Source organism: Lolium rigidum, chromosome 1, assembly GCF_022539505.1.
Source record: "Lolium rigidum isolate FL_2022 chromosome 1, APGP_CSIRO_Lrig_0.1, whole genome shotgun sequence".
Classification (NCBI taxonomy): domain Eukaryota; kingdom Viridiplantae; phylum Streptophyta; class Magnoliopsida; order Poales; family Poaceae; genus Lolium; species Lolium rigidum.
The window spans coordinates 311,744,620-311,816,708 of NC_061508.1; the positions used below are offsets into that span (position 1 = coordinate 311,744,620).

General features: G+C 45.1%; 2 protein-coding genes across 2 annotated transcripts in view; both read right to left on the reverse strand.

Annotated features, from left to right (window-relative positions):
* LOC124661510 (long chain base biosynthesis protein 1a-like) overlaps nucleotides 1-5,888 on the reverse strand; it is a 6,492-nt gene extending 604 nt beyond the window's left edge. Inside the window, exons 1-6 of the mRNA XM_047199379.1 lie at nucleotides 5,853-5,888; nucleotides 2,727-2,755; nucleotides 2,379-2,557; nucleotides 2,086-2,222; nucleotides 1,859-1,963; nucleotides 1-105 (exon numbers count right to left, since the gene is read on the reverse strand). The exon at nucleotides 1-105 is cut by the window's left edge and continues 37 nt beyond it. Coding sequence (XP_047055335.1) covers nucleotides 1-105; nucleotides 1,859-1,963; nucleotides 2,086-2,222; nucleotides 2,379-2,557; nucleotides 2,727-2,755; nucleotides 5,853-5,888 — 591 coding nt within the window. The remainder of the gene's footprint in view (nucleotides 106-1,858; nucleotides 1,964-2,085; nucleotides 2,223-2,378; nucleotides 2,558-2,726; nucleotides 2,756-5,852) is intronic.
* A 25,579-nt stretch (nucleotides 5,889-31,467) lies between these two features.
* On the reverse strand, nucleotides 31,468-36,133 carry LOC124661523 (long chain base biosynthesis protein 1a-like). The gene is made up of 12 exons (XM_047199389.1): nucleotides 36,025-36,133; nucleotides 35,846-35,940; nucleotides 35,646-35,737; nucleotides 33,458-33,551; nucleotides 33,307-33,379; nucleotides 33,091-33,223; nucleotides 32,768-32,942; nucleotides 32,487-32,627; nucleotides 32,271-32,366; nucleotides 32,026-32,167; nucleotides 31,728-31,855; nucleotides 31,468-31,635 (listed from the first exon to the last, which is right to left on the reverse strand). The coding sequence occupies exons 1-12, from the start codon at nucleotides 36,131-36,133 to the stop codon at nucleotides 31,468-31,470; spliced, it is 1,446 nt and encodes a 481-aa protein (XP_047055345.1).
* Nucleotides 36,134-72,089: the final 35,956 nt, after the last annotated feature.

Below are 72,089 nucleotides of genomic sequence, written 5' to 3' on the forward strand. Positions count from 1 at the left end.
GAGAACTGAAGAATTTTCCTCCAGGTAGTTTACAACAGACACAGCAGCAGTGGCAAGATAAGGTGCTAGAGAATTAGAGAACACGTAGCCAGAGCTGCTTAGACGCTGCAAAAACATGTAACACCTTAATATTTCAAAGCTCAAAAGTGTTAACCAACTATTAGAGTACGTAATGGGCTTGGGCTGGCTGTATAGCCCGTTAGTCTAAGGGTTAATTAGAGATAAGAGTCGTTTGCTTAGGGGTCAATTAACCCTCTCTATATAAGGAGAGGAGACGTATCAATCTAATCAAGCAAGAATTAAGAAGGAAATTCCTTCCCTCTTGCCACCGGCCGTGGGCAAGGCCCCCGGCCGGCCCTCTCTCGCCATCCCTCTAGCAGCACCATAACACTTGGTATCAGCTTTCCACCCGCTGCCGTCGCACTCCGACGTTCCCGCCGTTCTCTCCCCGGCGGAGATCACCGCAGCCCTCCGCGATCTCACCACTGCTGTCCAGGAGATCCGCCTCTTCCTGGCCGGTCCATATGGGCCGCCGCCGGCGGTGGCGCAGCTGCCATGGCAGCCGACGCACCAGGCGGCCTCCGCCGCGATCGCCGGGCCGCTGCAGCCGACCCTGCTGCTATCGTCGCCGCCACTCGCCGGGCTGCTGTAGTCCCCGCTGCCGCTGCCCACCATCTCTGGGCCGGGCCCTACCTCGGTACCGGGGTCCCTCTTCTCCAGCAGCCGATCGCCTTCTTCCCCACCGGGACGCTGCAGCAGCAACAGCAGCAGCTGCTGTCCTCACCGATGCTATCCCTGCCGTTCGGTGGGCAGCTGCAACAGCAGCAGCTGCCGTCGCCACCAACACCGCAGCAGCGGCTGCTGCCACCGAAGACGCCGTCCCTGCCTTTCGGCGGTGTGGGAGCGACCTTGGCCCCGGGCTCTACATCGACACCGCCCGGGATGCCCTTCCACCATGTCTGTTTCCCTCCGTCACCGTCACCGTCATTGCTTCCGGCTTGGATCGCTATCCGGCACGTGTCAGCGGCGGTGAGGCTGCAGGCTGCTGCGCGCGGCCTCCTAGTGCGTCGGCGTGTGCGGGAGATGCGTGATCTGCAGCTGCAGCTCCTCCAAGTTGCGCTTCGTTGCGCAACGGACCTCGATCTCGTCCGTTGCGTCGGGGATCTTGGGAGTGCGGTTTCCCCCACGGACGGCGGACATGCTGTTTTTCCCGCGGGCAGCGACCTCAAAGTCTGCACCATCGACAGTCATCCGGTGGGGAGAAGGCATGGTGTCACCGACAGGAGCGCACCGCGTAGCACCACTGCATTCCGCCGCCGGCCGCCGCGCGGGCTCCTTTTGTCCCGCTAGTTTCCATGGGATCCAGGTGGCTGTACAGGTGCACGTCCGACGGGCGGATGGTGTCCACTTTATATTCAGGGGTCACCAATAAAGCGTTCCAGTCCATTTCAGGTTGAGAGTAATAAAACAAGCCGAGACGTAAAAGACTCATTTTTAGGTGTTAGGTTTGTGTTGCGTCGAGTCATGGTTTGTTTAGGTTGCAGCTCGAGGACGAGCTGCATGTCCAGGTGGGGTGTAGTGTTAGAGTACGTAATGGGCTTGGGCTGGCTGTATAGCCCGTTAGTCTTAGGGTTAATTAGAGATAAGGGTCGTTTGCTTAGAGGTCAAGTAAACCTCTCTATATAAGGAGAGGAGACGTATCAATCTAATCAAGTAAGAATTAAGAAGGAAATCCCTTCCCTCTTGCCACCGGCCGTGAGCAAGGCCCCCGGCCGGCCCTCTCGCGCCATCCCTCTAGCAGCACCATAACGCCAACACATTTCTTTTCTATCTCAACTGATGTCTCACATGCATCTACCTGATGATCAACAACTCTAGCACTTCCTGTACAGAAACCACCATCAGTTGCTAATGCATTTCCCATTCCGGCTGTGATAATATCAATTTTGTCAATCTGCACAGTGTAAAGTAATTTGAGAAATGGAGAGAGCTAGGGCAGAAGTATCCAGCTCTTCAGTGTTGCTGCAGCAGATTTTTATTTTAATACTAGGAGTAAAGACCAAACACTCACTGGAACTCCATAATATAATGTTCAGCAAGGCCTCGGCCACACTTGCCAAGCACACCAAACGAATGACTCTTCTCCAGCATAACACGGAACCGATATTTCTCCTTCAATTTGATTATCTCATCCAGTGGGGCAATCTGACCAGAATTCATGTCTAAAAAGAAAAAACCGCAAGACGGGGTTTCATCCAAAGGTTTATATCTAGAATATTTCATGGGTTTACAGTCAGCATCACTGTTTAATGTAGAAAACCTCCACAAATAAGAAAAATCCTACACTTATTTAACACAAATAATTCACAAAAGGTAGCACGCCTGGTAAATAGATTCCACAACAATGTAGCATCTAGTCTTATCAGCATGTGTGTTTCCACGAGTAAGTTTTTCCAAAGTGCTAGCGAGTGAAGCCATATCATTATGCTTGAAATAAACAACAGTACTTCTTGATAGATCGAGACCATTTTGCACTGCCCAGTGAACGCCCTCATCACTGCAATGTACATACAACAATGGCTTAATTCAAATATGAAAAAACGATTTTCAATCCAAAGTACTAGCCAGATTTAAGCTGGCAAAAAGAAAGAACAACTGCCTGTATGCTAAAGCTACTATATATGCTGTATTTCATATATATGTTTAAAAAAGGGAAGATGACTCACGCCACTACGATATCTCCTTTCGTAAGGGGCTGCAAAGTGGGGAGCATCAAGAGATGGATGCATGAATAGCATAATCTTTCTAATTGGTGATGTTTCACCTGCTGAGCGTGTCTTCCAGCATTTACTCTTAGTGTGTTCCTATCAATTGTTTGAGGATTCTACAACTAATCCACTGATTAGTATCCATGTGAAGGCGAGGAAAGTGATGTTCCTCTCCTCATGTATATTTGATTTAGGACGTCTTTATTTGTTATGCAGGTGCGGTCCCTTCAGTCCTCATGAAGGTTATTTTTTCGTCCATTCTTTGCTTTTGTTCAAATATCATGTGGTACTGCTAGCTAGAAGAAGGACTCAATGGTCAGTGATGCATCAAATGTACTTTCCATATGCAAATCATACGAGGTTTTCATTTCCAGTACCATCCTGCAGCTGAAAGGTTATCTAATGGCATTATTTTGGATGCATTTGCCGTGATGTTTCTTAGTGCTAAGGATTCTTCTAATTTTCCTACATAGGGACTCATTTCTTAGTGTGCATTTTCTTGACTTCTAATAGCAGTTGACTCCTTTTTTTTTTGGCCAAACCAGCACTTACATTTTACTAAATTCAACTTCATGTGTGAAATATGTAGTTCGTTACATTATTGTAGATAGCAATGGTTGGAAAATATGTCCTGGCCTATAATTACGGGTTGGGCCCTTATTAACTATATATATTGATCCTTCCATTTGTGGAAGAAACCTTCAATTTTCTATATGTACTTATTAACCAGTCTATAGCATAAAGCCATCCTACCCATAATGCGATCCCTGTGCCAGAAAGGACTAAGCAAGTTAGAGAGTACAAACACTCAATTTGTGTGCTCCGTATAAATTGATCCTGCTAACACTTTACCACATCGAGAGACTTGGACCTCTCATCCTTTCCCCATCTACAGTGAAAGGAGGCGTTTATTGGGCGAACCCGTGCTGACCAGCTCGCCGCCGGCAATTCGTCGGATTCCTCGCCCTCCGGCGGCCGCTCCGGCGGCGGGAGGACGGGAAATCAACTGATCCCGGCGTGTACATAGTCTAGGTGTGCGTAGGGTGGCTGTTGGCGGCGCTGCGGAGGAGGTGGCGCGGTTGGAAAGCCTTTTGAAGATGGCGACGCTCTTCTTCGATCTGGTGGCTCCGGTGGAGTTCCAGGCCGAATCCGCCGTCCTCTGTGTGTCTGCAGCTCGGGGAGTTGCGGCTCGTGTGATCCCCTCGCCGGTGGCCGTGATGGCGGCATCGGGGTTGACGACTTTGGGTATGATGTTGCTATTGATCAAGCCGGTCGATCTCGTCAAGGTGGATGGAGGCGCGATGGCCCGAGGTTCGTCGACCCCCCTCCGTTTGGGGATCCCACCCAGTCCAAGGCTTTTGCGGTGGGGCAGTGGAGGCCCATGCCGGCGGCGCGTGCATCTCGTCGGAGAAGAAGCTGGAATCCAGGACACGGGCCTATTTGTATTTTTTGTGTTTTCCTGGGTTTATCTGTAAGATGCTTGGTTAATATCAATATCACCTTCTTAGCAATTTGTTTTTGTTTTGGTCACTTTACGCAGAAAGGAGTATGACTTATTTGATTTCTAGCTTACAAAGACTGTAAATACTTCTTTTTGCAGCAAGATTAGAAATTCGGGATTTGGTGACCACAGGAATCAGCGGTCCATGGAGTTTGGTATTAGCCACTGCAAGAGTAATGTATGATATCGGCGTCATGCTAGGAATGCATCATAATTTCTTCCGATGGAAAATATTTGGAAAATTTCTCTGGTGCTTTGAATTTGGAGGAATGCTGCTATTTTCTTAGCGAAGAGTAGTAATTCAATACTTACTAATTCTTTTGGAGCTGTGGCTTTCTTATGGCAGTCCAAGATCATGTAGCCGGGATCCTTTTCCTGAATGCTTGGTAGAGAAGGTGCTTTTCTTAGCTAGGAATCTACGAGTCTGTGGTTGGTGTCGGAAGAACTAATGCTTGATTGCATCTTTACTTATATTTTGCAGTTTGCTCACATTGTAAGCTTTTGTGATGTATAATTTTGTAATGTTTCTACCTTGGTGTCTTGGATTGCTCCTGTATGGACATATATGTTTCACAATATATACTGGATCTCGAGATGCTTTACATACTGCTCTTTTTTAGTTCCAAATTACCACTGACTTGCCACCAACTGCTACTATTATTTTTCGAGAACTTTTAGATACCATTCCCTTTTACTCTTACCCACACACTATCCTCTTCTACTCTTCGCCACACAATAGCTCCATGGTCGCGGCGTGACGCCGCGCCACACACCTTCCTAGTATGGATCAAATTCTCCTATACAAATGGCAGAAGTGCTTTGCTCCTTTGTGATACTTTTTTTGTATCTTCTGTCAAACAGTTTTGTACGCGATCCTTGTGGTCCTTCAGAGATAAAGGGCACCATCATACATGCTAATATATAGAGAGCATGCTTATTTGTTAATTTTTTTGCTACTGATATCATTTATGTACATCTGTACACATGCACAAACTGTTTCATCTGAAGTTTGTTGAGCTTCCGGGTTGTTTGAGTTGAACGGTTATCTTCCAGTTTGATCTATGTATTCACTATTGAGCAAGCTGGGAGAGGGAAGAAAGAACATACCACAAAAGAGCAAATCATTCATGTTTCTCTTAACGCCCTTTGTTGCTCTAGATTGAAGCTCGATATATAATTTTAGACAATTGGTATCCAACTGCACTTGCAGTCAGTCACTCTGACTATTACAAATAATAGTCATGCATCTAGACAAAAGAATATTGCATCTTTAGATATCTCTTGAGGTTTGTCTCAAACTCATTATTATGGGTTAGTTGGCTCAATTATTTTGTATCTCAACATTCCCGCTGCAACGCGAGGGAAGTCATCTAGTATTTTAAACATGTGACGATGTGTTTGTGAAAAAAATAATATGTGTGTTTGGAGGGGGCACTTGCCCCCACCCCCGGTTCTTCCAAAAAAATTGGATGAACCTGTGGATGACATGGGGTTCTATTCTAATTGATGACGTGGAGGGCTGCATTTTAGACAAAAAGGTAAGAGATCCATGTAAAGAACTTCCTCATGGTGAAGACGCCTACCTTCCACGTCATGCCCGTACTCAGGTCCTCTTCCATCGCACGTCTCCCGGCGGGATCCGGCGGTGTCCTGGTCGAGTGCACACCGTACTGCAGCGGCAAGAAGCTCCCCGGTGTGGCCAGGACTTGAGCCCGCGAGGGTGGCACCGTGGTACCCGAGCGCGAGATTGACATCAGAGAAGGTGACATTGTGCTTGGAGTCGCCGTACTTGGAGACCACATCGATGGTAACTGTTAGGTCACTGATGAATGATACGTCTCGAACGTATTTATAATTTTTGATGCTCCATGCTTGGTTTACACGAATTCATATATGTTTTGCTCATACTTCATTGCACTTTTACATGATTTCAGACACTAACCTATTAATAAGATGCCACAGTGCCAATTCCCTATTTTCTACTGTTTTTATATTTAAGAAAAGTTGTACAAAAAATATACTCGGAATTGGACGAAACAAAAGCCGAAGTCAATATTTTACCGAGACGAAGACGAAGTCCAGAGGGGGGTCGAAGAGGCGCCCTTGGCGTGGCCAGGCCTAGGCCCGCGCCAAGGGGAGGTGTGGGCCTCCCAGGCCCCCCACCGACCTAAATCCTCCGCCTATTTATACATCTTCTCGGGAAAATCCTGGATACCCGAGCCTCCATCCACGAAAAGTTCCGTCGCGGCCGCCATCGCAGAACCCATCTCGGGGGGTTCTGAAGCTCTTCCCGGCACCCTGCCGAAGGGGGAAATCATCGTCGGAGGCATCTACATCGCCATGTCCGTCTCCGAAGTGATGCGTGAGTAGTTCATCCGTGGACTATGGGTCCATAGCAGTAGTTAGATGGTTGTCTTCTCCAATTTGTGCTTCATGTATAGATCTTGTGAGCTGCCCTACATGATCAAGATCATCCTTATGTAATCCTACATGTTATGTTTGCTGGGATCCGATGACTATTGTCTAATATGTTGAGGTCGATTATATATTCATGTCATATGTTAATTGTGATCTTGCATGCTCTCCGTTGCTAGTGGATACTCTGGCCAAGTAGATATTTGATGTCTACGGGTGCTTCTATTCTTGTAGACAGTGTTGGGCCTCCAAGAGCAGAGGTTTGTAGAACAGCAGCAAGTTTCCCTCAAGTGGATCAACCAAGGTTTATCGAACTCAGGGAGGAAGAGGTCAAAGATATCCCTCTCAAGCAACCCTGCAATCACGATACAAGAAGTCTCTTGTGTCCCCAACACACCTAATACACTTGTCAGATGTATAGGTGCACTAGTTCGGCGAAGAGATAGTGAAATACAAGTAATATGGATGTATATGAGTGGTAATAGCAATCTGAATAAAATATGGCAGCGAGTAAACATGCAACAAAACAGTAAACAAACGGAGATTCGATGCTTGGAAGCAAGGCCTAGGGATCCTGCTTTCACTAGTGGACACTCTCAACTTTGATCACATAATAAAACCACTCTACACTCTTTTGTTGGATGATGAACACAACTAATTGTGTAGGATTACATGAACCCTCAATGCCGGAGTTAACAAGCTCCACAATATTCGATATTCATGTTTAAATAACCTTAGAGTGCACGATAGATCAACACAACTAAACCAAGTACTAACATAGCATGCACACTCGTCACCATCACACTATGAAGGAGGAATAGATCACATCAATACTATCATAGCAATAGTTAACTTCATAATCTACAAGAGATTACAATCATAACCTACGCCAAGTACTACACGATGCACACACTGTCACCATTACACCGTGGAGGAGGAATAGAGTACTTTAATAACATCACTAGAGTAGCACATAGATGATATTCAACTAGATCACATAAAGAGAGAGATGAACCACATAGCTACAGCGGAGCCCTCAGCCTCGGGGGTGAATTACTCCCTCCTCATCATGGAGACAGCGATGGCGGTGAAGATGGCGGTGGAGACGGCGGTGGAGATGACACCGGGGGCAATTCCCCGTCCCGGTAGGGTGCCGGAACAGAGACTTCTATCCCCCGATCTGGAGTTTCGCGATGGCGGCGGCTCTGGAAGGTTTTCTCTGGTTTCGTCAATCCGTCTAGGGTTTTCGCGACGGAGACCTTAAGTAGGCGGAAGGGCAGCCTCGGAGGGGGCCTGGTGGGCCCACACACTAGGGGGGGCGCCCCACCCCTTGGCCACGCCGCCCTGGCGTGTGGGGCCCCCTCGGCTCCTCTCCGGTACTTCTTCGATGCTCCGGAACCTTCCGGGAAAAATAAGGTGCTCGGGCATTGATTTCGTCCGATTCCGAGAATATTTCCTTACTAGGATTTCTGAAACCAAAAACAGCGAGAAAACAAGAAGCGGCACTTCGGCATCTCGTTAATAGGTTAGTTCCGGAAAACGCATCAAAACGATATAAAGTGTGAACAAAACATGTAGGTATTGTCATAAAACAAGCATGGAACATAAGAAATTATAGATACGTTTGAGACGTATCAAGCATCCCCAAGCTTAGTTCCTACTCGCCCTCGAGTAGGTAAACGATAACAATGATAATTTCTTAAGTGACATGCTACCAACATGATCTTAATCATACTATTGTAAAGCATATGAGATGAATGCAGCGATTCGAAGCAATAGTAAAGACAATGACTAAACAACTGAATCATATAGCAAAGACTTTTCATGAATAGTACTTTCAAGACAAGCATCAGTAAGACTTGCATAAGAGTTACTCATAAAGCAATAAATTCTTAGTAAAGGTATTGAAGCAACACAAAGGAAGATATAAGTTTCAGCGGTTGCTTTCAACTTCAACATGTATATCTCATGGATAATTGTCAACATAAAGTAATATAACAAGTGCAATAAGCAAGCATGTAAGAATCAATGCACAGTTAACACAAGTGTTTGCTTCTAAGATAGAGAGAAATGGGTAAACTGACTCAACATAAAAGTAGAAGAATGGCCCTTCGCAGAGGAAGCATTGATTGCTATATTTGTGCTAGAGCTTTGGTTTTGAAAACAAGAAACAATTTTGTCAACGGTAGTAATAAAGCATATGCATTATGCAAATTATATCCTACAAGTTGCAAGCCTCATGCATAGTATACTAATAGTGCCCGCACCTTGTCCTAATTAGCTCGGATTACTGGATTATCATCGCAATACATATGTTTTAACCAAGTGTCACAAAGGGGTACCTCTATGCCGCTCTGTACAAAGGTCTAAGGAGAAAGCTCGCATTGGATTTCTCGCTTTTGATTATTCTCAACTTAGACATCCATACCGGGACAACATAGACAACAGATAATGGACTCCTCTTTAATGCATAAGCAATTAGCAACAATTCATGTTCTCATATGAGATTGAGGATATTTGTCCAAAACTGAAACTTCCACCACGATTCATGGCTTTAGTTAGCGGCCCAATGTTCTTCTCTAACAGTATGCATGCTCTAACCATTCAACTAGTGGTAAATCTCCCTTACTTCAGACAAGACGGACATGCATAGCAACTCACATGATTTTCAACAAAGTGTTGATGGCGTCCCCAGAAACATGGTTATCGCACAACAAGCAACTTAATAAGAGATAAAGTGCATAAGTACATATTCAATACCACAATAGTTTTTAGGCTATTTGTCCCATGAGCTATATATTGCAAAGATAAAGAATAGAAATTTAAAGGTAGCACTCAAGCAATTTACTTTGGAATGGCGGAGAAATACCATGTAGTAGGTAGGTATGGTGGACACAAATGGCATAGTGTTTGGCCCAAAGATTTGGATGCACGAGAAGTATTCCCTCTCAATACAAGGCTTAGGCTAGCAAGGTTATTTGAAACAAACACAAGCATGAACTGGTACAGCAAAACTCACATAAGAACATATTGCAAGCATTATAAGATTATACATTGTCTTCCTTGTTGTTCAAACACCTTTACCAGAAAATATCTAGACTCTAGAGAGACCACTCATGCAAACCAAATTTTAACAAGCTCTATGTATTTCTTCACTAATAGGTGCAGAGTATATGATGCAAGAGCTTAATCATGAGCACAACAATTGCCAAGTATCAAGTTATTCAAGACATCATACCAATTACTACATGTAGCATTTCCCGTTTCCAACCATATAACAATTAACGAAGCAGTTTCAACCTTCGCCATGAAAATTAAAAGCTAAGAACACATGTGTTCATATGAATCAGCGGAGCGTATCTCTCTCCCACACAAGCATTTATTCAAACAAAAACAGAAACAAAAACAAACAGACGCTCCAAGTAAAGTACATAAGATGTGACCGAATAAAAATATAGTTTCAAGAGAAGGAACCTGATAATTTTGTCGATGAAGAAGGGGATGCCTTGGGCATCCCCAAGCTTAGACGCTTGAGTCTTCTTGAAATATGCAGGGATGAACCACCGGGGCATCCCCAAGCTTAGACTTTTCACTCTTCTTGATCGTAGTATATCATCCTCCTCTCTTGACCCTTGAAAACTTCCTCCACACCAAACTCAAAACAACTCATTAGAGGGTTAGTGCATAATCAAAAACTCACATGTTCAGAGGTGACACAATCATTCTTAACACTTCTGGACATTGCCCAAAGCTACTGGAAGTTAATGGAACAAAGAAATCCACCCCACATAGCAAAAGAGGCAATGTGAAATAAAAGGCAGAATCTGTCAAAACAGAACAGTTCGTAAAGACGAATTTTAAAGAGGCACCAGACTTTCTCAAATGAAAATGCTCAAATTGAATGAAAGTTGCGTACATATCTGTGGATCATACACAAAAATTGGCAGATTTTTCTGAGTTACCTACAGAGAACTCTGCCCAAATTCGTGACAGACAGAAATCTGTTTCTGCGCAGTAATCCAAATCTAGTATGAACCTTGCTATCAAAGACTTTACATGTTTGTGACGTATCAATATTTGTGACTCCAAGATGGGGTATTTATGCTAGGTTCATGCTTCTAGTTTTCTATGAGAGTGACAATAACTTCTAAAATTGTAGATGTGTTGTTGCTACTAGGGAGAAAACAACAATGTTTTATCCAAGGGTAATTCTATTGTTTACTTTACACACATTGCTTAATGCGATAATCTGTTACTTGCAACTTAATACTGAAAGGGGTTCGGACGATAACCGGAAGGTGGATTATTAGTCATAGACACAGTTGGATTACGGTGTATGTATTATGTTGTAATACCCATTCAAATCTCATAGTAATCATTTTGTCATGTATGGTCGATATTCTGTCAATTGCCCAGCTGTAATTTATTCACCCAACATGCTATTTATCTTTATGGAGAGACACCTCTAGTGAACTGTGGACCCCGGTCCGTTTCCTTTACACTGATAAATTCATCTACTGCAATCATGTTTTGTTTACTTTCCGCAAACATCTCTTTCCACTCGATACGTCTAATCCTTTGTGTTCAGCAAACCGGTGAGATTAACAACCTCACTGCAAGTTGAGGAAACGTACTTTGGTTGTGTTGTGTGCAGGTTCCACGTTGTTGCTGACGCCAGTAGTGCGCTCTGCCACTAGTCAGCTAGCAACACCTTCAGAAATCACTCTTTTCTCCTACTGATAGATTAAACCTTGGTTTCGTACTGAGGGAAAACTTGCTGATTGATATGTCTCCAACGTATCTATAATTTCTTATGTTCCATGCTAGTTTTATGACAATACCTACATGTTTTGCTCATACTTTATATCATTTTTATGCATTTCCGGGACTAACCTATTAACAAGATGCCGAAGCGCCAGTTCCTGTTTTCTGCTATTTTTGGTTTCAGAAATTCTACACAGGAAATATTCTCGGAATTGGACCCCACGAAGACAGAAGTCAATATTTTGCCGAGGCGGACCCAGAGAGCCAGAGAAGGGCCAGAGGGGCGCCAAGGGGCCCCCACACCATAGGGGGGCGCGGCCCACTGCTGGCGTGTAGGGAGTTAGAAATCCCTGGGGTGTAACAGCGCCAGAAAAGTAGTTGCTTGTGACGGTAAAGCACACGTCCGTTGGGAACCCCAAGAGGAAGGTATGATGAGCACAGCAGCGAGTTTTCCCTCGGTAAGAAACCAAGGTTATCGAACCAGTAGGAGATGAAGGCCACGTGAAGGTTGTTGGTGAAGGAGTGTAGTGCGGCGCAACACCAGTGATTCCGGCGCCAACGTGGAACCTGCACAACACAATCAAACTAGTTTGCCCCAACTTAACAGTGAGGTTGTCAATCTCACCGGCTTGCTGAAAACAAAGGATTAAACATATGGTGTGGAGAATTATGTTTGCTTGCAGAAAACAAAAGAGAACAATGATTGCAGTAGGTTGTATTTCAGATGTAAAAGAATGGACCGGGGTCCACAGTTCACTAGTGGTGTCTCTCCAATAAGATAATTAGCATGTTGGGTGAACAAATTACATTTGGGAAATTGACAAATAGAGAGGGCATAACAATGCACATACATATCATGATGACTACTATGAGATTTACTTAGGGCATTACGACAAAGAACATAGACCGCCATCCAGCATGCATCTATGCCTAAAAAGTCCACCTTCGGGTTAGCATCCGCACCCCTTACAGTATTAAGTTGCAAACAACAGACAATTGCATTAAGTACTGTGCGTAATGTAAACAATACAAATATCCTTAGACAAAGCATTGATGTTTTATCCCTAGTGGCAACAACACATCCACAACCTTAGGGGTTGCTCGTCACTCCCAGCATTCAATGGAGACATGAACCCACTATCTAGCATAAATACTCCCTCTTGGAGTCACAAGTATCAACTTGGCCGAGCCTCTACTAGCAACGGAGAGCATGCAAGAACATAAACAACACATATATGATAGATCAATAATCAACTTGACATAGTATTCCATATTCATCGGATCCCAACAAACACAACATGTAGCATTACAAATAGATGATCTTGATCATGATAGGCAGCTCACAAGATCTAAACATGATAGCACAAGAGGAGAAGACAACCATCTAGCTACTGCTATGGACCCGTAGTCCAAGGATGAACTACTCACGCATCAGTTCGGATGCGGGCATGGTGATGTAGAGCCCTCCGGCGATGATTCCCCTCTCCGGTAGGGTGCCGGAGGCGATCTTCTGAACCCCCCGAGGTGGGGTTGACGGCGGCGGCGTCTCTGGAACTATTCTCGTATCGTGGCTCTCGGTGATAGGGTTTTCGCGCCGGGAGGATTATATAGGCGAAGGGGCAGAGTCGGGGGACGCCCGAGAGGCCCACCCCATATGGCGGCACGGCCAGGGGTGGGGCCGCGCCCCCCTATGGTGTGGCCGCCTCGTGGCTCCTCTTCGTCTCTCCTTCGGACTTCTGGAACCTTCCGTGGAAAATAAGGCCGTGGGCTTTTGTTTCGTCCAATTCCGAGAATATCCGTAAACTAACTTTTCTGAAATAAAAAATAGCAGAAAACACGAACTGGCACTGCGGCATCTTGTTAATAGGTGATACGTCTCCAACGTATCGATAATTTCTTATGTTCCATGCTACTTTATTAATGATACCTACATGTTTTATGCACATTATATGTCATATTTATGCATTTTCTGGAACTAACCTATTAACAAGATGCCGAAGAGCCAGTTGCTGTTTTCTGCTGTTTTTGGTTTCAGAAATCGGAATTGGACGAAACTTTCGCCCAGGGTCCTATTTTTGCACGAAGCTTCCAGAAGACCGAAGAGTCAACAAAGTGGGGCCACGAGGCAGCCAGGGGCTAGGGCGGCGCGGCCCAAGCCCTGGCCGCGCCGACCTACCCCCTGGGCTCCTCGTGTGGCCCCCCGCGTTGACCCTCCGCCTACTTAAAGCCTCCGTCGCGAAAACCCCAGTACCGAGAGCCACGATACGGAAAACCTTCCAGAGATGCCGCCGCCGCGAATCCCATCTCGGGGGATTCAGGAGATCGCCTCCGGCACCCTGCCGGAGAGGGGATTCATCTCCCGGAGGACTCTACGCCGCCATGGTCGCCTCCGGAGTGATGAGTGAGTAGTTCACCCCTGGACCATGGGTCCATAGCAGTAGCTAGATGGTCGTCTTCTCCTTGTTGTGCTTCATTGTTGGATCTTGTGAGCTGCCTAACATGATCAAGATCATCTATCTGTAATACTATATGTTGTGTTTGTCGGGATCCGATGGATAGTGAGTACTATGTTATGGTGATTATCAATCTATTGTTTATGTGTTGTTTATGATCTTGCATGCTCTCCGTTATTAGTAGAGGCTCGGCCAAGTTTGTACTCTTAACTCCAAGAGGGAGTATTTATGCTCGATAGTGGGTTCATGCCTGCATTTACACTCGGGACAAGTGACGTAAAGTTCTAAGGTTGTGTTGTGCTGTTGCCACTAGGGATAAAACATTGATTCTATGTCTAAGGATGTAGTTGTTGATTACATTACGCACCATACTTAATGCAATTGTCCGTTGCTTAGCAACTTAATACCGAATGGGGTTCGGACGATAACCCGAAGGTGGACTTTTTAGGCATAGATGCAGCTTGGATGGCGGTCTATGTACTTTGTCATAATGCCCAATTAAATCTCACTATATTTATCATATCATGTATATGCATTGTTATGCCTTTCTCTATTTGTCAATTGCCCGACTGTAATTTGTTTACCCAACATGCTTTATCTTATGGGAGAGACACCTCTAGTGAACTGTGGACCCCGGTCCTATTCTTTACATAGCATACAATTTACTGCAATACTTGTGTTTTATTATTTTCTTGCAAACATCTTCCACTCGATACGTTTAATCCTTTGTTACAGCAAGCCGGTGAGATTGACAACCTCACTGTTTCGTTGGGGCAAAGTACTTTGGTTTTGTTGTGCAGATTCCACGTTGGCGCCGGAATCCCTGTTGTTGCGCCGCATCACATTTCGCCACCATCAACCTTCAACGTGCTTCTTGACTCCTACTGGTCCGATTAAACCTTGGTTTCTTACTGAGGGAAACTTGCCACTGTGCGCATCATACCTTCCTCTTGGGGTTCCCAACGGACGTGTACATCTACGCGCATCAATAGGCTAGTCCTGGAAAATGCATAAAAACATTATAAAGTGTGAGTAAAACATGTAGGTATTGTTATAAAATAAGCATGGAACATATGAAATTATAGATACGTTGGAGACGCATCAAGCATCCCCAAGCTTAGTTCCTACTCGCCCTCGAGTAGGTAAACGATAAAAAGAATAATTTCTTAAGTGACATGCTACCAACATAATCTTGATCAACACTATTTGTAAAGCATATGAGATGAATGAAGTGACCCAAAGCAATGGTCTATAGTTTGCGAACAAAAAGATAATGACTAAACAACTGAATCATATAGCAAAAACTTTTCATGAATAGTACTTTCAAGACAAGCATCAAAAAGTCTTGCATAAGAGTTAACTCATAAAGCAATAGATTCTTAATAAGAGGTTTTGAAGCAACACAAAGGAAGATTTAAGTTTCAGCAATTGCTTTCAACCTTCAACATGTATATCTCATGGATAATTGTCAACACAAAGTAATATAATAAGTGCAATAAGTAAACATGTAAGAATCAGTGCACGCAGTTGACACAAGTGTTTGCTTCTAAGATAGAAAGAAGTAGGTAAACTAACTGAACATAAAGTAAAAGAAAGGCTCTTCGCAGAGGGAAGCAGGGATTACTCATGTGCTAGAGCTTTTTATTTTGAAAACATGGAAACAATTGTGTCAACGATAGTAATAATTCATATGGGTTATGCATAAAACTTCCTATAAGTTGCAAGACTCATGCATAGAATACTAATAGTGCCCGCACCTTGTCCTAATTAGCTCGGATTTCCATGGATTATCATCGCATTACATATGTTTCAACCAAGTGTCACAAAGGGGTACCTCTATGCCACATGCACAAAGGTCGAAGGAGATAAATCGCATTTGATTTCTCGATTTTGATATATCTCAACTTGAGGACATCCATACCGGGACAACATAGAAAACAGATAATGGACTCCTCTTTTATGCTTTAAGTATTCAACAACAGATAATATTATCATAAGAGATTTGAGGATTAATGTCCAAGCTGAAACTTCCACCATGATACATGGCTTTGGTTGGCGGCCCAATGTTCTTCTCTAACAACATGCATACTCAAACCATTTAACTCATGGAAAATCTCCCTTACTTCAGACAAGACGAACATGCATAGCAACTCACATGATATTCAACAAAGGTGTGACAGGTTGATGGCTTCCCCAGAAACATGGTTACCGCTCAACAAGCAACTTATAAGAACTAAGATACATAAGCGACATATTCCTTACCACAATAGTTTTTTAGGCTACTTCCCATGAGCTATGTATTGCAAAAACAAGGAATGAATTTTTGAAAGGTTTTAAAGGTAGCACGCAAGCAATTTACTTGGAATGGCAAAGAAATACCACATAGTAGGTAGTTATGGTGGACACAAATGGCATAGGTTTTGGCTCAAGGTTTTGGATGCACGAGAAGCATTCCCTCTCAGTACAAGGTTTTGGCTAGCAAGGTTGTTTGAAGCAAACACAAGTATAAACCGGTATAGCAAAACTTACATAAGAACATATTGCAAGCATTATAAGACTCTACACTGTCTTCCTTGTTGTTCAAACACTTTTACCAGAAAATATCTAGACCTTAGAGAGACCAATCATGCAATCCAAATTTCAACAAGCTCTACGGTAGTTATCCACTAATAGATTTAAACTACATGATGCAAGAGCTTAAACATGATCTACTTGAGAGCTCAAAACAATTGCCAAGTATCAAATTATTCAAGACAATATGAAGCATTTTCTGTTTCCAACCAAATAGCAATAAGTATAAATGCTGCGGCTTTCACCTTTCACCATGAATATGAAAAACGAAGAACACAAGTGTTCAAATGAAAAATCGGAGTGTGTCTCTCTCCAACACAAGGATTGCTAGGATCCAATTTTATTCAAACATAAAAAAATAAAAGCAAACAGACGCTCCAAGTAAAGTACATAAGATGTGACGGAATTAAAATATAGTTTCACTAGAGGTGACCTGATAAGTTGTTGATGAAGAAGGGGATGCCTTGGGCATCCCCAAGCTTAGACGCTTGAGTCTTCTTGAAATATGCAGGGATGAACCACGGGGGCATCCCCAAGCTTAGACTTTTCACTCTTCTTGATCATATCATATCATCCTCCTCTCTTGATCCTTGAAAACTTCCTTCACACCAAACTCAAAACAATCTCATTAGAAGGTTAGTGCATAATTAAAAATTCACATGTTCAGCAAGGACATAATCATTCCCAACACTTCTGGACATTACCCAAGGCTACTGAAATTTAATGGAGCAAATAAATCCATTCAAACACAGTAAAAGAGGCAATGCGAAATAAAAGGCAGAATCTGTCAAAACAGAACAGTCCGTAAAGACAAATTTTTTCTAGGCACTTAACTTGCTCAGATGGAAAAGCTCCAGTTGAATGAAAGTTGCGTACATATCTGAGGATTACTCATGAATTGTTTCAGGATTTTACAAGTTTTCTACAGAGAGAAAAGCTCAAATTCGTGACAGCTAAAATCTGTTTCTGCGCAGAAATCCAAATCTAGTTTCAACTTTCTATCAAAGACTTTACTTGACACAACAATGGAAGAGAATAAAGATACAAAGGTATTGCTACAGTAGTAACAAGCACCTTGACTCAAAACAAAAAGAAAAGCAAAAATAATAGAAAATAAAAATGATGGGTTGTCTCCCATAAGCGCTTTTCTTTAACGCCTTTTAGCTAGGCATAGTGATTTTTATGATGCTCACATAAAGATGAGAGTTGAAAAGAGAGCATCAAGAAGCATATATAAAACATGTTTAAATCTAACACTCTTCCTATGCATATGATCCTTGTAAGAAAACAAGTCAATGAAGAACAAAGTGAGTAGCATAGGAAGACAAAACAAGTATAACTTCAAAAATTTCAACACAAGGAGAGGAGACTTAATATTATTGTGATATATGAAATCGTGTCTCCCTCTCTCATAAGGACCAGTAGGTCATAAAGTACCCAGCAAATAAAAGCAAATCAAGAGAAAGCTCAAAACATTCATCATAAAGAGAAGAAATTTAGTAACATGAAGATTTCTATACCCATACTTTCCTCTCTCAAAATAATTTTCAGTGGCAGCAACTGGGATAACTGGAGGGGAAGGCGTAGGCACGAGGATCACATGTTTTCACCAAGTGTTAATGCTTTGCTCCGGTGCTCTATTAAAAGGAGTACCTTAATTGCCAGTAGATTCCCTTGAGGCCCGGCTGCCACCGGCTGGTAGGACAAAAGATGTTATGCAAGTTTCTCATTGCGAGCACGTGTGACTATATATGGAAAACATGCCTACATGATTAATAATCTTGATGTTCTATCTTAATGCTATTTCAATCCTATCAATTGCCCAACTGTAATTTGTTCACCCAACACTTGTCACTTGTTATTGGAGAGTTACCACTAGTGTAGATAGCTGGGAACCCGGTCCATCTCTTATCATCATATACTCATTCTATATGTCATTGGAAGTAGTATCAACTATTTTCTGGTGCCATTGCCTCTCGTGTTATCATGCTATCGCTGTCGTGTTACGGTTACTATTGCTCTCATATTACTGCTGCTTTCACATCACCCCTGTTAATAGTGCTTTTCCAGGTGCGACTGAATTGACAACTCGGTTGTTAAGGCTTATAAGTATTCTTTACCTCCCCTTGTGTCGAATCAATAAATTTGGGTTTTACTTCCCTCGAAGACTCGTTGCGATCCCCTATACTTGTGGGTTATCAAGACTATTTTCTCGGCGCCGTTGCCGGGGAGGCATAGCTCTACTCATAAGTTCACCTGGGGAGTACACTCTACCTCTCTCTCTCTGTTTTTATTTTATTTTGTTTTGATTAGTTTACTTTTGTCTAGTTTATTTGTGCTTAGTTTATTTCTGTCTAGTATTATTTTGCTTAGTTTACTTTTGCCTAGTTTGTTTTTGTCTTGTTTTATTTTTCTTATATACCCAAAAATCCATAAAAATTTGAAAAACCGAAAAATTAAAAACTGTTGTTATGGGAGAACCCACAACCTATTTGGAGCTTATTGAAATATATATGAATTATAGAGAATCAAGAACGGGTAAAGTCATGAGTGATGTGATAGAAAAATTGAATACAATTGCTAAAATCTTGCTTAAACGCCATGATATAAACTGTTGCTCTAAACAGGATACTAAACATCTAAAATTCCAATGTGGCTTTAGTGAAGAAGTTTTAATTAAGAACTATAATTGGAATAACTATATTCATTTCGGGTTCGAAGAGGTAGAACAATTTGTCTTATTTATGGGAGCTTCTGAGATCGAATCCTTCATGTCTACAAATTATGAAACTTGTGTTGTTTGTAAGGACCTTAAAGATTATGTCTCTTCTATCCTTAATTTTTGCATAGAAAGTTACAGTGATAATCCTTATATCATTGATTATAAAGAGAGACTCATTAATGCACAAGAATGCACTCACAATTTGCAGGAACTCGTGAAAGAAGAAATTGATGAACCTGAAAGCTCATTGGATGAAAAAGAGGAGGAAATTGATGAACCTGAAAGCTCATTGGATGAAAAAGAGGAGGAGAGTGATGAACAAAAGGAGGAAGAATGGATTAGCTACCCATGCCAACCTTCTAATGAGAGTAACTCTTTATCTCTTACACTATTTGATTGTCCTCCATGCTTACCAAAGGAGGATGAGTGTTATGTTCTCGTGGATTCTCTTTAAATATTCCCTATGAGTAAAACTTGTGAGAATAATTATGCTACTGTTATCTATGATAATCCATGCTATTTTGATAAATCTTATGATAATGCTTTGTTTGTGCCTGATGTCGAAATGCATGGTACTAAAGAGTTTTGCTTAGAAAATGTTTATGATAAAGCTCTAGATGATGGTCCTATGTTACTTGAAAATATTAATTATACCACTAATGAAAATGGGATTGGAAAAGTCTTGACTTTATCTAGGAGTCCCATATCTTTTGAGATTGATCAATCATCTTGTTATATTATTGATAAAAGTGGGTTTGAAAGTTTTAATCCCATTATTTTTGAGCTTGATAAAAATTATGTGTTTGTAGATCATGAAAAGCATGATGTATGTGATATTTATATTGTTGAGTTTGTTCATGATGCTACTTAAAATTATTATGAGAGATGAAAATATGGTTGTAGAAATTTTTATGATACTAAAACACCTCTCTATATGTTGAAAATTTTGAAGTTACTCTTGTTTTATCTTGCTATGCTTGTCACTTTGTTCTTCATGAATTTATTTGTGTACGAGATTCCTATGCATAGGAAGCGGGTTAGACTTAAATGTGTTTTGAACTTGCTTGTTGATGCTCTCTTTTGCTTCAACTCTCATCTTTATGTGAGCATCATTAAAATTGCTGAGCCCATCTTAATGGCTATAAAGAAAGCACTTCTTGGGAGATAACCCATGTCTTTATTTTGCTACTGTTTTGTTGTGTCTTGGAAGTTGTTACTACTGTAGCAACCTCTCCTTATCTTTATTTTATTGCATTGTTGTGCCAAGTAAAGTCTCTAATAGAAGGTTGATGCTAGATTTGGATTTCTGCGCAGAAACAGATTTCTATCTGTCACGAATTTGAGTAGGTCTCTCTGTAGGAAACTCAGAAAAAACTGCCAATTTTCATGCGTGTTCCTCAGATATGTACGAAACTTTCATTAGTTTTGATTTTTCTGATATGAGCAACGGAAGTACCTCTTAAAAATTTGGCTTTACTGGCTGTTCTGTTTTGACAGATTCTGTCTCTGTTTTTTTGCATTGTCTCTTGTGGACTTTAAGTAAGGCTTTCTAGACGTGGAGAGCTGTAGGTAATGTTTTATTGAGTTCTTGCAATGTGTCACTACAGAACCAAAGTGGATTAAAGTTTTTTGAGTACTAACCCCTCTAATGAAGTTTATGAGAAGTTTGGTGTGGCAGAAGTTTTCAAGGGTCAAGAGAGGAGGATGATATATGATCAAGAAGAATGAAAAGTCTAAGCTTGGGGATGCCCCCGTGGTTCATCCCTGCATATTTCAAGAAGACTCAAGCGTCTAAGCTTGGGGATGCCCAAGGCATAGCCTTCTTCATCAACAACTTATCAGGTCACTTCTAGTGAAACTATATTTTTATTCAGTCACATCATATGTGCTTTGCTTGGAGCTTCTGTGTGTTTTTATTTTTGTTTGTGTTTGAATAAGATCGGATCCTAGCAATCCTTGTGTGGGAGAGAGACACGCTCCGCTTTTTCATATGAACACTGGTGTTCTTAGCTTTATTTTAATGTTCATGGCAGAGTTGAAAACCGTTGCACTTATTGATATTTGATTGGAAACAAAAAATGCTTCATATTATCTTGAATAATTTGATACTTGGAAATTGTTTTGAGCTCTCAAGTAGATCATGTTTAAGCTCATGCACCATGTAGTTTAAACCTATTAGTGGAGAACTACCGTAGAGGTTGAAATTTGGTTTGCATGATTGGTCTCTCTAAGGTCTAGATATTTTCTGGTAAAAGTGTTTGAGCAACAAGGAAGACAGTGTAGAGTCTTATAATGCTTGCAATTTGTTCTTATGTAAGTTTTGTTGTACCGGTTCATACTTGTGTTTGCTTCAAACAACCTTTCTAGCCAAAGCCTTGTACAGAGAGGGAATGCTTCTCGTGCATCCAAAACCTTGAGCCAAAACCCATGCCATTTGTGTCCACCATATCTACCTATTATGTGGTATTTTCTCGCCATTCCAAGTAAATACTTCATGTGCTACCTTTAAACAATTCAAAAGCTATTATCTCTTATTTGTGTCAATGTTTTATAGCTCATGAGGAAGTATGTGGTGTTTATCTTTCGATCTTGTCATTTACTTCTGACAGACTTTCACCAATGGACTAGTGGCACATCCACTTATCCAATAATTTTGCAAAAAGAGCTGGCAATGGGGTTCCCAGCCCCAACTAATTACAACTTTCACTAATAATTCTCTTCACGTGTTTTGCCCTAATCTATCAGTAAGCAACTTAGTTTTGCAAATAGACACTCCTTCATGGTATGTGAATGTTGGAAGGCACCCGAGGATTCGGTTAGCCATGGCTTGTTTAAGCAAAAGGTTGGGAGGAGTGGCATCCATAAATAAAAATAAAGTACATGTGTAAACAAAAGAGAAGAGGGATGATCTACCTTGCTGGTAGAGATAACGTCCTTCATGGGAGCCGCTCTTGAAAGTCTGGTTGATAAGGTAGTTAGAGTACCCATTACCATTCGTTGACAACAACAAACACCTCTCAAAACTTTACTTTTATGCTCTCTATATGATTTCAAAACTTAAAAAGCTCTAGCACATGATTTAATCCCTGCTCCCCTCTGCGAAGGGTCTTTCTTTTACTTTATGTTGAGTCAGTTTACCTACTTCTTTTTATCTTAGAAGCAAACACTTGTGTCAACTGTGCATTGATTCTTACATACTTGCTTATTTGCACTCATTATATTAATTTGTGTTGACAATTATCCATGATGTATGCATGTTGAAGTTGAAAGCAATTGCTGAAACTTAAATCTTCCTTTGTGTTGCTTCAAACCTCTTATTAAGAATTTATTGCTTTATGAGTTAACTCTTATGCAAGACTTTTTGATGCTTGTCTTGAAAGTACTATTCATGAAAAGTTTTGCTATATGTTATCTATTTGTTAGAAAACTATAGATCATTGCCTTGAGTCACTTCGTTCATCTCATATGCTTTACAATAGTATGATTAAGATTATGTTGGTAGCATGTCACTACAGAAATTATTCTTTTTATCGTTTACCTACTCGAGGGCGAGTAGGAACTAAGCTTGGGGATGCTTGATACGTCTCCAACGTATCTATAATTTCTGATGTTCCATGCTAGTTTTATGACAATACCTACATGTTTTGCTCACACTTTATAATGATTTCATGCATTTTCCTGAACTAACCTATTAACAAGATGCCGAAGTGCCAGTCCTCGTTTTCTGCTGTTTTTGGTTCCGTAAAGGTCTGTTCGGGCAATATTCTCGGAATTCGACGAAACAAAGACCAAATATCTTATTTTCCCCGGAAGGTTCCAGAACACCGAAGGAGAGTCGGAGGTGGGCAGCAAGGGGCCCACACCATATGGCGGCGCGGGTGGCCCCCTGGCCGCGCCAGCCTATGGGGAGGGGGCCCCGTGGCCCTTCCAACTCCGCCTCTTCGCCTATAAAACCCCTCGAGACCTTAAAACTCGATATCAATTGACGAAACTCCGTAAAAGACTCCAGGGGCGCCGCAGCCATCGCGAAACTCCATTTCAGGGGACAAAATCTCTGTTCCGGCACGCCGCCGGGACGGGGAAGTGCCCCCGGAAGCCTTCTCCATCAACGCCATCGCCTCCATCATGCTCCGTGAGTAGTTCCCCCATGGACTACGGGTTCTAGCAGTAGCTAGTTGGTACTCTCTCTCCCATGTACTTCAATACAATGATCTCATGAGCTGCCTTACATGATTGAGATCCATCTGATGTAATCGGTGTTGTGTTTGTTGGGATCCGATGGATTGTTACATTATGATTAGTCTATCTATATAAGTTTGTGAAGTTATTGTTGCTGCAATCTTGTTGTGTTTAATGCTTGTCACTAGTGCACGAGTGGCATGATCTTAGATTTAAGATCTATAATTATTGCTTAGATTGTATCTACAAGTTGTTTGCACATGTCTATGTCCGGAACCCGAGGCCCTAGAGTGACAAAGAATCGGGATAACTCGGAGGGGAAGGCGTAGGTATGAGGATCACATGTTTTCACCAAGTGTTAATGCTTTGCTCCGGTGCTCTATTAAAAGGAGTACCTTAATTGCCGCAGATTCCCTTGAGGCCCGGCTGCCACCGGCTGGTAGGACAAAAGATGTTATGTAAGTTTCTCATTGCGAGCACGTGTGACTATATATGGAAAACATGCCTACATGATTAATAATCTTGATGTTCTATCTTAATGCTATTTCAATCCTATCAATTGCCCAACTGTAATTTGTTCACCCAACACTTGTCACTTGTTATTGGAGAGTTACCACTAGTGTAGATAGTTGGGAACCCCGGTCCATCTCTTATCATCATATACTCGTTCTATATGTCATTGGAAGTAGTATCAACTATTTTCTGGTGCCATTGCCTCTGTGTTACTGTTACCGCTGCTGTGTTACAGTTACTATTTCTCTCATATTACTGCTGTTTTCACATCACCCCTTTTACTAGTGCTTTTCCAGGTGCAGCTGAATTGACAACTCAGTTGTTAAGGCTTATAAGTATTCTTTACCTCCCCTTGTGTCGAATCAATAAATTTTGGTTTTACTTCCCTCGAAGACTGTTGCGATCCCCTATACTTGTGGGTTATCAATCACCCACCCCTCTGCCACGCCACCAGGTGGGGAGGGCACCCTGGGGCCCCTTCGAGGCCGCCCTTCCGCCTATATATTCTCCCAGATGCGAAAACCCTAAGGACATCAGTCATATTCCACGAAAAGTTACGTAGCCACCGCCATCGCGAAGCCAAGTTCGGGGGACAGAAGTCTCTGTTCCGGCACGCCGCCGGGATGGGGAAGTGCCCCCGGAATCCATCTCCATCGACTCCACCGCCATCTTCATCGCCGCTGCTGACTCCCATGATGAGGAGGGAGTAGTTCTCCCCGAGGGCCGAGGGCTCTACCGGTAGCTATGTGGTTCATCTCTCTCTCCCATGGTGATCTTTATGTGATCATGAGCTTTGTAATCTAGTTGAATATGTAGATGTTACTCTTGTCTATTATGCACTCTAGAGGTTACTTTAATATGAACTCCGGAGTCACTCTCCACGGTGTGATGGTGACAGTGTGCGTATCGTGTATGATTCCTTTATGACGTTGTGGAGCTTGTTTACTCCGGCTTGAGGTGTGCTTTTGCAGCCCTACACAATGAATGGTGTTTGTTATCCAACAAGAGAGTGTTTGAGAGTAGCATTTATTTATTCAATAATGTGATCATTGTTGAGAGTGTCCACTAGTGAAAGTATGATCCCTAGGCCTTGTTTCTAAGCATTGAAACACCGTTTCCAACAAGTTCTGCTACATGTTTGCTTGCTGCCATTTTTATTTCAGATTGCAATTACTACTTACAATCATCCATATTACTTGTATTTCACTATCTCTTCGCCGAACTAGTGCACCTATACATCTGACAAGTGTATTAGGTGTGTTGGGGATACAAGAGACTTCTTGTATCTTAATTGCAGGGTTGCTTGAGAGGGATATCTTTGACCTCTACCTCCCTGAGTTCGATAAACCTTGGGTGATTCACTTAAGAGAAACTTGCTGCTGTTCTACAAACCTCTCGCTCTTGGAGGCCCAACACTGTCTACAAGAATAGAAGCACACGTAGACATCAAGCTATTTTCTGGCGCCGTTGCCGGGGAGGTAAGGTAAAAATTATTCACATCCTCCGACTACTAAGCTATTTCCTAGCACTGTTGCCGGTGTGTGAGTGCTCGAAGCTATTTCCTTTAGATTCTGCAATTATATCTTTTTGTTTCTTTTTTTATTTCACTAGTTTAGCTTAATGGAAAATAACAAAAATATTAGAGATCTTTATAGTATTTATCTTGAGTTAGGACATGAGGTGTTTGAAGAGAAAATTTAAAAACCTATGGAACTTTATATGCATGCTAATGGCAACGTTATTAGTATGAATGCTTTGAACACCATTGTTGCTAATGCTATGGAAAATTCTAAGCTTGGGGAAGCTGGTTTTGAGGAGCATGATATTTTTAGTCCCCCAAGCATGGAGGAGAAAATTTACTTTGATGATACCTTACCTCCTATATATGATGATTACAATGATGACTATCATATTTTCAGTCCACCTACTATTGAGGAGAAAATTAATTATGATTACAATATGCCTCCTATATATGATGATTATGGTGATGAGAATAATAATGATAGCTATCTTATTGAATTTTCTCCCACTACAATTAATAGTAATGACTATGCTTATGTGGAGAGTAATAATTTTATGCATGTAGCTCATGATAAGAATGTTTCATGTGATAGTTATATTGTTGAGTTTGTTCATGATGCTACTGAAAATCTTTATGAGAGAGGACAATATGGTTGTAGGGATTTTCATGTTACTAAAACACCTCTCTTTTTGCTTAAAATCTTGAAGTTGCGCTTGTCTTGTTTTCCTATGCTTATTGCATTATGCTTACATGACTTGTTTATTTACAAGATTCCTTTTCATAGGAAGTGGGTTAGACTTAAAAGTGTTTCTTATTTACTTTTGATGCTCTCTTTTGCTTCAACTCTTATTTCTTGTGAGAGCATCATTAAAATTACTGAGCCCATCTTAATGACTATAAAGAAAGCACTTCTTGGGAGATAACCCATGTTTTTATTTTGCTACTGTTTTGTTGTGTCTTGGAAGTTGTTACTACTGTAGCAACCTCTCCTTATCATGTTTATTTCGTTTTTGTGCCAAGTAAAGTCTTTGATAGAAAGTTGATACTAGATTTGGATTTCTGCGCAGGAACAGATTTTTAGCTGTCACGAATTTGCGTTTCTCTCTCTGTAGAAAACTCGTAAAATGCTGAAAAAATTCATGAGTAATCCTCAGATATGTACGCAACTTTCATTCAACTGGAGCTTTTCCATCTGAGCATGTTAAGTGCCTTGAAAAAATTCGTCTTTACGGACTGTTCTGTTTTGACAGATTCTACCTTTTATTTCGCATTGCCTCTTTTACTGTGTTTGAGTGGATTTCTTTGCTCCATTAAATTTCAGTAGCCTTGGGTAATGTCCAGAAGTGTTGGGAATGATTGTGTCCTTGCTGAACATGTGAATTTTTGATTATGCACTAACCCTCTAATGAGATTGCTTTGAGTTTGGTGTGAAGGAAGTTTTCAAGGATCAAGAGAGGAGGATGATATAATATGATCAAGAAGAGTGAAAAGTCTAAGCTTGGCCCCCGTGGTTCATCCCTGCATATTTCAAGAAGACTCAAGCGTCTAAGCTTGGGGATGCCCCCGTGGTTCATCCCTGCATATTTCAAGAAGACTCAAGCGTCTAAGCTTGGGGATGCCCAAGGCATCCCCTTCTTCATCAACAACTTATCAGGTCACCTCTAGTGAAACTATATTTTAATTCCGTCACATCTTATGTGCTTTACTTGGAGCGTCCGTGTGCTTTTATTTTCGTTTTGTTATTTTCATTCTCTGAATAAATCGGATCCTAGCATGATTGTGTGGGAGAGAGACACGCTCCGCTTTTTCATTTGAACACTTGTGTTCTTCGTTTTACTTTAATATTCATGGCGAAAGCTGAAAGCTGCAGCACTTATTGTTATTTGGTTGGAAACAGAAAATACTTCATGTGGTAATTGGTATATTGTCTTGAATAATTTGATACTTGGCAATTGTTTTGAGCTCTCAAGTAGATCATGTTTAAGCTCTTGCATCATGTAGTTTAAATCTATTAGTGGAGAACTACCGTAGAGCTTGTTGAAATTTGGTTTGCATGATTGGTCTCTCTAAGGTCTAGATATTTTCTGGTAAAAGTGTTTGAGCAACAAGGAAGACAGTGTAGAGTCTTATAATGCTTGCAATATTTTCTTATGTAAGTTTTTCTGTACCGGTTTATACTTGTGTTTGCTTCAAACAACCTTGCTAGCCAAATCCTTGTACTGAGAGGGAATGCTTCTCGTGCATCCAAAACCTTGAGCCAAAACCTATGCCATTTGTGTCCACCATAACTACCTACTATGTGGTATTTTTACTGCCATTCCAAGTAAATACTTCATGTGCTACCTTTAAACAATTCAAAAGTTATTATCTCTTATTTGTGTCAATGTTTTATAGCTCATGAGGAAGTATGTGGTGTTTTATCTTTCAATCTTGTTGGGCGGACTTTCACCAATGGACTAGTGGCACATCCGCTTATCCAATAATTTTACAAAAAGAGCTGGCAACGGGGTTCCCGACCCCAATTAATTAACCTTCATTAATAATTCTCTTCACATGTTTTGCCCTGATTTATCGAGTAAGCAACTTAATTTTGCAAATAGACACTCCTCCATGGTATGTGAAATGTTGGAAGGCACCCGAGGATTCGGTTAGCCATGGCTTGTGAAAGAAAAAGGTTGGGAGGAGTGTCATCCATAAATAAAACTAAAGTACATGTGTAAACAAAAGAGAAGAGGGATGATCTACCTTGCTGGTAGAGATAACGTCCTTTATGGGAGCCGCTCTTTGAAAGTCCGTTTGACAAGGGGGTTAGAGTGCCCACTACCATTCGTTGACAACAACAAACACCTCTCAAAACTTTACTTTTATGCTCTCTATATGATTTCAAAACTTGAAAAGCTCTAGCACATGATTTAATCCCTGCTTCCTCTCGCGAAGGGCCTTTCTTTTAATTTATGTTGAGTCAGTTTACCTACTTCTTTCTATCTTAGAAGCAAACACTTGTGTCAACTGTGTGCATTGATTCTTACATGCTTGCTTATTGCACTCATCATATTACTTTGTGTTGACAATAATCCATGAGATATACATGTTGAAAGTTGAAAGCAATTGCTGAAACTTAAATCTTCCTTTGTGTTGCTTCAAAACCTTCTATTAAGAATCTATTGCTTTATGAGTTAACTCCTATGCAAGACTTTTGATGCTTGTCTTGAAATTACTATTCATGAAAAGTTTTTGCTATATGATTCAGTTGTTTAGTCATCATCTTTTTGTTAGGAAACTATAGACCATTGCTTTGAGTCAGTTCATTCATCTCATATGCTTTACAATAGTATTGATCAAGATCATGTTGGTAGCATGTCACTTCAGAAATTATTCTTCTTATCGTTTACCTACTCGAGGGCGAGTAGGAACTATGCTTGGGGATGCTTGATACGTCTCCAACGTATCTATAATTTCTTATGTTCCATGCTAGTTTTATGATAATAGATACATGTTTTGCTCATACTTTATATCATTTTTATGCATTTTTCGGGACTAACCTATTAACAAGATGCCGAAGCGCCAGTTCCTGTTTTCTGCTGTTTTTGGTTTCAGAAATTCTACACAGGAAATATTCTCGGAATTAGACCCCACGAAGACAGAAGTTAGTATTTTGCCGAGGCGGACCCAGAGAGCCAGAGAAGGGCCAGAGGGAGGCCAAGAGGCCCCCACAGCATAGGGGGGCGCGGCCCACCCCTCTGTCGCGCCACCAGGTGGGGAGGGCACCCTGGGGCCCCTCCGAGGCCGCCCTTCCGCCTATATATTCTCCCAGATGCGAAAACCCTAAGGACATCAGTCATATTCCACGAAAAGTTACGTAGCCGCCGCCATCGTGAAGCCAAGTTCGGGGGACAGAAGTCTCTGTTCCGGCACGCCGCCGGGACGGGGAAGTGCCCCCGGAATCCATGTCCATCGACTCCACCGCCATCTTCATCGCCGCTGCTGAATCCCATGATGAGGAGGGAGTAGTTCTCCCCCGAGGCTGAGGGTTGTACCGGTAGCTATGTGGTTCATCTCTCTCTCCCATGGTGTGATCTTTATGTGATCATGAGCTTTGTAATCTAGTTGAATATGTAGATGTTACTCTTGTCTATTATGCACTCTAGAGGTTACTTTAATATGAACTCCGGAGTCACTCTCCACGGTGTGATGGTTACAGGTGTGCGCATCGTGTGTGATTCCTTTATGACGTTGTGGAGCTTGTTTACTCCGGCTTGAGGTGTGCTTTTGCAGCCCTACACAATGAATGGTGTTTGTTATCCAACAAGAGAGTGTTTGAGAGTAGCATTTATTTATTCAATTATGTGATCATTGTTGAGAGTGTCCACTAGTGAAAGTATGATCCCTAGGCCTTGTTTCTAAGCATTGAAACACCGTTTCCAACAAGTTCTCCTACATGTTCGCTTGCTGCCATTTTTATTTCAGATTGCAATTACTACTTATAATCATCCATATTACTTGTATTTCACTATCTATTCGCCGAACTAGTGCACCTATACATCTGACAAGTGTATTAGATGTGTTGGGGACACATGAGACTTCTTGTATCTTAATTGCAGGGTTGCTTGAGAGAGATATCTTTGACCTCTACCTCCCTGAGTTCGATAAACCTTGGGTGATTCACTTAAGGGAAACTTGCTATTGTTTTACAAACATCTGCTCTTGGAGGACCAACACTGTCTACAAGAATAGAAGCACACGTAGACATCACTGATGTGCTCATCACACCTTCCTCTTGGAGTTTCCCAACCGCTTCCACAACAACGCTCAGCAAGATTGTCTGGCACCATCACCGGAGCAACATCAATGCCGCCGTCAGCGGATGTAAACAAGCCGCCCAAGGTCGAAAAAAGATCATACTGTACGACTTAAACAATTTATATTGTTGAGGGTAGAGGGCCGTTGCCTTAACCCTTCCAACACACGAACATAGAATTCTTTTGTTTAATATTTATTTGTTCAACATAATATTCATATGTATGAAAATAAAATTACATACATTTAAAACGACACAGGGCAGAAAGATGTTTCCTCACGTGCCATGAATATGGGCAGTATGTTGGCACGATTGATTGGAAAAAAAATACAGTATGGTGTGTCCGTCATCTCCCACCGCTCTCTCTCTCTCTCTCTCCGCCTCTTTCTGAGAGAGGCTCAGTCGTCCCCGGCTCCTCTCCCACTCCTCTCAGGTGGCTCTGCCGGCCGAAGACGACGGGGGAGAGGAGGCCGACCTTCTCTGTACAACAGTAGTAGTAGGGGTAGGTTCTCGTCGGAGTTAGGTCTAGCCTTTACCCTTGTGGAGAATGGCGAGATTCCAATGGGGATTACGTCGCTGAGGCATCCGAGCTGTTTTTGCGGCGGTTGGTGGTGGTGCAGCTTCTCATGGTGCTCCTGTGGAAGGAGATGGATGTGGGAGGAGGCACTGCATCTGAATCCTCCGATGTCGTCCGACGACGACTTCCCGATCAGTTGAATGGGCTAGGATATGGGCGAGGCGTGGGGCAACGGCACTTGAATGTTATGGCCATGAAGCCGATGATCCATGGTGCACACACCGGGATACGGTGATCATGTACTGCCGGTCGTGTCGGCGTCCCAGCATACTCCTTGCTTGGGATCCAAATTTGTTATGCTTAACCGATCTACTATTTTTCTTTTATGATTTATCCATATTCCTCGGTAGATCGAGTTGTACAATTTTTTCTGAAACAAGGCAAAAGAATTGCCATTTTCATCATTACGACACTATCTTTGAGGTAGTATGCACTGTGGAAAACATGTTTTATAATAAAACGCTGGTATCTATTAGATATTATATATGTTCATAATCTTATTTATGAACCTGGTCAGAATTATAAATAGCGTACTTTAGAATAAATTTAATTATATGCTTTGTTTTTTGAAACTGATGGAGTACATTTGCCAGTCAGACTTGACATAGACTTAACGGTTGCATACATTTGCAAGCTACACAAGGCGGCAACCGGGCTCTATCGTCTTGCAAAGCGAAACACTGATCAACTGAGGACCGACGAGGAAATTTTGTTCAAGGATGAACATACTTTTGAGATGTCTGATTCCGTGTGACCAGCGGATACGAATAGGCGAATCCCAACCGGAAGCTTGCACCTGTCCAAACTTGACCTCTTGGATGCCACAATGAAAACTGAGTCTTCCTTGAAAGCCTATCGAATGAAAATGTAGTGTGAATATAATTTGCTTATGAAATTCATGTGAACTTTGTCAACAAGTCCTTGTCAAGCCAAATCCAACTTACCTGTTCGGCAATGGTTTCAAGAAGATCAAGGTCGGCGGCTAGGGAACCAGTTGGTTTTTTGAGCTTAAGGAATACCATAGGTGACAGAAGATGGCTACAAATTTCAAGCCCTGGAGTACCTGACAGTCCTGTGATCAAATAAATAAAAGGCATCAAGGTGTTAACCAGACAAAGGTTGTGGCAAACATATTGTGCACGGATAAGGTTAATCATCTGCCTTATAGTACATTGCGCAACACATATCATGAGTTCCACAGCTAGTATCTAAACAAATGACAGGAGAAAAATATATATTTACCTTTATGCACAAGAGCAACATTGCTCCTTAGGATACTGAGAACCAAAGAATTTCCCTCCAGGTAGTTTACAGCGGAAACAGTAGCAGTGGCAAGATAGGGAGCCAGAGAGTTAGAGAACACGTAGCCAGAGCTGCTTAGACGCTGCAAAAACTGTAACCCTTTAATTGCTCAAAGCTTAAAAATGATTGTAAACACTTTATTTTTAATGTGAACTGATATCTCACAGATATGAAATTGCATCTACCTGATGATCAACAACTCTGGCACTTCCTGTACAGAACCCACCATCACTAGCTAATGCATTTCCCATTCCGGCAGTAATAATATCAATTTTGTCAATCTGCACAATGTTAGGAAATTTCAGAAATGAAGAGAACAAGGGCATAAGTATCCAGCCCTTCAGTTTTGCTGCAGCAGAGCAGCAGTTTTTTAACACTAGGAGTAAACACCAAACACTCACTGGAACTCCGTAATGTTCAGCAAGGCCCCGTCCACACTTGCCAAGCACGCCAAATGAATGACTCTCGTCGAGAATAACACGGAACCGATATTTATCCTTCAATTTGATTATCTCGTCCAATGGGGCAATCTGACCAGAATTCTGCAGTCACCGCAAGAGGGGTTATATCTAGAATATTCCATGGGTTTACAATCAGGATCACTATTTAAAGTAGAAAAACTTCACAAATAAGAAAAATCTGATGCTTCTTTAACACACAATAATCACAAAAGGTAGCACACCTGGTAAATAGATTCCACAACAATGTAGCATCTAATTTTCTCAATACCTTTGTTTCCACGAGTAAGTTTTTCCAACGTGCTAGCGAGTGAAGCCATATCATTATGCTTGAAATAAACAACAGTACTTCTTGATAGATCGAGACCATTTTGCACTGCCCAGTGAACGCCCTCATCACTGCAATGCACATACAACAATGGCTTCCTTGGACAATGAAAAATGATATTCAATGTAAAATACTAGCCAGGTTTAAGCTGCCAAAATACAAGAATAACTGTATGTCTGCCTAAAGCTACTATATAATGATCATAACAGGATGACTCACGCCACTATGATATCTCCTTTCTTACAAAAGGCAGGTATCACACTGAATATGGTAGATATCCCATATGAATACAGAACGGAGTCCGGCGTTCCAAGGAAGTTTGCTATTTTTGCCTCACAGTCAAGGTGCACATCTGCAAGTGTTCCACATTTATAAAGTAAGCTCTTTCATATTTACTTAATTGGCTTTGAAACATGAACATAGAAATATACAAACCAGTTGTTCCATAAAAGCCACGTGGACCACATGGCCCAACGCCATATTTCTCCAACGAGCCAACACAACACTCCTACAATTCGCTCGCACTGATCAGATATTCCGGACGAACATAGTAATATACTGTCGAAACGTGACATTTCTCTCTTACAGCAATTTTCTCGTTGCCAATTAAACCAAGGTAGTTTGCTGATGCAAAGTTCACAACTTCTTTCCCATTAATTGTCGTGTGTGGTCCAGCAGCACTGTATATAAGAGAAGAAGACAGATATCAGTGTTGCCATAGTGCTCACCTTATAAATATCCACATTTCACATTCCATATGGTTCTAAGAAATGGATCTAGAATAGATCGAGATAAACACTAGGAGGAAAATATCTCCAAGATATACTTATTCCTAAGATTTATAGGCGTGTAAATTGCCAAATAGAAAAGGATATGTCTAGCGGGCGGTGGCATATGCTCGTTTGCAGTGCCCAGCATACCCTCTATATTAGAAAAGTTTTTATCCCCTCCCACAAAAACGGAAAGATTTTACGGTTAATTAGCTGGTTCGCACGCGCTGACACGCTTTTTCTTTCCTAAACGTACATGCAACGTGTAGACCAGCTAGGTATTGTAGATCTATTTCAAAAAGCTATAGCTTTTAAAGCGTGTATCGGAATTATGATTCGTTTTCACATTTGGATTCGTTGGAACAAGATCTTCAAAACTAGATCTCGCTTGCATATATTTCAGCAAAAAAAATTAAGAAACAACTTTGGTGCGCTACAAAGCAACTTAGGTGAGCAACTAAGCAATTTTGGTACACGACGATTTTTTTTTAAAAACAATGGTAGATAACTTTGCAACAACAGTTGACATCTTTACAACAACTAAATGCAACTTCGCATGTTCACAAATAACGATAGATAACTTTGCAACAACACTATAGTGGCATGCAACACATACAAAAACGATACATAAGTTAGAAAACAACCACAAAAGCAACGAGCAAGTTCACGGTAATAGTAAAAAACTTTATTGTAGTTTTAGGTACCTTCAGTGCAGTGGTAGGCAACTTTACAAATAAAATGGTAGGCAATTTCGGTGCACTAAATTAGTGTAGTCGGACATCAAAGTTGCCAGTTGGGCATTGTGAACACTAGAATTGCACACTAAGGTATCAAAGTTATTCTGTTGGACACCAAGAATGTGCCGCAAGCACCAAAGTTGCTATGTCCGGCAGCAAAGTTGCTCCGTCGGGTTCGAAAGTTGGTCTGCTGGGCAGCAAATGCTCTGTCGGATTCCGAAGTTGCTCTGTTGGGTAGCAAAGTTGCTCCATCGGGTTTCAAAGTTGCTTCATCTGGTTCCGGCGGCTTCATAATAGTGGTACCGGCGGCTTCTCCCCCTCATTGGCCGCTTCAGCACAGGCGGCGGCTCCCCGAAATCGTGAGCACCAATATTTTTCTAACGGGCACCATAATTGCACCGCCAGCCATCAAAGTTACGCTATTAGGCACCAGAATTGCACTATTAGGCATCGAAGTTGCACTTTTCGGCACCAGAATTGTGCCGGCAAGCAAGAAAGTTGTCCTGACACCCACCCGTTGCTCTTTAGGGCACCATTAGTTGTGTTGTAAGGCAACAAAATTGTACCGTCATGCACCAAACTTGCTATGTCGGACACCAGAATTGTGTCTTCATGCACCAAAGAACAAAAATTGCTCGGCCGTGCATGATAATTCATGTATTGGCACCAAAGTTGTGTCGCCAGGCACCAAGTTATTGTGTTGGCACCAAAGTTGTGTCCCCATGCACCAAAGTTGTTGTATTGGCATCAAATTTGTGCCGTCAGGCACCAAAGTTGCTTCGTCACACATTGAAATTGCTCCGGTGGACACCAAAATTGTTGTCGGGCATCAAAGTTGTCCCTTTGTGTACCAAAAAGTGTACATGTTCGTTGCACAAAAAAGTTGTTTTGCCGCACACCAAAGTTGTTTTGCTACAGAACAAAGTTGCTCTGTCGCGCATCAAAGTTGCTTGTTAAAAAAATCCGTCAAAACATATGAAAATGTGGTCTAGTTTTGAAGCTCTTGTCGTGGGGATTCTAGAAGTAAAAACGGATTATAATTTCGCTGCACGATTTAAAAGTTATAGATTTTTGACAAACAACACGTGATATGAGCTAGCCTACCATTTCTTTTACAGCTGGACGCACGGAGCTGTCGCGTAGTGCGCCCGCCCGCTTTTATTTGGCACGCTCCCGCCAGGAATAATTCAGGAATAGAAAAAACCTACCGTTCCAAATTAGCAAATTGATGGTGCTACATCTTTAAAAGTCAACCCATCGCACAAACCTTTCCAAGATTGGAGCGTCGATTCGGGCGCCCTCTTTGATCGAAGGACATAAAGGTTCTGGTTCCCATTCATCACATAGCTCGTCAACCTCCTGCATGCGGAGATAAGAAAGAAAATACAAACCCTTGCCAGAATGTGTCATGAAGCGATGACCAAAACCAGTACTCTTTCAACTGGACCAAACATTGGAGAACGGGACCTTTTTGCTCAGCGCCTTCTTTGGAGGTTTGTAGCTCTTCCTGGAAAGCTGGAATACTATGACTGCGATAAGAAGTCCTTCCACGATCAAGCGGGCTGAAAAATGACACGACATCAGAAAAATGCCAAAAACTGTATATACCAACAGCATCGTCAAATTATTAGTAGGATAAAAGAGGCTTCCATCGACATGAACCCCGAAAACGACCGAACAGGAAAGAGGGGCGTTGAACGCGGCCGAGACACGAGCAAGCACCGCTGTTGTGGCTTTCACAATCGGCAATTCCATGGCTGGACTCTGGAGACGGAGGAGCGGGGCTCTGCGGAGATGTGAAGATTGGCTGCACGGAAAAAGGCAGCGGTGGAGGCAGCTGGTTGCTACTAGCTGGAGTCCCCAAACTTCCACATGCACTTTCTCTTCCGAGAACTTCGTTGGAGTGACCGATACACAACCATGAAAAGGTCGCTTCTCCACTCGGATGAGCTTCAGCATGCATCTCCCATGCTTTGTGACGCTCACGCGTTCGGCCGGGGTTCGGCCGCGCGCGAACATAAGCAAGAGCATCTCCAGCTGCGTTCTCTAAAGTGTTTCTAATGGGATTTGAGACGCACTGGACAAAAAAATGTTCCCAGCTGCGTGCCCTAAAGCCTCTTCTTATCCGACGCGGCTCAATACGGTGTCCGGCACCCCGAGCCCGTCCCCGCAACACAGGAGACGCTCGGGGGGCGCCGGACACAGCGAAAAACGAGGCGGTCTCTCACCTATCGGCGACTATTTCTATAACTGTTGGTTCGCGCTTTTTATTTCTCGCCGCTCCTTCCCTTCCGGGACTCCCACCTCTCCGCCACCACTGGATTTACCGGCCGTTTCGATGGCTGATCTCCTCTGAGAGTCGGCACCGTCGTTGCGGCTGGCTCTTTTGCGGAGGTTGATCATGAGTTGCCTGCAGATTTTACCGATTTTCCCGCCATGCACGTAGAGATCCGTGACAACAATGTTCACGAGCAACTTCAAAATGATCTCGTGGAGCATATGTGGAGGATCAAAGAATTATCAGCAAATGCCGCGGCACCTTGATCTAGCCCCATTTATTACATTTGTTTTAGTTGTTTTATTGTTTGTTGTATTTTAATTTGAAAATAATCTCGGCAAACTTATTTATTTGTATGCTATATTTAATAAATGATTGTGTTTTAAAAAATCCTTTTTTTTTTGGAAACGGCGTTTGGGGTACGCGGCTGGGGAACGACGTTCCCCAAACACGATACGAATAAAACATATCCCCCAAACGTTCGATCTGATGTTGTTCGGGGGACACTTTGTGGGACGCGGCTGGAGATGCTATAACAACGCGCCGTACGTTTGGGGTTCAACAGTGATTTGTATTTTTTCCGCACAAGTAACTCTTCCGTCGTGGTTCTCTGAGTCCTTCTTTAACTTGCGTAGGCAGTCAGCTCAGCTCCACTGTATCTCTCGCTCTCACTCTCAAAAAGAAGAAAAAGCCGGCTCAGCTGTTACTGCGAACGCGTACATTTCAGTTAATGGATGTTGTCCCGCGTTGTTCCATTGTGAATTGTGATTAATTGGTATCGATCGGCCGGCAGATACCGTTGTTGGCCGACACGTACATGGAGAGAAGGAGTACGTATGATGGTGAAAATGTATCGATTGTTCCCGCGTGCGGGTCAGTATTGGTAGAGACAGTGTGCTGTCGTAGTACAGTAGTAAATTAGTAGTAGTACTTAGGAAGGAAACAAATCACGACTACGTCTCGGTATAGCACTGCACGAGTACGTCTCGGTCATCGATCGGATCAACCCGCGCGCCCTACTTACTTAAGGAAGGAAACCAATCACCAAAAATTAAGAGCATCCATCTGCTATCCTACCCGGCCGGCCGCGCGCCATCGATTTGTTCCGACGTACGACGCCATGGCGGATCAATCCCCAGTGCTCCCTGACCACGTTCTAGAGGACATCTTGGCGCGGTTACCGGCCAAGTCAGTGCTCCGGTGCCGCTCTGCCTCTCTCGCGCCTGGGAAGACTTCGTCGTCGATCGCCACCGCCATCTCGCCAACCGTCACGGCGGCCCTAGGATTCTCTTCCTGCAGGAGTCGTCCTCACACGAGGAACTTCCAAAGGTGCACACCTGGTCGCCGGGCCACCCTGGCGGCGCCACCCTCATGGAGGTCCCTCCCGCCCTTAGACGCCGCCACCGTTGTCCGCCGTCTGCTGGTGGTACATCCTTTGGTCCCCATTGGCGCCGCACCGACCGGGACAACCTCGTCCCGCGCCTCATCACCCATCACTGCCGTGGCCTGGTCATCCTCGAAGCCGCCGGCGCAGGGATGCACTTCGTGTTCAACCCGTCCACCGGCCAGATGGCGTCCCTGCCGGAGGGCCGCTCCATCGGCTGCCGCCATACCACCGATGCGCAACGTCAATACGCGAGAGCTTAGGGATCGGCTATGACGAATCCATCAAGAAACACAAAGTTGTTCGCATCTGGTATCGTGGATGTAATTCCGACAACCTTCCAGCATCTGTTGGATGCGAGGTGTACGTGGTCAACTCCACGGGGAACTGGAGGCTGGCGAAGGGAGGTGCTCCGGCATGCTGGGTTAACCCAAACGAGACGAGCGTATTTGCGCAAGGGCACGTGCACTGGCTCGGCGAGCGCAGGCTCGACTCCCAATCCAAGGAGAAGCTCCTTCTCCCTTGGCGAGGAGACGTTTGGGACTCTGCAGTTGCCGCCCGACCCCGACATGGAGACAAACTGCAGTCACTACCTGACGGAGCTAGGTGGGCGGCTGTGCCTCTTCAGCACCGAATTCGACACGGTTAACACCCTAAAACCGCATCGGCACCACGTCTGGCTACTGCGTGAGCACGAAACTAGCACCTGGGATCTGCACTGTCAGATCGACGTCGATACTCTGCCGCCCAAGAGCCCATGCGCGTCGGGGAGGTGATGAGCCCACTCTGCTTCATGGACGACGGCCGTCGCATCGTCCTCGTGCAACCACGCAACCGCTCGGCGTGTGCGGCTAGCTTCAAGCTGCATGCGTATGCCCCTGCCACGGGTGACACCGAGAACCTTCTGGACCGCAGCGGCCTGGCATCTAGCGAGCTCAATATCTTTAAGCATGCTGCATTATACCAGGAAAGCCTCTCCTATCCTGGGCACCCGCATGTGGACATCATCTTCGCCATCTCGCTGGTTCTACGCAACTTGCCCATGAAGACTCTTACAAGGCTTAAATGTGTCTGTCGAAGTTGGCGCGCCATGATTGAGAGCGAGGACTTCCGTAAAACCCGACTGACCATCTCCCCATTTTGTTTTGATTACAAAGGAGGAAGGAAAAGTGGCACCATTAATTGCTAGAAGAAGATGATACTATGATCGATGCTTGTAATGTCGCACATTCCAGTCCAAATGCGACGTTGTGCTTGTTGTTGCCTTGTTGGTCTGAACTGAATATATTTCTGAAATGTTCAGTTCCAAATTATTTCTCTACTTATTTCTCAAAATTGCTTCATAGGAGGTCTTCAGTCAGTTTAGCGGCGGGAGGTAATTTAAACAATGTAATCAAGCTTTCTTGTGTTCTTCGGAATCAAAACTGGCCAATGTTACGGCTAGTCTGGGCTTCAGTTCTACTGAATGTTGTTCTGTCATTTTAATAATTTCTAACAATTGAATAATATTTTTGTTGATCTGCTAAATCATCTAGACTTGCTTCCCTGAAGTGAAGCTAATCAGGGGCGAAGAAATGGGCCATTAAGTTGAATGCTTAATCTTTGATCTGATGGTTTACATCACTGAAGTTCGTGCGAGTAGACCGACATTTTTGCTAGCTGTATGGCATCTTGTGTTACAAAACCCTTCACTCTGAAAAGATTTGCAATTCACTGTATATATGTAGTGTATCCCAAACTTCTGTTCCCTCGCTCTCAAATGTTATCGTCGTCTTCCTGAAACCGATGAACATGAGTGATTTTTGTAATATTGAAATATTTGTTATATAGTACTATCTTAGACATTCAGGAAAAGAAAGATAAAACTACCAATAGTTTCATGGTGAAAAAAGAGGCATGCTACCAAACATGCTGCTACATTATTACTACTATTTTACGGTTTCAACTAGGGTGTTTGAACTTTTGGCATATTGTGGGCATAAGTGGCTTGGTGGGCAGCGGCGCAGCCACAAAAACTGGCCGCATGTGTCAAAACTCAAGACGATTCAGTAGCACCACGTGTTGCTTGCACTTAGTAGTTTGAATTACTATGTATAACTTGTTGTAACAAATTATCGTGTGGCGTGTAAAACACCGGTTGATAGAAAATTGCCACACGATATTTGAAAAAAACTGCCACATGAAAGATGGTAACACCAAAAATCACGACATCCGCTCTAAGATTTGATGGTTTGGATCGGGTGGGCCAGAACCGTACCATTGGCCGATCATAATTTTTCAAACATTAAAATCCCATTTGTCTTGGCCTTTGTATGCAGTGTCAGCTTAAAAAAAATCTTCTACTCTATTCTTTTTCAGAAAAATGTGTAAATTAATAATATGCCATCCATATCTCCTTTTGCATCTTACATCATGTAGTTTACTAACAGTTTGCATATACCAAAATAAATTATGAATTGTGTGGGGTATGATCTAAATAATGTCTCTATTCCATTTAAATTTGTGCAGCTCACCCATGCCATGATATCTCATGGTAATGAATATTTATTTTTTATGCTAGGAAAAATAACTTGAACCGCTAATTGTTTGCTAGGATTCTGCTTCCACTTAGTTTGATTAAGTTGCATCACATCATCCTTAATTACCATGGCATGCATGATTACCATGATCACGCTCGATCTTTTCACTACGGGAAAAAGTCTCACTGCCGTGCGCGCCTCTTTGCCGTGTGCATTCGTGACCCTTTGCCGTGCGGCAGTTCTTTGCCGTGCGCGAGGCGCACGGCAATGACAGCTTTGCCGTGCAGCAGCGGAACGACGCACGGCAAACAAACGGTGCACGGCAAAGATACAGTTCGGCGCTCGGCAAAGCAGCGTCGCACGGCAAACCCGCCAGATGGCGCACGGCAAAGTAACGCCCCACGGCAAAGAGGCCATGAAGGCGCACGGCAAAGATGCGGGCACGGCAACGACGGCTTTGCCGTGTAGGCCAACCCTTTGCCGTGCGTGTTTGCACGGCACGAGTACAATTTTATTTCTTTTCCTTCTTTTGTATTTATATTTGTATTAATACTTATATTTGTTGTAAAATTAGTTTTTTACTTTTTGTAGACTATTTGTTAGTGTTACTTAATACAATCTGTATACCGATAAAACAAATAATCTACATCTTCATCGACCCCTCCCCCCAACATATCAGGGTTTCGGAGCGGATTAACGGGGGTTCGGTGTCTGCTAAGTGTTATCGCCCACACATATTTGGTGCAATTTCTTGCAGCTTTACACCTTACACGACACTTCCAAACATATTTAGGTCTACATGCAAGTTTGGCTGGGATTGAAGTGCTCCGGAGGTCTCCCCCCCCCCCCCCCAAAACAACGATCTATATATGGGCCCCGGCGGTCTACCCCCCTAGATTTCACCGCGCGAGGTTCCACCAACATAATTTTTGATAGGTTTGGTTTTGGTTAGGCCATATACACATGGAAAGCAAGGTTTGGCACCATTTGGCACATTATAGCCTCCGGTATACCCGCCGCGGGACACTTCAGCCTACAAGTCGAGGAATCTTCCAAGTGTTATCGCCCGAAAGAGGGGAAGCTCACACATGGGAGCTATGCCTTGCACCATTTGGTGAATCACACCTTCCACCACACTTTCACACATATCCTAGGTCCACATGCAAGTTTTGGTGGCATTCCGGTGCTCCGGCGGTCGTTCCCCCTCGAAAATGGTGGTCTGCGTGCCTCGGGGGTCTACCCCTAGATTTCACCGCGCGAGGTTCCACCAACATAATTTTTGATAGGTTTGGTTTTGGTTAGGCCATATACACATGGAAAGCAAGGTTTGGCACCATTTGGCACATTATAGCCTCCGGTATACCCGCCGCGGGACACTTCAGCCTACAAGTCGAGGAATCTTCCAAGTGTTATCGCCCGAAAGAGAGGAATCTCACACATGGGAGCTATGCCTTGCACCATTTGGTGAATCACACCTTCCAACACACTTTCACACATATCCTAGGTCCACTTGCAACTTTTGGTGGCATTCCGGTGCCCCGGCGGTCGTCCCCCCCCCCGATAACGGCGGTCTGCGTGCCTCGGGGGGTCTACCCCCCTAGATTTCACCGCGCGAGGTTCCACCAACATACTTTTTGATAGGTTTAGTTTTGTTTAGGACATATACACATGGAAAGCTAGGTTTGGCACACTTTGGCACACTATAGCCACCGGTATACCCGCAGCGGGACACTTCGAGCCTACAAGTCGAGGAATCTTCCAAGTGTTATCGCCCGAAAGAGAGGAATCTCACACATGGGAGCTATGCCTTGCACCATTTGGTGAATCACACCTTCCAACACACTTTCACACATATCCTAGGTCCACTTGCAACTTTTGGTGGCATTCCGGTGCCCCGGCGGTCGTTCCCCCGAAAACGGCGGTCTGCGTGCCTCGGGGGTCTACCCCCTAGATTTCACCGCGCGAGGTTCCACCAACATACTTTTTGATAGGTTTAGTTTTGTTTAGGACATATACACATGGAAAGCTAGGTTTGGCACACTTTGGCACACTATAGCCACCGGTATACCCGCAGCGGGACACTTCAGCCTACAAGTCGAGGAATCTTCCAAGTGTTATCGCCCGAAAGAGAGGAATCTCACACATGGGAGCTATGCCTTGCACCATTTGGTGAATCACACCTTCCAACACACTTTCACACATATCCTAGGTCCACTTGCTAGTTTTGGTTGCATTCCGGTGCCCCGGCGGTCGTTCCCCCCCCGATAACGGCGGTCTGCGTGCCTCGGGGGGTCTACCCCCCTAGATTTCACCGCGCGAGGTTCCACCAACATACTTTTTGATAGGTTTAGTTTTGTTTAGTCCATATACACATGGAAAGCTAGGTTTGACACACTTTGGCACACTATAGCCACCGGTATACCCGCGAGCGGGACACTTCGAGCCTACAAGTCGAGGAATCTTCCAAGTGTTATCGCCCGAAAGAGAGGAATCTCACACATGGGAGCTATGCCTTGCACCATTTGGTGAATCACACCTTCCAACACACTTTCACACATATCCTAGGTCCACTTGCAAGTTTTGGTGGCATTCCGGTGCTCCGGCGGTAGTTCCCCCCCGAAAACGGCGGTCTGCGTGCCTCTCGGGGGGTCTACCCCCCTAGATTTCACCGCGCGAGGTTCCACCAACATACTTTTTGATAGGTTTAGTTTTGTTTAGGCCATATACACATGGAAAGCAAGGTTTGACACACTTTGGCACACTATAGCCACCGGTATACCCGCCGCGGGACACTTCAGCCTACAAGTCGAGGAATCTTCCAAGTGTTATCGCCCGAAAGAGAGGAATCTCACACATGGGAGCTATGCCTTGCACCATTTGGTGAATCACACCTTCCAACACACTTTCACACATATCCTAGGTCCACTTGCAACTTTTGGTGGCATTCCGGTGCCCCGGCGGTCGTCCCCCCCCCCCCGATAACGGCGGTCTGCGTGCCTCGGGGGGTCTACCCCCCTAGATTTCACCGCGCGAGGTTCCACCAACATACTTTTTGATAGGTTTAGTTTTGTTTAGGACATATACACATGGAAAGCTAGGTTTGGCACACTTTGGCACACTATAGCCACCGGTATACCCGCAGCGGGACACTTCAGACCTACAAGTCGAGGAATCTTCCAAGTGTTATCGCCCGAAAGAGAGGAATCTCACACATGGGAGCTATGCCTTGCACCATTTGGTGAATCACACCTTCCAACACACTTTCACACATATCCTAGGTCCACTTGCAACTTTTGGTGGCATTCCGGTGCCCCGGCGGTCGTTCCCCCGATAACGGCGGTTCGCGTGCCTCGGGGTCTACCCCCTAGATTTCACCGCGCGAGGTTCCACCAACATACTTTTTGATAGGTTTAGTTTTGTTTAGGACATATACACATGGAAAGCTAGGTTTGGCACACTTTGGCACACTATAGCCACCGGTATACCCGCAGCGGGACACTTCAGCCTACAAGTCGAGGAATCTTCCAAGTGTTATCGCCCGAAAGAGAGGAATCTCACACATGGGAGCTATGCCTTGCATCATTTGGTGAATCACACCTTCCAACACACTTTCACACATATCCTAGGTCCACTTGCTAGTTTTGGTTGCATTCCGGTGCCCCGGCGGTCGTTCCCCCCCGATAACGGCGGTCCGCGTGCCTCGGGGGTCTACCCCCTAGATTTCACCGCGCGAGGTTCCACCAACATACTTTTTGATAGGTTTAGTTTTGTTTAGTCCATATACACATGGAAAGCTAGGTTTGCCACACTTTGGCACACTATAGCCACCGGTATACCCGCAGCGGGACACTTCAGCCTACAAGTCGAGGAATCTTCCAAGTGTTATCGCCCGAAAGAGAGGAATCTCACACATGGGAGCTATGCCTTGCACCATTTGGTGAATCACACCTTCCAACACACTTTCACACATATCCTAGGTCCACTTGCAAGTTTTGGTGGCATTCCGGTGCTCCGGCGGTAGTTCCCCCCGAAAACGGCGGTCCGCGTGCCTCTCGGGGGTCTACCCCCTAGATTTCACCGCGCGAGGTTCCACCAACATACTTTTTGATAGGTTTAGTTTTGTTTAGGCCATATACACATGGAAAGCTAGGTTTGACACACTTTGGCACACTATAGCCACCGGTATACCCGCAGCGGGACACTTCAGCCTACAAGTCGAGGAATCTTCCAAGTGTTATCGCCCGAAAGAGAGGAATGTCACACATGGGAGCTATGCCTTGCACCATTTGGTGAATCACACCTTCCAACACACTTTCACACATATCCTAGGTCCACTTGCAAGTTTTGGTGGCATTCCGGTGCCCCGGCGGTCATTCCCCCCGATAACGGCGGTCTGCGTGCCTCGGGGGGTCTACCCCCCTAGATTTCACCGCGCGAGGTTCCACCAATATACTTTTTGATAGGTTTAGTTTTGTTTAGGACATATACACATGGAAAGCTAGGTTTGGCACACTTTGGCACACTATAGCCACCGGTATACCCGCAGCGGGACACTTCAGCCTACAAGTCGAGGAATCTTCCAAGTGTTATCGCCCGAAAGAGAGGAATCTCACACATGGGAGCTATGCCTTGCACCATTTGGTGAATCACACCTTCCAACACACTTTCACACATATCCTAGGTCCACTTGCAACTTTTGGTGGCATTCCGGTGCCCCGGCGGTCGTCCCCCCCCGATAACGGCGGTCCGCGTGCCTCTGGGGTCTACCCCTAGATTTCACCGCGCGAGGTTCCACCAACATACTTTTTGATAGGTTTAGTTTTGTTTAGGACATATACACATGGAAAGCTAGGTTTGGCACACTTTGGCACACTATAGCCACCGGTATACCCGCAGCGGGACACTTCAGCCTACAAGTCGAGGAATCTTCCAAGTGTTATCGCCCGAAAGAGAGGAATCTCACACATGGGAGCTATGCCTTGCACCATTTGGTGAATCACACCTTCCAACACACTTTCACACATATCCTAGGTCCACTTGCAACTTTTGGTGGCATTCCGGTGCCCCGGCGGTCGTTCCCCCCGATAACGGCGGTCTCGCGTGCCTCGGGGGTCTACCCCCTAGATTTCACCGCGCGAGGTTCCACCAACATACTTTTTGATAGGTTTAGTTTTGTTTAGGCCATATACACATGGAAAGCTAGGTTTGGCACACTTTGGCACATTATAGCCACCGGTATACCCGCAGCGGGACACTTCAGCCTACAAGTCGAGGAATCTTCCAAGTGTTATCGCCCGAAAGAGAGGAATGTCACACATGGGAGCTATGCCTTGCACCATTTGGTGAATCACACCTTCCAACACACTTTCACACATATCCTAGGTCCACTTGCAAGTTTTGGTGGCATTTCGGTGCCCCGGCGGTGATTCCCCCCCCGATAACGGCGGTGTGCGTGCCTCGGATGTTCACCTTATCACAAATGATATCCCAAATACAATTCAGCATGTTCACCTTATCACAAATGATATCGCAAATACATAAAATTTTGTAGTAAAAAGTATTTGGACACGATGTTTCTACACCAGGATGCATATATACACCCTAAACAAAAAAAATCATTGTTGAATGAAAAAAAACTTTGCCGTGCACAATCGCACGGCAAAGACCTCTCGCCGTGCAAAGGCACACGGCAAAGAGCTTTGCCGTGCAAAAGCGCACGGCAACGTCCCCTCCGCACGGCAAAGCCGCTTTGCCGCACGGCAAAGAAGCCTCGCACGGCAAAGGACGTGGATAAGGTCCGCGGCGCGGACCGCGACTCCCTCCTCCACACAATTACACACGCACGCGCCCGGCCCTCCTTTTCCCAGCTCGCCGCCGCCGCCAGCGACGCGCCGCCCACGCCCGCCCGCCGCACGCCGCCGCATCGACCTCCCCCGCCGCACGCCGCCGCCTCGACCTCCCCCGCCGCTGCCGCCGCTCTCGCCCGGCCCTCCCCCGCCGCCGCGCGCCGCCCACGCCGCCGCGCGCCGCTCCCTCGCCCGGCCCTCCCCGCTGCCGCCGCTTCCCCCGCCGCGGCAGGCAGCCTGCTTCTCCCCGCCGCTGCCCTCCCCGCCGCTGTCGCTCCGCCGCCGCTGCCGCTCCCCGGCCGCGGCCGCTGCTGCTCCCTCACCCGGCCCTCCCCCGCCGCTGCCGCTCCCCCGCCGTGGCCGCTGCTGCTCCCCTGCCGCTGCCGCTCACCCGCAGCTGCCGGCCCCTCACCCGCACCTGCCGCTGCTGCTCACCCGCCGGCGGCCAGAGCCGGTATGTGATTTTTTTTTATTTTTTTTGCATATTACTTATAGTATGTTGGAACTAATCTTGTTAGTTAGTGTCTGATTTTAGTTCATGCATGTATTAGATCAAAGATAGCACGTAGGCTGCGGCAAGTACATACATGGGTACATGCAAGCTGATGTGTCAGTGTTAGTTAGCTGGTTAAGTATATGAGAAAGAGTGGATAATGTAATCAGTTTGGTTAAGTATTTAAGCACTGTAATCAGTTTGGTTAAGTATATGAGAAAGAGTGGAAAATGTAGCACTTGTGGTTGGGAGTCTCGCGGCAAAGCTTCTGTGTTCTTCCTTGATACATGTGTGTGTGTGTGTTAGCCTGGGTGTGTCCTTGATACATGTGTGTGTGTATTATGCCAGCCGGTATGCTAGTATTTACGGTAGAAATGGGATTTAGGGCACAATTTATTAGAAATAGTGTATTTATAATAGTCGGATTTAGAGCAAACAAATGGTCTTTATCACTAATTAGTTTTCTCGATATGCAGATGATGTATCGAGGTGGACACAGGGGCCAGCGTTGTCAGGGTGCTTGAGGAGCGTTGCTCAGAGAGACCGTTTTCCTGGAGGGGATTTTGCCGGAGGGTCGTTGGTCTTCTTCGCCGGCTGTCGATCACGCTTCGAGGGTGAGAATCCGTTCGCCTCTCTTGTACCTAGGTTTTTTTTTTGGTCTAGATCACCAAGTATGTCGCGATACCTAGGCGTCTCTTCCCGACCGTAAGGGTTACGCGGATAAATATGCATTAGTGGTCTCGCATATTATGAAGCGTAACTCTTACGGCATTTATCGGGACAGTCGGCGGATGCGTAGTTGGGTACGTTCTCCCTGCTCTACCCCGATCCGAGTCAGGATTTCGGCAGCGCCTCCCCGTTGTTCTCCGGATGCACACCCCTCTCGGCTTTTTGGCGAGACGTGTATCGGGAGAGCAGCGGGGAGGTGCTGCCGAAATCCTGACTCGGATCAGGGTAGAGCAGGGAGAACGTACTCAATCTACGGATCCGGCGGCTGCTAGGAGCCCACCTAGTAGAGATTCAGGTTGATGCATGCGTAAAAAAGGAAAAATTAAAATGCGGATCATGTTTGATAAAAATTCTAAGTTTGTCTGTTTTGGTGCTGGTTAGAGGATGGATAATCGTGACTGGATGTACGATGGCAGAATTGGTCCGTGGAAATATACTGAGGAATGGGGAGAAAAGACCAAGCAGTTCGTGGACAGGGCGTTTGACATCCCTAGCAGACCCAGGTTAGTTTTTTGCCCTTGTAGTAAGTGCGCTAACCAAAAAACACAGGACAAGGAAACTATGAGTCTTCACCTGATCAAGTCCGGGTTCAAACCGTCCTACAAGATTTGGACTTTTCATGGAGAAAAGGCGAAGAAACGTGCTAGGAAGGAGGTGCGGCAGATTCAGCCTACGAGAGAATATGATACTCGGGTTTGATAGGTGCCTAGAGAACTTGGCTAATGGTAATGTGCCCGAAAGCCCTCATGTAGAGGCGGAGACATCTAGGGATGCGGAGACAAGTGAGGAGCCGGAGGAAAACACAAAGAAGTATTACGAGGCTTTGTTTGCTTCGCAGAAACCCCTACACGTAAATACAGATGTCACCCAACTAGATGCCATCGCTCGCCTTTTGGCCTTTAAGTGCCACAGGAATCTGTGTAGAGATGGGTTCGATAAACTTCTGGTCCTCGTTGGCAGCATTCTGCCGAAAGGGCACCTCTTGCCGCAAAACTTCTACTATTCGAAAAAATTGCTCAGTGACCTCAAGATGTCATCTCAGCAGATACACGCTTGTCCAAAGGGATGCATGCTATTCGAGAGAGGAGCATGCTAACACAAACTATTGCATCCATTGCAATAGCTCTAGGTACTTTGAGGTTGACACCAATGGTGATGGTCGGAAGAGGCGAGACCACGGTTGCCAAGAATATCCTCCGCTATCTTCCGGTCCTACCGAGGATCCAGCGGCTCTTCATGACCGAGGATACGCCCGGCGGATGAGGTGGGCTGTAGAAGGGATCGGACCAGACAGTGGCAAGATGATACATCCGTCGGATGGTACTGCATGGAAGAACTTTGTCAAGAAATATCCCCCGAAAGCCGGTGACCCGAGGAGCGTAGCAATTGCGATATCAACCGATGGGTTCAATCCATATGGTATGTCGGCTGCGGTATACGAGTTGTTGGCCGGTGTTTGTTATTCCCCCGAACCTACCCCCGGCGTCCGCACGAGATCGAGTACATGTTTGTGTCGATGATAATCCCCGGACCGAAATACCCGGGTAAGAACATGAACGTGTATCCGGAACCACCGATTGATGACTTGCTTCTTGGCTGGGAAGATCGCGGGATCCGAACTTATGACGCGGCAAAGAAGGAACACTTCGATATGTATGTCCGGTACCACACGTCTCTCGCATGACTTGCCGGCACGTGCTTTGTTCTGCGGGTGGTGTACACATGGGAAGTGGCCTTGTCCGGAGTGCGAGCAAGCCGTGACTTTCTTCTGGCTAAACAAGGGTGGCAAGTATTCCTGCTTTGATGAAGCTCGACAGTTCCTTGAGCAGAATCATGAATACAGGAGTGATGTAAAGAGCTTCAAAAAAGGCCGTGTTGTCCATGCACCGAAGCCAATTCCGAAGACCGGACAGGAAACCAAGGCCGAGTTAGACGCTCTCCAGCCTAACCCTGATGGGAATGGTTTCTTAGGATATGGGGAGACACACCAATGGACCCACAAGCCGTGCTTCTGGAAGCTTCCTTACTTTGAGTTTCTCGAGCTCCCGCATAACATTGATGTAATGCACACCGAGAAGAATATCGGTGAAGCCATTTGGAGCACCATAGTGGACACCGAGAAGACGAAGGATAACATAAAGGCTCGAATTGACCAAGAAAAGTTGTGCGATAGGCCGGAGTTGAACATGAAGCCACCTCATGGTGCCAAAAAAACTTGGACTAAGCCACACGCTCCGTTCTGCCTCACAAAGGCCCAAAAAGGGAGGTCTTCCAATGGATGAAGGACTCCTTGTTTTTCCCCGATGGGTTCGCAGCCAACCTGGATGAGGGGTCTTAACATTGAAACGTTGCGAGTACAAGGACTCGAAGAGTCATGACTACCACGTATGGATTGAGCGGATAATGCCGGTGATGATTCGAGGCTATGTCCCCGAGAAGACTTGGCGAGTGCTAGCGAGGTTGAGTTATTTCTTCCGCCGGATTTGTGCTAGGGAGTTAGACACTAAAGTGATTGAGAAGCTGGATGAACGAGCACCCATGTTGCTTTGCGATCTAGAGAAGATCTTTCCTCCAGCGTTCTTTAATCCGATGCGACATATGATCCTCCACCTCGCGAAGGAATGCTTAAAGGGGGCCGAATTGGGGCCGTTGGCGGTTTGGTCCCGAGAGAGAAACACAAAAGCTTCGTCGGATGACTGGCAATAAATGCAAGATCGAAGCATCCATAGCCGAGGCGAGTCCTGAACGTGGAGGTGGCAAACTTCACCACTAAGCACTATGATCCCAACATTCCCACAAAGCACAACCCGGTCCTCCGTTACAATGCCGCCAACAATGAAGATGTACCCAAGCTTAGCATCTTCATAGGGCTTGGCGGCAAGTCAAGTGGCTCGAAGCCGTACACAACGAATTTACATGAGTGGGAGTTGATCCACTCATATGTCTTGAACACAATGGTGGAAGTGAAGCCGTACATCAAGTAAGTGCTAACCATTTAGTTATTCGCAAACATTCATCGTATGTTCGTGGCTAACTCTTCCTCCGTTCACTGTTGTAGACAATTCACGACTAAATATTGGAGGTATACCCACAGGGATCCTACCTCGGAAGAATCCAAGGATATTTTCGATAAGGGCGGCGGTCACGGTTTCGAGTGGCTGGTTCACGTGGTTTGGTACTATCCTATCCAAATTTGTTTGTACACTGTCGACATTTCGGCCGACATTTCTTGTTCTAAACTTGTCGTCCTAATCTTGTAGGCAAGAACTGACAAAGACATGAATCCCTTGCTACGAAAAATTGCTAGGGGCTTCAACCATTCCGTCGACTCGTTCAATTCTTATGACGTGAACGGGTATCGCTTCCGGACCCATCAATACACAACAAGCCGTCCAAACAAGAAGACAATAAATAGCGGGGTGGTATGTCAAGGTGATGATGGACTCCATTACTATGGAAGAGTCGAGGGTATATACGAGCTGAATTACGGGTTTGAAAAAGGGCTAAATCCCGTCGTATTCAAATGCCATTGGTTCGACCCACGTCGCGTGAGACGGGATCCTGAAATTGGATTGGTCGAAGTTGAAAGAAGCTCTGTTTATAAGGGAGAGGACGTGTACATTTTGGCCACCCAAGCCTTCCAAGTATTCTATCTCCCGTACGCGTGCCGAAACCCGACCAAACGTCTACATGGAAGGGATGTTGTGATGACGGTTCCTTCACGCATTAGGCCACCCCCGCCAAACAAGGACGATTACCGCCGCGTAGACCCCTCAACAAGGACTGTTGATTTTTATCAAGAAGAAGGGCTCCCCGGTCATTTCACTATCGACTTGTCGGCCGTTGTTGATAACATGGTCGTAGACGATGAGCAAGAAGAAGATGCGGTTATGGAGGAAGACAATGAAGAATATGAAGCTGAGGATGTGTGTGCCGTAGAAGACCTAAGTTTGCTCGAGGCGTTCAAAGCAGGCATTGACCTAGATCCAAATGGACCACCTCCAGGTTTCATCGATGATTATTGGTTCGCTGAGCCTGATGATGATGAAACATGTGGTCCGAGCACGGATGTCGACATAGGCTACTGATCTATGTAGTTGTAATTGTGAGGCTATCCTATATATGTACTTGAGCTATGTGTTATTTGTAATAAACTATGATCTATGTACTCGAACTATGTGCTATTTGTAATAAACTATGATGTATCTACTAATATTCATCTACTTATATATTTGCATTATTGTTGATTTCACTAATATTCATCTGTTTACATTGCATACTAATAAACCACTCTTTTTATTGTGTTTGCAGGTGATTGAAACATGCCGCCAAAAAAAAGAAAGGGGGGTTCAAAAAGAAGATCAAGGCCGTGGCTGAGCTTGTGGGACTTTCGAGTGGTTCCTCGCGGACACGTCCTCCTAGCGGTCCTCCTAGCCCTCCACCACGGAGGAAGAATGCCCAGCCACGGCGACTTCGTACCCCTCTCCTAGTCCTCCCATAGCCGAGGATGATGACGAGGAGCAGTGGGGTGGGGGGGACGAGGAGGACGGTGAGGAGCAGTGGGGTGGGCAGGACGAGGAGGACGGTGGGGAGGACGGTGAGGAGGGCGGTGGGGAGGACGGTGGGGAGGACGGTGGGGAGGACGGTGGGGAGGACCTCGAGGAGGATGAGGGGCTGGGGGGTATGCCTATGGAGCTAGACCCGACCCTAGTTTGGTCTCCGCCGGCGGAGGAGGTGTACGTTGCGGCCGAGGAGAGGGCCGGAACCACGGGACAAGAAGCCGTATAGGCGCGGGATTACGAAACTCCCCAAGCTAAAAACTTGGGCCTTCCGCGATGTTGTTCTCGTGCCCGCTGGAAAGAGGTACATGCTGATTTTGGCATTCCATTATTGAAATTTTTATCATTATACAAATTTGTATCACATGCATATTGATTTTGGCATTTTGTTGTGCAGCATGTTCAAGTATGGCGACCCGAGGAGGAAGCCGACACGTGGGTACTCGAACATCCTTGGAGGCATAATTAGGAAGCATTTCCCCGGGATTGTCAATCTCCCTACTGGTGGCCGCGACGTGGCTTGGACTTGGAAGCACTACAGCTATGCGGAAGATCCTAGCAGCAAGTACGGAAACATGCAAGAGCGGGTTGTCCGCCACTTCTGGGTACGTGACTTTTGGCTTCTTAGCATTCAAACACTTCTTGGCTACCAATAGTTGCTCTAATTCATCTTGTTTTACCTATGTGCATGGTTGCAGAAATACTTCAAGAGGGCTGAGGGCGAGGAAATTGCGTGCGACGTTATCTTACACGAGTTGTGCAGGGTGAGGATGACTGGCATGCACTACGAGGCACGTGTCCAATGCGTCCGCGACTGGCACGCCGAGCGCAAAGTTTGGATGAGTAAGGCTGATTGTCGGGATACGCTCATGGCACCATGGCAGTACCTGCAGGTATTAGCATCGATGTGTTATTTATTTCCGCATTTTCATGTAGTTTATGTTCTAATAATGGGTCTATCTTGTGTATGTAGAACCCTCCTCGGTACGTCGGGGAAGACAGGGCGTGCTTTCTTGCGATGGTCATATGGTGGACATCCCGCGAGTACGCCCGGAAGCACGCGGAGGGCAAGCGAAGCGTTCGAGATATGGGAGGTGGATCACATGTCCCGGGCAGCAAGAACTTGGCCCTTACCTTGCAGGATGAGGTGAGCAAGTGGTTTCTTCATTCTTTCGTTTTATGTTATTGCTAGCCCCGCAAGTGTCTCCCTCTTCACTTAATTGCATGTACTCTTTTGCAGGAAGTGAAGACAGGCGTGGCACCAAACTTGTTTGGCTTTTTCCAAAAGTCGAAGACCAGGAAGGAGCCGCATCCCGAAACGGGGTCCTTGTGGGTCAACGACCTAGCGGAGGGCCAGTGTGGCGCGTACCGCTCGAAGTTCAAGCACAAGCACGGCGAAGACGCCGACCCAACCACCGAAGAGTTTGACGTTGAGGTTGCGGTGCTTGCGGGACAAGGCAAGAAGGGTGGCCGCCTATGGATTGCCGACGGGTTAGTCGACCCAAGGACCATTCCATCTCTACGCCGGATCCGTCGTGGGCGTACGAGCGACCAGCCTCGGGTAGAGACCCGCCCACGGGCTTCCGACCTAGCTATCGAGAAGTTACGGGTAAGTTCTTCGTCGATCCTCTACGCTTCATTACATGTTTTCCATTGCAATGTTACCGACATCGCGGCAACACAACGTAGGCGGAGATGGAAGAAAGGGAACGGAGGCACCAAGAGGAGCGGATGCGGATACAACGAGCAGCTTAGGGATAGCGTGCGGATGCAGCAGCGAGATGTTGCTGCGGATGCAACAACGAGCAGACGGATGTTCCGGCAGATGTTCATGAACCAGTGCCGTGGTGACTTCCCCACCGGGGAGTAGTGCTCCTAGCACGTCGGGTCCTCCTATGTTCTCCAACTATGTAAGTGGTTAACTTAATATCTCCGTCTCAATCTTGTTTGTTGTCTAACCGAACTTTGGATATTGCAGATCCCCGTGCCTGATCCGCAGGTGTTGGCGCTCCTCCAGCGAGCGCCAAGTCAGAGCCCGCCGACACCCGGCTTGACCGTCAACAATACGGGCATCATCCGGAGCTCGCAGCGAGTTTCTAGGTGAGTTCTCCTACACTTCTAATTCTTCCATACCATGTCACTTGTGAATTTTAGCCATTCAACCATGTCAATTTTAGCCATTATGTTCAATTCTAGCTATTCCATGTTAATTTTAGCCATTCCATGTCATCCTTAGCCATTATGTTGGATTTTAGCCATTTCATGTCAATTCTAGCGATTATGTTCAATTTTAGCCATTCCATGTCAATTCTTGTCAATTCTAGTTCTTACATGTCAATTTTAGCCATTCCATGTCATTCTTAGCCATTATGTTGAATTTTAGCCATTTCATGTCTATTCTACCGATTATGTTCAATTTTAGCCATTCCATGTCAATTCTAGTTCTTCCATGTCAATTCTAGTTCTTACATGTCAATTTTAGCCATTCCATGCCACTTATGCATAGATATCTATGAACTTGTAGGAGGTGGAGAAGGACAAGGAAGTGGACAAGGACAAGGAAGTGGAGAAGGACAAGGAAGTGAGCAAGGTTGATGTTGCTTGTGTATGAACTTGTTGTGCGACTTGGAACATTCTATGTTGGAGACTTTGTTGTTGATGTTGCTTGTATGAACTAATTATGCGACTTGGAACTATTGTATGGACTTTGTTGGATATGAACTATGTTGTTGATGATGCAAATACTCTATGTATTGTGCTATATGTGTATCCGGACTGTTATTTGTATTTGTGAATTGCATATGCAGGGATTAATGGGGAAGCAGGAAAATTCTGGCAAAATTTGCACAATCTTTGCCGTGCACATGCACACGGCAAAGGCCACAGCACACGGCAAAGGCACTCTTTGCCGTGCACATGCACACGGCAAAGGCTGCCCGCGCTGCCCACCTGGTGCTGCTGCATACGTACCTTTGCCGTGCGGGGTGGAAGAGAAGCACACGGCAAAGACTTGGCTTTGCCGTGCGGGTGGGAGAGGAAGCGCACGGCAAAGACTGTCTCACGGCAAACACGGAAAAACGCACGGCAAAGAAACTCGCACGGCAAAGACTGCACGGCGCACGGCAACGCTGCGTCGCTCGGCAAAGCCTTTGCCGTGCGATTTTCGCGCGACACACGGCAAAGACGCCTTTGCCGGGCGGATCGTTGCCGAGCAATCTTTGCCGTGCACGGCCGCACGGCAAAGGCTTTGCCGAGCCGATTTGCCCCTTTGCCGTGCGTTTGGGCTGCACGGCAAAGCCCTGTTTTGCCGTAGTACTTAGTGTTGCATCAGTTGTTTCTTTTAGTGCTTCGCTTCATCATGGATAGGATTTAGAGTTCACGTGAGAAACGTAAGTTTTCATATGTTCCTCGACTATATTTTCCTGGCAATATGGGAGGTGGATCACATGTCCTGGGCAGCAAGAACTTGGCCCTTACCTTGCAGGATGAGGTGAGCAAGTGGTTTCTTCATTCTTTCGTTTTATGTTATTGCTAGCCCCGCAAGTGTCTCCCTCTTCACTTAATTGCATGTACTCTTTTGCAGGAAGTGAAGACAGGCGTGGCACCAAACTTGTTTGGCTTTTTCCAAAAGTCGAAGACCAGGAAGGAGCCGCATCCTGAAACGGGGTCCTTGTGGGTCAACGACCTAGCGGAGGGCCAGTGTGGCGCGTACCGCTCGAAGTTCAAGCACAAGCACGGCGAAGACGCCGACCCAACCACCGAAGAGTTTGACGTTGAGGTTGCGGTGCTTGCGGGACAAGGCAAGAAGGGTGGCCGCCTATGGATTGCTGACGGGTTAGTCGACCCAAGGACCATTCCATCTCTACGCCAGATCCGTCGTGGGCGTACGAGCGACCAGCCTCAGGTAGAGACCCGCCCACGGGCTTCTGACCTAGCTATCGAGAAGTTACGGGTAAGTTCTTCGTCGATCCTCTACGCTTCATTACATGTTTTCCATTGCAATGTTACTGACATCGCGGCAACACAACGTAGGCGGAGATGGAAGAAAGGGAACGGAGGCACCAAGAGGAGCGGATGCGGATACAACAGCAGCTTAGGGATAGCGTGCGGATGCAGCGAGCGAGATGTTGCTGCGGATGCAACAACGAGCAGCAGATGTTCCGGCGGATGTTCATGAACCAGGCCGTGGTGACTTCCCCACCGGGGAGTAGTGCTCCTAGCACGTCGGGTCCTCCTATGTTCTCCAACTATGTAAGTGGTTAACTTAATATCTCCGTCTCAATCTTGTTTGTTGTCTAACCGAATTTTGGATATTGCAGATCCCCGTGCCTGATCCGCAGGTGTTGGCGCTCCTCCAGCGAGCGCCAAGTCAGAGCCCGCTGACACCTGGCTTGACCGTCAATAATACGGGCATCATCCGGAGCCTGCAGCAGTTTCTAGGTGAGTTCTCCTACACTTCTAATTCTTCCATACCATGTCACTTGTGAATTTTAGCCATTCAACCATGTCAATTTTAGCCATTATGTTCAATTCTAGCTATTCCATGTTAATTTTAGCCATTCCATGTCATCCTTAGCCATTATGTTGGATTTTAGCCATTTCATGTCAATTCTAGCGATTATGTTCAATTTTAGCCATTCCATGTCAATTCTTGTCAATTCTAGTTCTTACATGTCAATTTTAGCCATTCCATGTCATTCTTAGCCATTATGTTGAATTTTAGCCATTTCATGTCTATTCTACCGATTATGTTCAATTTTAGCCATTCCATGTCAATTCTAGTTCTTCCATGTCAATTCTAGTTCTTACATGTCAATTTTAGCCATTCCATGCCACTTATGCATAGATATCTATGAACTTGTAGGAGGTGGAGAAGGACAAGGAAGTGGACAAGGACAAGGAAGTGGAGAAGGACAAGGAAGTGGGCAAGGTTGATGTTGCTTGTGTATGAACTTGTTGTGCGACTTGGAACATTCTATGTTGGAGACTTTGTTGTTGATGTTGCTTGTATGAACTAATTATGCGACTTGGAACTATTGTATGGACTTTGTTGGATATGAACTATGTTGTTGATGATGCAAATACTCTATGTATTGTGCTATATGTGTATCTGGACTGTTATTTGTATTTGTGAATTGCATATGCAGGGATTAATGGGGAAGCAGGAAAATTCTGGCAAAATTTGCACAATCTTTGCCGTGCACATGCACACGGCAAAGGCCACAGCACACGGCAAAGGCACTCTTTGCCGTGCACATGCACACGGCAAAGGCTGCCCGCGCTGCCCACCTGGTGCTGCTGTACGTACCTTTGCCGTGCAGGGTGGAAGAGAAGCACACGGCAAAGACTTGGCTTTGCCGTGCGGGTGGGAGAGGAAGCGCACGGCAAAGACTGTCTCACGGCAAACACGGAAAAACGCACGGCAAAGAAACTCGCACGGCAAAGACTGCACAGCGCACGGCAACGCTGCGTCGCTCGGCAAAGCCTTTGCCGTGCGATTTTCGCGCGACACACGGCAAAGACGCCTTTGCCGGGCGGATCGTTGCCGAGCAATCTTTGCCGTGCACGGCCGCACGGCAAAGGCTTTGCCGAGCCGATTTGCCCCTTTGCCGTGCGTTTGGGCTGCACGGCAAAGCCCTGTTTTGCCGTAGTACTTAGTGTTGCATCAGTTGTTTCTTTTAGTGCTTCGCTTCATCATGGATAGGATTTAGAGTTCACGTGAGAAACGTAAGTTTTCATATGTTCCTCGACTATATTTTCCTGGCAAGCCCCCCCCCCCCCTCCTCTACATATGGTTTTTTTGCCATTTTTGCCTATCTTTTATTCTACCGTTGTGTTATGATGCTTTAATCGAGTCTCATTTCCTATACACAGGTTTACCCTATGCAGCTGATATATCATCCACCTTCCATATCCCATTATACCTTCCATGTATGTTTTTCTTGTTGACCTTGCAAGTCGTAGTTATATTCTTATGATTGTTGTTCGAGTTATGGAAGATGCCACCTGCACTACTTGATGGATACGAGATGGATATGAAATGTTGGAGATGATCATGGTTTACTTTCATGCTTAACAACTTAAATTGCTATGAGAATAATAATAAATAAGAAACATTGACGGGCAAGCTGCTAGCAAAAGCATTTTGTAGCGTCCACTTGTATCCCCTAGGACTCTGAGTTCTTACTACCTCCGTTTTAAGGAATAAGGCGCACGCATATTCCAAGACGAACTTTGACCATAAAAATTGAGCAACAAAATCTTGATTATATCATATGTAATTAGCACCGTTGGATTCGTATTGAAAAGCAATTTCTAATGATGCTAATTTTATACAAATAATATTTATATATTTGAAGTAATTCTTGGTCAAACAAAAAACACGTAAAACGATGACGCCTTATTCCTTGAAACGGAGGTAGTATTATATGTTCTAAACTGAACGCACTAACCACACATGGCTATGTTTACAGGCATCCCCTCGACTACTACCAGAATCTACAACTTTTTTTTGGGAACATAACTAGATCGGGTGTATTCATTTGCTTACATTGTGTACTTATGTCATTTTTTACATCATGTTCTCTTCGGGTGCTTATGATCACTTTTGGGTCTCTGACATTCATGTTAGAGATATATTCCGTGTGCATGTATTTGGTAGTTTAGGATTTGCAATCCGTCTCCTATCTTATCTCTAGGAGAGCTTTCTTGACCTCCAAATCTTGTACCACTATATATACTTTCCCACGAGGCTTAATACATCAACCATCATATTCCGCCAATCTATCTCCCTCTCTATCGTTCTACATGGTATCAGCCGCAAGATTCTAGACCTAGCCGCCGCAAATGCTTCCGCACCGCCCCTCCCTCGGGGAGGTCGATCTCCATGATCTCCACCGGGGGCCGCGCAACCCCAATGAGGGTTTGTCCGCCGATCGGTTGATCGGCTGCCCTCGCGTCTTTTTTCCGATCTATAGATCGATTTTCTTTTTTGCCTGCCGGTTGCTCAACCGTCATTTTTTTGTTTTACCGATCATAGATCGGATTGAGTCGCCCACCGTCGTCTTCTTCGCGCGCCTCTAGTCTGACATCTGTATCGACAATCTACACCATGCTCGCGCGCCTACCTCATCCGATGTCGCGCCTGCCTTTGCAGGCCTCCACGGCATCTACGGCGGGCTGCAGCATGTCTCGGCCGGCTGTTGCTGCGGCCGCCCCCCTCGTTTTCTTGCCACCTTGGTGTTGCCTACCGTGGATCCGCAGTTGCTTGATGGGTGCCCCACAATGCATGCCACGCGGTGTTGGAGTGTCGTGTTTGGAGTTCGTTCCTGCCGCCTCGTGGTTCCTAGTGTTGGCTAGAGTGGGTGTGCCCATGTTGTTTAGATCTTTGTTGGGCTGGGTTTGTGTAGGCTTGACCATGTTGTTGTAGGTTTTCGTTCGGTTTTCTCCTACAAACTGAGCACTCTCTTACTCTCTTCTTAATTAATAGACGAGACAAAGCTTTTTTTTTCCTCCATTAAAAAAACACAGTCACACATAATTAATGAATCACACTAATTAGCAAAAACAGTTTTAGTCGGGAAAAAAAAAGTCCCTTGAATCCCATACCGAGCACAACCCTGTAATCCGTCACGGAACGGAAGGCAAACATGTTTTCTCTTTCATGGAAGGCAAACATGTTTACAGTACGGATTGAACAGGAGTCAAACTCCGAGCTGTATACATATATGGCGCGAGTCCTGATTGATCGCGCGCGTGATCGATCGATTCGTTCCGACGTGCGTGTGTGGGTTTCAGCAGACGCCATGGCAGAGCGATGCCCGGTGCTCCCCGACGATGTCATCGAGGACATCTTGGCACGGCTGCCGGCCAAGACACTGCTCAGGTGCCAATGCCTCTCCCACGCCTGGGCCGCCACGCTCTCCTCGGACGACTTCGTCGACCGCCACCACCGTCTCGCCAATCTCCACGGCGCCGGCGGGCCCAGGATCCTCGTCCTGCAGGACTCGCGACCTGGCTACGGCGCACGACAGGAGATGCACGGGTGGTCGCCGGACCACCGGGGCGGCGCCATGCTCATGGAGGTCCCCCGCCCTCTCTCGCTTGGCCACCGCTGTCCGCCGCGTCTTGTCACGTCCACGCCGCGCGACCGTCAGCTCAGGAACGACATGGACAAGCTAGTACCGCGCCTCGTCACGCAGCAGTGCCGTGGCCTCGTCGTCCTCGAAGCCACACGCGCAGGGACGTACTTCGTGTTCAACCCATCCACGCGCCAAATGGCTGCTCTGCCAGAGGGCCGAGCCACGGGCTGCCGACATGCCAAAGAGGCTTACCATAAGTATGCGAGCTTAGGGATCGGGTACGATGCGCTCACCAGAAAACACAAGGTTGTACGCATCTACTACCGCGGTTCTGATGATGCCAAGAAGCTTCCCGAATCTGCTGGATGTGAGGTCTATGTGGTCAACTCCGAGGGCGGCCTCTGGAGGCCATCGGAAAGAGGTGTAAAGGAGAAACCTGCAGGTTGGGTGATCCAAAACGAAACGAGTGTATTTACGCAAGGGCATGTGCACTGGTTGGCCAAGCGCAGGCTGGACTCCCCGTCGGAAGAGATGTTCATCCTCTCCTTCTCTCTCAGAAGCGAGTCGTTTGGGACCGTGCCGCTCCCCCTCGGCCCACAGAGAAGTAGTCCTATCAACTCTGAGCCTATCAAGCACCATTTGACGGAGCTCGGTGGACGCCTATGCCTCTTCACGAATGACCTAGCGAACAACTGGCGGTCAGCTCGAAACATGCATGTCTGGCTATTTCGCGGACATGAAGCATGCACGTGGGATCTACATAGTCGAATTGACCTGACGACGTTGCCGCCCGAGGCTGCTAAGTTCATGCACAGCGGGGAAGGAATCATCCCACTCGCCTTGGTTGACAACGGTCATCGCATCCTCCTCATACAACCACACGTTAGATGGACGAGAAGCCGTAGACCTAGCTTTCAGATGTGCAAGTACACACACATGACGGGCGATGTGGAGAACGTCCTACACCACCCTGGCTTATTCTCTAACAACAGAAGAATGGTCTTAGAGCACGCCACAGTGTACGAGGAAAGCATTGCCCACCCCGGACAGCCGCATGAGGACATCATCTTTGCCATGTCGTTAGTGCTACGAGAACTGTCGAGATACACCCTTGCCAGGCTCAAACTTGTTTGCCGGAGCTGGCGCGCCATGATCGAGAGCCAGGACTTCGATGAAACACGTAACAAGACCCCTTTTGGTTACATGTTCTAACGGTGCAAATAAGTTCAGTACTAGCTGATGATGAAGAGTTTTTTACTTGTCAGTACTATGTCGAAACTGAAGACCAATCAGCATATTTATGTTTATGCCATTAGATTTTTATTCTTATGAATGAACTTTGGGGGTGCATGCCTAGATCTGAGTTCGCAACAGATCATTTAAGGTTATACAAGAGATGCTAGATGACTGGTCTTTTTATAGCTATGGCGCTCGTGGAGCTCATTGTGCTCAAGATCGGCACATATATGCTTAGATCGTGCTCAAGATCGGCACATATATGCTTAGATCGTGCTCAAGATTGTCACTTGTATTAATCATTACTTCACATGTGCACACCCAGACAGATGTGTGTGCAGGTTGCTAGACAAAGGTGCTCTACAACCAGCTGCCAACGCCACCGGAGCGGAGAGCGTTGGTTTCTGATCAAACTCCACTGGTAGAAAAAAGGCCATCAGTCGCGGTGCGCAACTGCCATTGGTCACGGTTGCGCAACCGCGACCAATTAAGCGCGACTAAAGGCCCCCCCTTTAGTCGCGGTTCCTTACGAACCGCGACTAAAGGCTCCTCCACGTGGCCGCCAGCAGTCCTTCAGGGCGGAGGACCTTTAGTCGCGGTTCTCCTCGCCAACCGCGACTAAAGGCCGCCGCAGGTTTAGGGTTTTTACCCCCCCCCCCCTAACCTGGTTACTTTTTAATTTGTATTGTTTTATTTCTTTTGTGTTTTATTTTAATTTTGAAGGAGTTTCACATATTCTACGGTATACATGCATATGAATGTACAATTTCAAACAAATTTGACATTAGAACCAAAAAGAATTCAAGAGGAATATACAATATATATTTAATATCGGATGACCACATATACAATTTTGAACAAGTTTCCATACATAATTTATAAGTGCATATAAAGATCAACATCCTCTACATAGTGTTCTCCTCTATGATCGATGACTTGGTTCGCGAACCATCCAGCTAGTTCCTCTTGAAGTGGTCGGAAGCGAGCTTCTGGACTAAGCGTCGCCCGGAGGCCAATCCTCTTGATGTTGTTCTCAGACGGCTCCCGCTCAGTGGTGTATCTCCGGATCCTCTCACAAACATAGTATCCACATAGATTGGTCCCCGGTGGCTGAATATCCCCAGACGTAGTCTTTGCCCTTTTAAATTGTAGATCTTTTTTTAATTCACCGACCTTTTGATCTACGAACCGTCTCCAAACCCTACGAGGCAAAGAAAATTAAATGAACAAGAGAGTTATTAATTAGTTATTGATATTAGGAAATGATGAACGAAATAGGTCGATCGATATAGAGCGCAAACAAATGAAAATAATTACTTTTGCATCATTTTTCTCATGTCGGCCCAAAGCGCCGCATCCATATTCAGAGAGTCGTGGACGAGAACTGTGGAGTTCTGAATTTGAATTACTAGCAGAATCCAGTGGAACCTGCGGACACGATACACGCACAGTCATGCATAACTCATCGATTAGCCACATACCATGCATGGAGTAAACAAAAGAGAATGTGCTCAAGACAGAAACACTCACCCAAAATGGTAAGGAAATAGAATATCACTTTTGAGTTCCTGTTTTATAAGAAACCGCCACAGGTCTTCCTCCACGTCCTTGGGGTGGTGTTCTGATACGTCTCCAACGTATCGATAATTTCTTATGTTCCATGCTACTTTATTGATGATACCTACATGTTTTATGCACATTATATGTCATATTCGTGCATTTTCTGGAACTAACCTATTAACAAGATGCCGAAGTGCCAGTTTCTGTTTTCTGCTGTTTTTGGTTTCAGAAATCCTAGTAACGAAATATTCTCGGAATTGGACGAAATCAACGCCCAGGTTCCTATTTTGCCCGGAAGCATCCAGAACACCCGAGAGCCGCCAGAGGGGGGCCCTGTGGGCCCCAGATGATAGGGTGGCGCGGCCAGGGCCTGGGCCGCGCCCCCCTATGGTGTCGGCTCCCCTTCAACCCTCCGAGGCTGCCCTTCCGCCTATATAAAGCCCCTGCATCGAAAACCCTTACAGAGGAAGCCACGGTACGCGAAACCTTCCAGAGCCGCCGCCATCGCGAAGCCAAGATCTGGGGGACAGGAGTCTCTGTTCCGGCACCCTGCCGGAGCGGGGAAGTGCCCCGGAAGGCTTCTCCATCGACACCGCTGCCATCTCCACCGCCATCTTCATCACCGCTGCTGCTCCCATGAAGAGGGAGTAGTTCTCCATCGAGGCTCGGGGCTGTACCGATAGCTATGTGGTTAATCTCTCTCCTATGTACTTCAATACAATGATCTCATGAGTTGCTTTACATGATTGAGATTCATATGAGTTTTGTATCACTATTCATCTATGTGCTACTCTAGTGATGTTATTAAAGTACTCTATTCCTCCTCCACGTGTGTAATGGTGACAGTGTGTGCACCGTGTGAGTACTTGGCGTAGGCTATGATCATGATCTCTTGTAGATTGCGAAGTTAACTATTGCTATGATAATATTGATGTGATCTATTCCTCCTACATATGCATGAAGGTGACGAGTGTGCATGCTATGCTAGTACTTGGTTTAGTCTTTTGATCTATCTTACACTAAAGGTTACTAAAATATGAGCATTATTGTGGAGCTTGTTAACTCCGGCATTGAGGGTTCGTGTAATCCTACGCAATGTGTTCATCATCCAACAAAAGTGTAGAGTATGCATTTATCTATTCTGTTATGTGATCAAAGTTGAGAGTGTCCACTAGTGAAAGTCTAATCCCTAGGCCTTGTTCCTAAATATCGCTATCGCTGCTTGTTACTTGTTTTACTTGCGTTACTACTCGCTGCGTTACTACTGCATGTTTACTTCCTGCAATATTACTACCATCAACTGCACGCCAACGAGCTATTTTCTGGCGCCGTACTACTGCTCATATTCATTCATACCACTTGTATTTCACTATCTCTTCGCCGAACTAGTGCACCTATTAGGTGTGTTGGGGACACAAGAGACTTCTTGCTTTGTGGTTGCAGGGTTGCATGAGAGGGATATCTTTGACCTCTTCCTCCCCGAGTTCGATAAACCTTGGGTAATCCACTTAAGGGAAACTTGCTCGCTGTTCTACAAACCTCTGCTCTTGGAGGCCCAACACTGTCTACAAGAATAGAAGCTCCCGTAGACATCAAGCACTTTTCTGGCGCCGTTGCTGGGGAGGGAAGGTAAACGGCACTCACACATTGGCAAGCCCGGCAACTAAGCACTTTTCCTCCCTCGTCAACTACGCGCCAAGCAATTTTCTGGCGCCGTTGCCGGGGAGGAAAGGTAAAAGGCACTCATACTCCGGTTCCAGGTAACAGTACTTTTCTGGCGCCATTGTGTGTGTGCTCGAAGCTATTTCCTTTAGACTCTGCAATTGCGACATTTGGTTTCTTGTTTACACTAGTTAGGCATAATGGAAAACAACAAAAATATGAGAGATCTTTATGAACTTTATCTTGAATTAGGACATGATGTGTTTGAAGAGAGAATTAAAAAAACCCATGGAACTTTATATGCATGCTAATGGGAATGTTATTAATATGAATGCTTTGAACACCATTGTTGCTAATGCTATGGAAAATTCTAAGCTTGGGGAGGCTGACTTTGATGAGCATGATATTTTTAGTCCCCCAAGCATTGAGGAGAAAATTTACTTTGATGATACTTTGCCTCCCATTTATGATGATTATAATGATAGTAGTCTTTTGTTACCACCTGTTATGGAGGATAAATTTGATTATGATTACAATATACCTCCTATATTTGATAGCTACTTTGTTGAATTTGCTCCCACTACAATTAATAAGAATGACTATGCTTATGTTGGGAGTAGTAATTATTTTATGCATGAGACTCATGATAAGAATGCTTTATGTGATAGTTATACTGTTGAGTTTGCTCATGATGCTACTGAAAGTTATTATGAGAGAGGAAAATATGGTTGTAGAAATTTTCGTGTTACTAAAATACCTCTCTATGTGCTGAAATTTTTTAAGCTACACTTGTTTTATCTTTCTATGCTTGTTGCATTATGCTTCTTGAACTTGTTTATTTACAAGATTCCTTTTCATAGGAAGCATGTTAGGCTTAAATGTGTTTTGAATTTGCTTCTTGAAGCTCTCTTTTGCTTCAAATACTATTTCTTGCGGGTGCATCACCAAAATTGCGAGCCCATCTTAATGGCTATAAAGAAAGAACTTCTTGGGAGATAACCCATGTGTTATTTTGCTACAGTACTTTGTTTTATATTTGTGTCTTGGAAGTTGTTTACTACTGTAGCAACCTCTCCTTATCATGTTTTTGTGCCAAGTAAAGTTTCTATGTTAAAGTTGATGTTATATTTGGGATCGCTGCGAAGAAACAGCATTGCTGTCTGTCACGAATCTGGGCACAGGCCTCTGTAGAAAATTCGAAAACATCTGCCAATTTACGAGTGTGATCCTCAGATATGTACGCAACTTTCATTAGTTTTGAGTTTTTCCATTTGAGCAAGTCTGGTGCCATCTTAAAATTCGTCTTTACGGACTGTTCTGTTTTTGACAGATTCTGCCTTTTATTTCGCATTGCCTCTTTTGCTATGTTGGATTTATTTCTTTGATCCATTAATGTCCAGTAGCTTTATGCAATGTCCAGAAGTGAAAATAATGATTGTGTCACCTCTGAATGTGTGAATTATTAATTGTGCACTAACCCTCTAATGAGTTTGCTTGAAGTTTGGTGTGAATGAAGTTTTCAAGGGTCAAGAGAGGAGTATGATATACTATGATCAAGAGGAGTGAAAGCTCTAAGCTTGGGGATGCCCCCGTGGTTCACCCCTGCATATTTTAAGAAGACTCAAGCGTCTAAGCTTGGGGATGCCCAAGGCATCCCCTTCTTCATCGACAACATCATCGGGTTCCTCCCCTGAAACTATATTTTTATTCGATCACATCTTGTGTTCTTTACTTGGAGCGTCGGTTTGTTTTTGTTTTTGTTTGAATAAAATGGATCCTAGCATTCACTTTGTGGGAGAGAGACACGCTCCGCTGTTGCATATGGACAAATATGTCCTTAGGATTTACTCATAATGTCCAAGGCGAAGTTTCTTCTTCGTTAAATTGTTATATGGTTGGAATTGGAAAATGCTACATGTAGTAATTCTAAAATGTCTTGGATAATGTGATACTTGGCAATTGTTGTGCTCATGTTTAAGCTCTTGCATCATATACTTTGCACCCATTAATGAAGAAATACATAGAGCTTGCTAAAATTTGGTTTGCATATTTGGTCTCTCTAAGGTCTAGATAATATCTAGTATTGAGTTTTGAACAACAAGGAAGACGGTGTATAGTCTTATAATGTTTACAATATGTCTTTTATGTGAGTTTTGCTGCACCGGTTCATCCTTGAGTTTGCTTCAAATAACCTTGCTAGCCTAAACCTTGTATCGAGAGGAATACTTCTCATGCATCCAAAATCCTTGAGCCAACCACTATGCCATTTGTGTCCACCATACCTACCTACTACATGGTATTTCTCCGCCATTCCAAAGTAAATTGCTTGAGTGCTACCTTTAAAATTCCATCATTCACCTTTGCAATATATAGCTCATGGGACAAAATAGCCTTAAAAACTATCGTAGTATTGAATATGTACTTATGCACTTTATCTTTTATTAAGTTGCTTGTTGTGCGATAACCATGCTTACGGGAACGCCATCAACTATTGTTGAATATCATGTGAGTTGCTATGCATGTTCGTCTTGTCGAAGGATCTATCATTTTAGTGGTTGGAGCATGCAAAATTGTTAGAGAAGAACATTGGGCCGCTAACTAAAGCCATGAATCATGGTTGAAGTTTCAGTTTTGGACATATATCCTCAATCTCATATGAGAATAATAATTGTTGCTACATGCTTATGCATCTAAGGGAGTCCATTATCATGTTGTCCATGTTGTCCCGGTATGGATGTCTAAGTTGAGAATAATCAAAAGCGAGAAATCCAAAATGCGAGCATTCTCCTTAGACCTTTGTACAGAGCGGCATGGAGGTACCCCTTTGTGACACTTGGTTGAAACATGGCATGCAAAGATCCGGTAGTCCAAGCTAAGTAAGACGAGGTGCGGGCACTATTAGTATACTATGCATGAGGCTTGCAACTTGTAAGATATAATTTACATAACTCATATGCTTTATTACTACCGTTGACAAAATTGTTTCATGTTTTTAAAATAAAAGTTCTAGCACAAATACAGCAATCGATGCTTTCCTCTTTGAAGGACCATTCTTTTACTTTTATTATTGAATCAGTTTACCTATCTCCCTCCACCTTAAGAAGCAAACACTTGTGTGAACTGTGCATTGATTCCTACATACTTGCATATTGCACTTGTTATATTACTTTATGTTGACAATATCCATGAGATATACATGTTATAAGTTGAAAGCAACCGCTGAAACTTAATCTTCCTTTGTGTTGCTTCAACACCTTTACTTTGATTTATTGCTTTATGAGTTAACTCTTATGCAAGACTTATTAATGCTTGTCTTGAAGTACTATTCATGAAAAGTCTTTGCTTTATGATTCATTTGTTTACTCATGTCATTACCCTTGTTTTTGATCGCTGCATTCATTACATATGTTTACAATATGATCAAGTTTATGATGGCATGTCACTTCAGAAATTATCTTTGTTATCGTTTTACCTGCTCGGGATGAGCAGAACTAAGCTTGGGGATGCTGATACGTCTCCAACGTATCGATAATTTCTTATGTTCCATGCTACTTTATTGATGATACCTACATGTTTTATGCACATTATATGTCATATTCGTGCATTTTCTGGAACTAACCTATTAACAAGATGCCGAAGTGCCAGTTCTTGTTTTCTGCTGTTTTTGGTTTCAGAAATCCTAGTAACGAAATATTCTCGGAATTGGACGAAATCTACGCCCAGGTTCCTATTTTGCCCGGAAGCATCCAGAACACCCGAGAGCCGCCGGAGGGGGCCTCGTGGGCCCCGGATGATAGGGTGGCGTGGCCAGGGCCTGGGCCGCGCCCCCCTATGGTGTCGGCGCCCCTTCGACCCTCCGAGGCTGCCCTTCCGCCTATATAAAGCCCCTGCATCGAAAACCCTTACAGAGGAAGCCACGGTACGCGAAACCTTTCAGAGCCGCCGCCATCGCGAAGCCAAGATCTGGGGGACAGGAGTCTCTGTTCCGGCACCCTGCCGGAGCGGGGAAGTTCCCCCGGAAGGCTTCTCCATCGACACCGCTGCCATCTCCACCGCCATCTTCATCACCGCTGCTGCTCCCATGAAGAGGGAGTAGTTCTCCATCGAGGCTCGGGGCTGTACCGGTAGCTATGTGGTTAATCTCTCTCCTATGTACTTCAATACAATGATCTCATGAGCTGCTTTACATGATTGAGATTCATATGAGTTTTGTATCACTATTCATCTATGTGCTACTCTAGTGATGTTATTAAAGTACTCTATTCCTCCTCCACGTGTGTAATGGTGACAGTGTGTGCACCGTGTGAGTACTTGGCGTAGGCTATGATCATGATCTCTTGTAGATTGCGAAGTTAACTATTGCTATGATAATATTGATGTGATCTATTCCTCCTACATATGCATGAAGGTGACAGTGTGCATGCTATGCTAGTACTTGGTTTAGTCTTTTGATCTATCTTACACTAAAGGTTACTAAAATATGAGCATTATTGTGGAGCTTGTTAACTCCGGCATTGAGGGTTCGTGTAATCCTACGCAATGTGTTCATCATCCAACAAAAGTGTAGAGTATGCATTTATCTATTACTGTTATGTGATCAAAGTTGAGAGTGTCCACTAGTGAAAGTCTAATCCCTAGGCCTTGTTCCTAAATACTGCTATCGTCTGCTTATTCTTTGTTTCTTGCGTTACTACTGCTGCGTTACTACTACATGTTTACTTCTGCAATATTACTACCATCAACCGCACGCCGGCTGAGCTATTTTCACGCGCCGTACTACTGCTCATATTCATTCATACCACTTGTATTTCACTATCTCTTCGCCGAACTAGTGCACCTATTAGGTGTGTTGGGGACACAAGAGACTTCTTGCTTTGTGGTTGCAGGGTTGCATGAGAGGGATATCTTTGACCTCTTCCTCCCTGAGTTCGATAAACCTTGGGTAATCCACTTAAGGGAAACTTGCTGCTGTTCTACAAACCTCTGCTCTTGGAGGCCCAACACTGTCTACAAGAATAGATGCTCCTGTAGACATCATGTTCTAACACATATGAATTAACGATGTGTGAGTCAATGAACCCAACATCATGGATGAGCCTTATTCGCATTTCCCGCTTCTTCAATCTGCATAATAGCGTACACAACAAGATAGTTAGGACAATATATATATATATATAGTGCAGGCAATGAACGAGATGGGGTAGAAATTAATAAATCACTTACAGAACATAGCAACTGATGATAGATTTGTCGAGCTCGCGCAGATTGAACAGCTGGAACAATTCATTCCGTTGAATTGTTACATAGTAATGTTTGAAGTGATGCTCAGGTCTAACTTCCGCATAAATATATTCTTTGGCGTTTTTAAGTTTTATGTAACCCTTGTACCAAATTAGCAGACCTTTCATTTGTCGAGGTAGATCCTTTTCCCGCGCAGGCTCGACGAGAGGCCCATTCGCCACATATGTAAATATTGCGTCCTTCATTGGCGCCTCATCAAGGCCTAACAGTGCACGAAGAGTGATACCTAAGTTGGCCGCTTGTTCTGTGGCACTCGCTACAGTCAATCCATGTGTTGCCGCAGCTGCTATGATTTCGGGGTCATCCGGATCGGCGGCTTGCACTATGATCGGGGCGATCGATTGTTTACTTTGTTCCCCGAGCTGGGCAACTTCTTTCCCCCTTTCCAACTTCTCCGCCAACTCTTGGTTCCTCCTGAACGTGAGTGCTTGCCTACGAAGTTCACGTTCATAGTCGTCGAGGAGATTCTTCGCGGCTTGGGACGGTGTGTTCAAAAATGACTTAGCCCACTTCTTTTGCTCATCGGAAAATGCCGGCTTGGGCTCGCCCTCTATTTTCTTCTTGCAGCTCGCCTTCCATTTCTCTAAATCAGCAGCCGCGCCCGCCTCGACTTCCTCGGCACTACTTTCCCAAGGCCTCCTGGGGAGAGGCTTCAATGATGGCTCCGGTATCTTTGTGGTTCTAGGTACGTAAGGGTCCGGGTTAATAACCCAGGACTGCTTACGCTTCTTCGCCGGAGGTGGATTGGGGGCGGCGTCCGATCACCCGCCGGATGAGGACCGGGGCGGCGTGCGCTACCCGCCGGAGGTGAATTGGGGGCGGCGTCGGCTGACGTGAAGGAGGTGTAGGTGAACCACCACCACCACCACCGCCGCCGCCACCACCACCGGAGGGGGGTGGACTTGTTTGCCTTGGCGCCTCGTCTGGAAACTTGATAAACTTCTTTTTCCATAGAATGAACTGGCGCTTGACACCTCCAAGTCTTCTCTCCCCTTCGGGTGTAGCAATGTCAATCTCCAGTTCCTCAAACCCTTGGACTATTTCCTCCACCGTGACACGAGCATAGCCATCTGGAATGGGGTTGTTGTGGTGGAGTGCTCCAGGCTCACATGGCAAAGCACTGCCGATGGCTACCTTCATGGACATGTTCCCCATTGGATAATGCGAGATGACATTCTTTCATCTCCTTTACATCGTCCACGGGGTAGCGAGGAGGCTCCGGTGCAGTAATTTCGACCGCCGTTGCATTATCAGTAGCCGGCGGGTTCTCCGTGGAAGCCACGCTGCTTCTCATCCGCGGCTGGCTTCCGAGATCCGCTCGGATGATCTTCATTCGCCCAGCTGCCGATCTTTCTTGTACTAGTATATTCAAGGTTTTCTTCATCGTATCGACTTCCGATACCAACTTCGCCATAACATCCGCATCCCGATCCATCTTTCTCTTACGGCTTCGTAAGCGTACGGGTCATCGTTCCGGGAGAACCCTACTTTCCACGGAATGTCCCCGGACATGCCTCGTACACGTCCTCCGTGTTCGGGATTCCCGAGGGCTTTTGTCGGCGCGTCGTTCTCTCCGTTGAACTTGATCTTCCCCTCTTGAGCATCCCTCATTGCCTCAATAAGCTTTTCGGTGGGTTTAATTATTTTGCCCCGGTAAACACACTTCCCTGTCTCCGGGTTCAGCGATCCCCCATGCCCGTACCACCAGCTTTTGGCCCTTGGGTCCCATCCCTCCGTACCTGGACGGATTCCTCACGTCCTCAGCTCGTTCTCCATCTTCTCCCACTTAGGCTCCCAAAAGCGATACCCTCCTGGCCCCATAATATGATTGTACTTCTTCTTAGCCGCATTTTCCTTATTTTTTTTCGATATTTCAATGAAATGTCCGATTTCTTCTGCTTCACAAAATCTGGCCAATCATGTTGAAGTCTCTCATATTGTCCTTTGAAATCCGGAGTCTTGTTCTGGTTGACATAGTCACGGGCTAGATTTTGCTTGAATTTCCTGAATGTATCGGCCATCTTACCAAGAGCGAACTCGTTTGATTAGCTTCCTCCTCTTCT

Coding starts and splice junctions, on each gene's coding strand:
- LOC124661523 (XM_047199389.1), bottom strand. CDS start 36,133: ATGGAATTGCCGATTGTGAAAGCCACAACAGCGGTGCTTGCTCGTGTC. Junction 35,941..36,024: donor CGGGGTTCATGTCGATGGAA/GCCTCTTTTATC, acceptor GTCATTTTTCAG/CCCGCTTGATCGTGGAAGGA. Junction 32,367..32,486: donor CTGAACATTACGGAGTTCCA/GTGAGTGTTTGG, acceptor AACATTGTGCAG/ATTGACAAAATTGATATTAT.